At 46.8% G+C, this 63,024-nt stretch overlaps 2 protein-coding genes and 2 pseudogenes across 2 annotated transcripts; 1 reads left to right on the plus strand and 3 right to left on the minus strand.

Annotated features, from left to right (window-relative positions):
• Positions 1-729: 729 nt before the first annotated feature.
• Positions 730-1,677, plus strand: LOC135887230 (olfactory receptor 11L1-like). Its single transcript, XM_065415001.1, has one exon. The coding sequence runs from the start codon at positions 730-732 to the stop codon at positions 1,675-1,677; it is 948 nt and encodes a 315-aa protein (XP_065271073.1).
• A 9,777-nt stretch (positions 1,678-11,454) lies between these two features.
• On the minus strand, positions 11,455-12,407 carry LOC135886513 (olfactory receptor 14A16-like; annotated as a pseudogene).
• A 26,557-nt stretch (positions 12,408-38,964) lies between these two features.
• LOC135886541 (olfactory receptor 14A16-like) lies at positions 38,965-39,917 on the minus strand (annotated as a pseudogene).
• Positions 39,918-56,017: 16,100 nt separating this feature from the next.
• LOC135886163 (olfactory receptor 14A16-like) lies at positions 56,018-57,022 on the minus strand. The gene has a single exon (XM_065414022.1). The coding sequence runs from the start codon at positions 57,020-57,022 to the stop codon at positions 56,018-56,020; it is 1,005 nt and encodes a 334-aa protein (XP_065270094.1).
• Positions 57,023-63,024: the final 6,002 nt, after the last annotated feature.

A 63,024-nucleotide genomic window follows, 5' to 3' on the forward strand; every position in this document is an offset into this window, starting at 1 on the left:
TCAGAACAGTTCTCCTATTATGCCCTACAGCTGTGCAAAGGCAGGGGGCTTTAAGAGGGTGTGGAATGAGAAGTTTACTCATATGCATGTCACTGAAAAAAAATTATAGGTGGGTAACTCTGGATTTGCTGACAAATTGTTCTTTTTCCCCATTACAGAGTTAACTGAAAAGTGCCCTTCTGTGATGTTCTGGGGTCATTTTAATGGATATATTTGTAGTTGTTGAAACAGCCGCTATATTACATCAGGTCAGGTGAAAAAGCATTATATCATAGAATCATAGAATCATAGAATATCAGGGTTGGAAGAGACCTCAGGAGGTCATCTAGTCCAACCCCCTGCTCAAAGCAGGACCTAATCCCCAACTAAATCATCCCAGCCATGGCTTTGGCCATATACTAAGGCACTGGTTTTCAAAGGTGCCTAAAGATGCAGATAGGTGCCTAGCTGGATTCACTAATGGAATTAAACAGGTCATGGGTCGGATTTTTAAAGGTATTAGGTGACTAGTAGGACTTTTAAAAGCATCTAGGCACCCAACATCCATTAAAATCAATGTGATTTAGGTCATGAGGTTCCTTTGTAAAATTCCTCTAGAAGAGTAACTGAATCTTTAGGCCCTTAAACATTTTTGACAATCTAGCCCTAAGTAGATACTGAATACAATAAAAAGGGATGGAATAACAAGGCTAATTTTTCTTCCTATCTTTCTTGCCTTCCAGAGAACACATGGCACAAATGCCATGGACAAATCACACATCCATCACCAAGTTTATTCTCCTGGGATTTGGGAACCTGAACGAAGTTCAGATTCTGCTTTTTGTGGTTTTTCTAGTGATCTACATTGTGACCTTGGGTGGGAACCTTCTCATTGTTGCTCTAGTTGTGGCTGATCAGCAGCTTCACACCCCAATGTATTTCTTCCTGGGGAACTTGTCCTTCCTGGAGACCTGCTACACCTCTGTGAGTGTCCCCAGATTGCTGTATGGGCTCCTCGTAGAAGACAGGACAATCTCATTCAGGGACTGTATCACACAGTTATTTTTCCTCAGTGCTTTGGCTTGCATTGAGTGCTTCCTCCTTGCAGTCATGGCTTATGACCGTTACTTAGCCATATGCAACCCACTCAGCTATAATGTTATGATGAACCTCGGGGTTTGCCTTCAGATGGTATCTGCCTCCTGGATAACTGGTTTCTCAGCCACTGCTTTAGTAGTGGGGATGGTGCCCCAGCTAAGCTTCTGCAGCTCCAATGAAATTAATAATTTCTTCTGTGACATGGAGGAGCTGCTCAAATTGTCCTGCACAAAAAGCTCCCTGGTGGAAATGATTGTTCTGCTCTCCTGCTCCCTGGTAACCCTAGCTCCTTTCCTCTTCATTGTTGTGTCTTACATTCATATCCTCTTGGCCATCCTGAGAATTGCCTACTCTGCTGAGAGGCAGAAGGCCTTTTCCACCTGCGCCTCTCACCTGCTGGTGGTGAGTCTGTATTACGGGACCATCATTATCATGTATGTGGTGCCATCAGCGGAGCGATCCCCGGCCTTCCATAAAGTTCTGTCTGTCATGTACACGGTTATCACCCCAATGTTCAACCCCATCATCTACAGTCTTAGGAACAAAGAGGTGAAGGAGGCATTCAGGAAAGTTGTGCTGCAGAATTTAGGCATGGTTTAGGCTGTCATTTTCAGAGCAGCTTATGGAAGTTTGGCACCCAACTCCCATTTGCAGATCAGTACCTAATTTCTTTAAGCCACTTTGAATAACCTAACCCAGATCTCAACAGAATTGTGAAGATAGCCTACAATCTTAACAATGTCTTTGATTGGGCCTTTCTTCTTGCCCAGCATCACTCTGCTGTAATGCCATGACTCCCAGAGCAGGGCCCTGTACACTGGCCTATAGTGCTTAAACTGTAATCCAGAGGCAAATACTTTCCTAATGTAACCTTTCCATACCCACAATTATTGCAGCTTCTACCGGGATGTCCTGTGAAGTTGAATGGGCAGGGGACATGGTCATCATAGCCGTGCCTGGGTGTTGAGGAAATTGGCATGATCATGAATGAGAGGGGAAGTGTTCACAAGCTAATCTCTCTATTGACATGGCCTATGAGCTGAAAAAAAAGTTGGAGAATCCCCTGGTCTAAAGGTATCCACATGGACTAGGACTCTGCCTAGGTGGCTCATCTTTCAGAATTGAAGCCTAAGAGCGGATGAAGAATTTAAAGTCAATAGGCTGATCATAGCCTCTGTACTGGAATTTTCCCATTAAACATTGTGTTAATCAGAAAATGATGATTCATTGAAACCAAAACGGTCTGTGAGAAAGTATTGTTTTTGCACAAGTCTCCCATTTCCATTTTTTAAAGGTTCCAAATGGTGGAAATGTCCCATTTTGAAAGATTTTTCTATTTGGAATTTCCATTAATTTATACGAAAGAACAGGGGAAAAATTTTTCAAAAGATCAAAATGAAACTTTCCCCGGCAGCCTGGGGTGTGGGTCCCATGGTGGGACCCATTGAGCATGTCTCAGCTATTCATATATGTGCCAATGCAGGGGCCTCAGGCATTGGGGCATCTCCTGGTATCTGCCTGTGTCTCACAACAGTGTAGTATGCCGAGAACTGAAATGCTCTGGTTTAACTAAAGACTTTTGGCTCAACATAGGGGTAACTGCGTGCAATTGAATCCCCTGTGACACACAGAAGTCTGAACTCAATGATCAGATGTTCCTTTCTGGCCTTAAACTCTCAGAAACTACAAAAATTATTGAAGCAGAACATTTGGATGGGACCTCTCTGGGCTGCTTTGCCCAATTGTCTGTTCATGAACATTGTTGAGATTTTGGCATTTTTGTCCTGATTTTGGACAGGAAAAAAAAAACAGAATCTTGACAAGTCCTGCAGGATTCAAAACCCATTTCCTGGGGAGTTATGAGTATTCTCCTTTCCTGGTTTTTACTTTCCGAGAATAATAATACTGAGCTGGAGATCTCAAAGCACTTTATTAGACTCAGTGTCACCATCCCCATTTTGCAAAGGGCACAAAGAGATGAGGGGCCAGATTTTTTAAATGTATTCATGTGCCTGGAACCCACAAGAGGAGAGGAAATTCATGATTTAGTCCTCAGTGGTGCACAGGATCTGGTCCAAGAGGTGAATATAGCTGAAATGCTCGGTGATTGTGACCACAATGTAATTAAATTTCAAACCCTTGTAGGGGGGAAAATGCCAAAGAAACCTACCACTGTAGCTTTTAACTTCAAAAAGGGGAACTACACAAACATGAGGAAGCTAGTTAAAGGGATATTAAAAGGAATAGTCGCAAGAGTGCCTCGTGATAAAGGAGGATATTGATATAATAGGCATCACAGAAACCTGGTGGACTGAGAGCAATCAATGGGACACAATCATTCCGGGGTACAAAATATATCGGAAGGACAGAACAGGTCATGTGTGGGGGGAGTGGCACTATATGTGAAAGAAAATGTAGAATCAAATGAAGTAAAAATCTTAAGTGAATCCACATATTCCATAGAATCTCTATGGATAGAAATTTCATGCTCTAATAAGAATATAACATTAGGGATCTATTATAGACCACTTGACCAGGACAGTGATAGTGATGATGAAATGCTAAAGGAAATTAGAGAGGCTATCAAAATTAAGAACCCAATAATAGTGGGGGATTTCAATTATCCCCATATTGACAGGGAACATTTCACTTCAGGACGAAATGCAGAGGTAAAATTTCTCGATACTTTAAATGACTGCTTCATGGAGCAGCTGGTACAGGAACCCACAAGAGGAGAGGCAACTCTAGATTTAGTCCTGAGTGGAGCGCAGGAGCTGGTCCAAGAGGTAACTATAGCAGGACCGCTTGGAAATAGTGACCATAATACAATAGCATTCAACATCCCTGTGGTGGGAAGAATATCTCAACAGCCCAACACTGTGGCATTTAATTTCAAAAGGGGGAACTATGCAAAAATGAGGGGGTTAGTTAAAAAGAAGTTAAAAAGTACAGTGACTAAAGTGAAATCCCTGCAAGCTGCATGGGCGCTTTTTAAAGACACCATAATAGATGCCCAACTTCAATGTATTCCCCAAATTAAGAAACACAGTAAAGGAACTAAAAAAGAGCCACCGTGGCTTAACAACCATGTAAAAGAAGCAGTGAGGGATAAAAAGACTTCCTTTAAAAAGTGGAAGTCAAATCCTAGTGAGGCAAATAGAAAGGAGCATAAATGCTGCCAGATTAAGTGCAAGAATGTAATAAGAAAAGCCAAAGAGGATTTTGAAGAACGGCTAGCCAAAAACTCCAAAGGTAATAACAAAATGTTTTTTAAGTATATCAGAAGCAGGAAGCCTGCTAAACAACCTGTGGGGCCCCTTGATGATTGAGATACAAAAGGAGCGCTTAAAGATGATAAAGTCATTGCAGAGAAACTAAATGGATTCTTTGCTTCAGTCTTCACGGCTGAGGATGTTAGGGAGATTCCCAAACCTGAGCCGGCTTTTGTAGGTGACAAATCTGAGGAACTGTCACAGATTGAAGTGTCACTAGAGGAGGTTTTGTAGTTAATTGATAAACTTGACATTAACAAGTCACCGGGACCAGATGGCATTCACCCAAGAGTTCTGAAGGAACTCAAATGTGAAGTTGCAGAACTATTAACTAAGGTTTGTAACCTGTCCTTTAAATCGGCTTCTGTACCCAATGACTGGAAGTTAGCTAATGTAATGCCAATATTTAAAAAGGGCTCTAGAGGTGATCCCGGCAATTACAAAATGGTAAGTCTAACGTCGGTACCAGGCAAATTAGTCGAAACAATAGTTAAGAATAAAATTGTCAGACACATTGAAAAACATAAACTGTTGAGCAATAGTCAACATGGTTTCTGTAAAGGGAAATCGTGTCTTACTAATCTATTAGAGTTCTTTGAAGGGGTCAACAAACATGTGGACAAGGGGTATCCAGTGGACATAATGTACTTAGATTTCCAGAAAGCCTTTGACAAGGTCCCTCACCAAAGGCTCTTACGTAAATTAAGTTGTCAAGGGATAAAAGGGAAGGTCCTTTCATGGATTGAGAACTGGTTAAAAGACCGTGAACAAAGGGTAGGAATTAATGGTAAATTTTCAGAATGGAGAGGGGTAACTAGTGGTGTTCCCCAAGGGTCAGTCCTCGGACCAATCCTATTCAACTTATTTATAAATGATCTGGAGAAAGGGGTAAACAGTGAGGTGACAAAGTTTGCAGATGATATTAAACTGCTCAAGATAGTTAAGACCAAAGCAGACTGTGATGAACTTCAAAAAGATCTCACAAAACTAAGTGATTGGGCAACAAAATGGCAAATGAAATTTAATGTGGATAAATGTAAAGTAATGCACATTGGAAAAAATAACCCCAACTATACATACAATATGATGGGGGCTAATTTAGCTATAACAAGTCAGGAAAAAGATCTTGGAGTCATCGTGGATAGTTCTCTGAAGATGTCCGCGCAGTGTGCAGAGGCGGTCAAAAAAGCAAACAGGATGTTAGGGATCATTAAAAAGGGGATAGAGAATAAGACTGAGAATATATTATTGCCCTTATATAAATCGATGGTACGCCCACATCTCAAATACTGCGTACAGATGTGGTCTCCTCATCTCAAAAAAGATATACTGGCACTAGAAAGTTTCAGAAAAGGGCAACTAAAATGATTAGGGGTTTGGAACGGGTCCCATATGAGGAGAGATTAAAGAGGCTAGGACTCTTCAGCTTGGAAAAGAGGAGACTAAGGGGGGATATGATAGAGGTATATAAAATCATGAGTGATGTGGAGAAAGTGGATAAGGAAAAGTTATTTACTTATTCCCATAATACAAGAACTAGGGGTCACCAAATGAAATTAATAGGCAGCAGGTTTAAAACAAATACAAAGAAGTTCTTCTTCACGCAGCACACAGTCAACTTGTGGAACTCCTTACCTGAGGAGGTTGTGAAGGCTAGGACTATAACAGCATTTAAAAGAGAACTGGATAAATTCATGGTGGTTAAGTCCATTAATGGCTACTAGCCAGGATGGGTAAGGAATGGTGTCCCTAGCCTCTGTTTGTCAGAGGATGGAGATGGATGGCAGGAGAGAGATCATTTGATCATTGCCTGTTGGTCCACTCCCTCTGGGGCACGTGGCATTGGCCACTGTCGGTAGACAGGATACTGGGCTAGATGGACCTTTGGTCTGACCCGGTACGGCCGTTCTTATGTTCTTATGTTCTTAAGAGTGAAATGCCTGCAAGCTGCAGGGAAACTATTTTAAAACACCATAATAAATGCTCAAACTATATGTGCATCCCAAATTAAAAACAAAACAAAAGAATAAGAGGACCATAAATGCTTTCATGGCTAAACAGATGAATATAAGAGGCAGTTAGAGGCAAAAATCAAACCCTAGTGAGGAAAATGTAAAGGATCATAAACTCTGGCAAGTCAAGTGTAAAAGTCTAATTAGGAAGGCCAAAAAAGAATTTGAAGAACAACTTGCAAAAGACACAAAAACTAGCAGAAAAAAAATGTAATCACATCAGAAGCAGGAAGCCTGTTAAACAGTCAGTGCCCACTGGATGATCGAGGTGCTAAAGGAGCAGGCAGGGAAGACAAGGCTGTTGCGAGAATGTAAATTAATTCTTGGCATCGGTCTTCAATGCAGAGGATGTGAAGGAGATCCCCACACCTGAGCTGTTCTCTTTAGGTGACAAATCTGAGGACCTCTCCAAGACTAAGTTGTCATTAGATTTGGATTTGGAACAAATTGATCAATAAAACAGTAAGAAGTGACCAGGACCAGATGGTGTTCACACAAGAGTTTTGAAGGAAATCAAATATAAAATTGCAGAACTACTATCTGTGGTATAGTATATAACTGAAGGATAGCTAAAGTAATGATGATATTTTTTTTAAAAAAGGATCCAGAAGCAATCCTGGCAATTAAAGACTGGTGAGCCTTATTTCAATACCAGGCAATTTGATTGAAATTGTAGTAAAGAAGAGAGTTATGAGACACATAGATGAAGACAATACGTTGGGAAAGAGTCAACATGGCTTTTGTAAAGGAAATCATTTCTCACCAATCTATTAGAATTCTTTGAGTGTATCAATAAATATGTGGACACGGGTGATCCAGTGGATATAGTGTACTTGGACTTTCAGAAAGCCTTGACAAGGTCCCTCACCAAAGTCTCTTATGGAAACTAAGCAGTCATGGGATAAGAGGGAAGGTTGTCTCATGGCTCAGTAACTGGTTAAAAGATAGTAAACAAAGCATAGGAATAAATGTTTAATTTCCCAATGGAAATTGATAAATAGCGGGGGTCCCTCAAAGATCTGTACTGGGGCCAGTGCAGTTCAATATATTCATAAATGACCTGGAAAGGGGGGTAAGCACTGGTATGGTAAAGTTTGCAGATGATACAAATTTACTCAAGGTAGTTAAGTGCAAAGCAGACTGTGAGGAGTTACAAAGGGATCTCACAAAACTGTGTGAATAGGCAACCAAATCGCAGACGAAATTCAGTGTCGATAAATGCAAAGTAATGCATATTGGAAAACATAATCCCAACTATACATAAAAAATAATGAGGTCTAAATTAGCTATTACCACTCAAGAAAGAGATCTTGGACTCATCATGGATATTTTTATGAAAACATCTGCTCAAAGTACAGTGGCAGTCAAAAAAGCTAAGAGAATGTTAGGAACTGTTAGGATATAGATATTCAGGCCTGTCTGTAAAGGCCTATACTTTAGGAATGTAGGTGTATTCTTATCACTTAGCTAATTATAGAGATCTAAAAGAAAGAATCAAAATCAATGTCTGTCTGTCAAAGGGCCTTCTCGTACTGTGACAGTCTGAGGCTCTGTTCTTAGGCTAAATAAGGCCTTTGGCTAAGCAGCAGAGGCAGCCATAAGTTGAGAAGTGAACAGTCACATCCTCACATTCCAAACTAGTCATATTAAAATAAGGTGCTATTGGGCTGTTAGGAATACAATCCTGTCCTGATAATCCTATCACCTCCAGAGAAAGGAAAGAGCCTAGAAGATGTGAAAGGAAATTTAGTTTGATAGTTTTCTGTCTGGTAAGAACTCACTTATCAATAGACACAGCTGGAAAACCCTTAAGTCTGTATAGATGTAGTTGTGAAATCCTCACTTCTGTATTGTTTTGTATGTTTATTTGCATGGTCTCTGTCTGGTTCTGTGATGGTTTCTGTCTGCTGTATAATTAATTTTGCTGGGTGTAAACTAATTAAGGTGGTGAAATATAATTGGTTAAATAACCATGTTACAGTATGTTAAAATTGGTTAGTTAAATTTCAGTAAAATAATTGGTTAAGGTATAGCTAAGCAAAACTCAAGTTTTACTATATAGTCTGCAGTCAATCAGGAAGTAAAGGGGGGGGGATGGGAACAGGGACTGGGAGTGGGGGAATTGGGATCATGTTTTGTTAAGGGGGGGAATGGGAACAGGGAATGGGAACAGGAACAGGGACATAGGCAAGGCTCTGTGGTGTCAGAGCTGGGAAGGGGGACACTGAGGAAGGAAACTGGAATCATGCTTGCTGGAAGTTCACCCCAATAAACATCGAATTGTTTGTGCCCTTGGACTTCGGGTATTGTTGCTCTCTGTTCATGCGTGAAGGACCAGGGAAGTGAGAGGGTGAAGGAATAAGCCCCCTAACAGGAACTATTAGGAAAGGGATTGATAATAAGATTGAAAATATAATAATGCCATTATATAAATCCATGGTACACCAACACCTTGAATACTGAGTGCAGTTCTGGTCACCCTATCTCAAAAAATATATGAGTTGGAGAAAGTATAGAGAAAAGCAACAAAAATGTTTAGGGGGATGGAGCAGCTTCCAAATGAGGACAGATTTAAAAGACTGGCACTATTCAGTTTAGAAAAGAAACGACTAAGGGGGGATATGATAGAGGTCTATAAAATCATTTATGTTGTAGAGAAAGTGAATAGGGAAGTGTTATTTACTCCTTCACATAACAGAAGGACCAGGGGTCACCCAATGAAACCAATAGGCAGCAGGTTTAACACAAAAAACACAATGCACAGTCAACCAGTGGAACTTGTTGCCAGGGAATGTTGCAAAGGCCAAAAGTATAATTGGTTACATAAAAGAATTAGATCAGTTCTTGGAGGATAGGTCCAACAATGGCAATAAGCCCAGATTGTCAGTGATGCAGCCCCATGCTCTGGGCATCCCTAAACAGCCAGAAGTCGGGACTGGACAACAGGGAATGGATCCCTCAATGATTGCCCTGTTCTGTTTGTGCTCTCTGAAGCACCGGGCATTGGCCACTGTCAGAAGACAGATACTGGGCTAGATGGACCATTGGTCTGACCCAGTATGGCCACTCTCATAAACTACACACAGGTGCCCCAGTCCAGCACTGCCATTAGTGGCCTAAAAGGGGGGAATGGTCCCTATGTAGGTAGCAATGAATGCAAGGCTGGGTGTTTTGATCCACAAAAGCCAGCAAACTGGGCGGGGAGGCACCTAAGTTAGCTGGAGGGAGAAGGGGTGTGTGCTAAGCTGTGCTGATCCCACAGTATTAGGTGCCTCAGTCCAGGCTGGTGGGAGGCATCTGTCTTGGCTTACGATCCACAATTCGGCACCCTCTCCTAGGGTCAGGCACATATGGCCTATTTTTCCTACAAGGAAGAGCCCCTCTCTCATGACTGTCAGCCAAGGGGTTAGGGTGCTCACCTGATTCAAATCTCTCCTCTGCCTGATGAGGAAAAGGGAGCTGAAGAGGGATCTGCCACCTCCCAGGGGAATGCTCTAACCACTAAACTGTGGGACATTCTGATATGGGGCTCCCTCAATCTGGCCTGCTGAAGCTTTTCCACTTTGGGTAAAGACTTGAAGAGTCATTGGGAGGGAGGGAGAGAGAGAGAGAGAATGACTCTCTAGCCTAGTGGTTAGAGAATTGACCTAGGAGATGGCAGACTCAGCATCCAGTCCCCTGCTCGAATGCCACTTTAATTATTTATTGACAGGGAGCTCCACTCGCTAATACCCTGTAGCACTGGTGATGTGGACAATGGCACTGCATCATTTCTCTGTGAGAGCCCTTTTCCATGTTGATCTCTCTCTCTGCTCCATGCATCAGTGTTGCATCTAACACAACTGATGCACCAGGTCCCAGAATCCCAATTGTAGCCCATGAGAAAACCGCATCAAAGAGATTACATATGGGCATGCCCAATAGATGAGACACATTGACAACACTGTGTACCCAACTACTGAGCATCTCCCCTGTCATTTCCACCTCCTGAAGAAACAAATCAACCCACCAACTGAAAAAAGCACTAAGTAAAAGCACTAAGCACCAGTAAAAAGCACTAAAATAGAATAAAATCATAAAAGAAAACAGAAAAGGAAGCAAGAACCAAGTAACTGCACTGATACCACAAACAGAATTTTTACCCTGGAGGGGGTGGGAGGAGAAGAGCCAGTGATTCCATGAGGTCTACTAGGGATTTTGATGTGGCTACTGATTTTATGCGGAAGGTGCTCAGATAGCGTAGTAATGGGTTGCAGTATAGAACTCTACACCAGAATAGAGAACCCGCCACATAGATAGATAGATAGATAGATAGATAGATAGATAGATAGATAACCCTAACTCCTGCAAGTCCTTCTTACATGTGATTATGGTTGGCCCCCGACACAGGGCAGGACGCTGCACTTAAATTCGTCCACTGTCTAAGGATCATGAGCTAAAAGTGAGACTTCCAGACCTACCAATCATGTTCCCCCAACCCCCACTTGCAGACTTCCTATACAGCAAAACCTTTGTTCCATGCAGCAGGGCATGTAGGTGAAAGGCAACCAAACTTCACTCCTGATGGCTCTGAGTGATGGTCCTTCAGTGAGGTAACATGCACCTTTCTCAGGTAGAAGAGCTGCAATGAACAAAGAGCAATAGGCTGCTATTGAGCAAGCCTGGGCTGGTGCAGTCACCGTGCCAATATTTCCACACATAGTACAACACAGAGATCATGATCTGATGCTGTCATATCCCACTCTGTCACACAAGCAAACAGAAAACCCAAAAGCCATCAGACCACAAACAAAATATTGACCCCAGAAAAGCAGAAGAACCAGACACTACATGAAAGCTACTGGGTATTTTATGTGGAAGGCACTCAGATAGCATGGCAATGGGTGGCAATATAAAAGCAGGAGATATATAGATATTCGTCTTACTTATAGTGATATAAACCTAGAATAACTCCATGGACTTTGTGGCGTTACCATGGATTTACCACTTTAAATACAACATTTTGCATTTTTAAAAAAATCACATACCATATTCTTATGGGGAAAATGTCATCAATTGATTGTATTTGTAAAGAAACAAAGATAAAACTATGTTCATAAGAGAAATATGGACATTTTATTCTCGGTGAATAACTTCCACCCAGTCAGTTTCCTCAAGGCAGCTTTGATCTCCTTGTTCCTCAGGCTGTAGATGATGGGATTCATCACCGGTAGCAGCATGGAGTAGAGAACAGCCACCATAAGATCCAGAACCAATGTTGAGCTGGAGGTGGGCTTCAGGTAGACAAAGATGCCAGTGGAAACAAACAAGGAGACCACAGTGAGATGAGGGATGCAGGTGGAGAAGGCTTTAGGTCAGCCCTGCTCAGAGGGGATTCTCAGCACTGTGGTGAAGATCTGCACATACAACACAATTATAAAAACAAAACAGCTTAAGCCTAAGCATGCACTCAAGATGAGTAACTCAACTTCACCGAGGTACATGTGAGAGCAGGAGAGCTTGAGCAGCTGGGGGATTTCACAGAAGAACTGATCCACCATGTTGCCTCCACAGAAGCTTATTGCAAATGTGTTCCCGGTGTGCAATGAAGAATAGAAAATTACACTGATCCAGGCACTGGCTGCCATTTGGACACAAGCTCTCCTGTTCATTATAGTCCATAGTGCAGTGGTTTGCAGATGGCGACGTATCGGTTGTACGCCATCATGGTGAGTAAGGCGAAGTCGGCTACAGCAAAGAAGATAAGGAAAAAGACTTGGGCGACGCATCCAGAATAAGAAATCGACCTGGTGTTTATGAGGAAATTGGCCATGGATTTGGGGACGGTGACAGAGATGGTACCGAGGTCTAGGATGGACAAATTCATTAGGAAGAAGTACATGGGCGTGTGAAGGTGGTGGTCGAGGGCTATGACTGTGATGATAAGATTTCCTGTGAGAGCTGACAGGTAAATCAGTAGAAACACCACAAAGTGTTAAATCTGCAGCTCCCAAGCATCAGAGGATCCCAGGAGAAGGAACTCGGTCACAGTGGTTTGCTTGGACATTTTCTTTCTTAGTTCATCGTGCGATGGCTTTTGAGAGAAAGACAAGAACAATGGTCAATATTACAGTGAGAAAGGAAATGACCCTGATTCCCCTCTCCATAATATCTCATGATGTGAATGTCAGAGGTACACAGAGCTTGTCAATTCCATTACTGGAGTAGTGAGTGCTCCTCACCGCTGACAATCAGAGCACTACTCTGGGGCATGATCATAGGAGTGTAAATTGGCATTTCTCCCTGAAAGTCAGTGTCCCTGGGTCAGTTTACCCCATCTGAGGAACTGGCCCAAGATGTGTCTTGATGAAATGCAGAATGAAAGATGCAGGAAAGTACAATTCAAATCCAAGAATTTTAGCCAACACTGTGCCCCTATTGCTACAGACATCAGGCTCACAACTTGGCCATGAAACTAAAATACTGAAATGCCCAGTGGGGGTCAACACATCCTGATTCCTGCTTTCCTGGGAAATGCAGCATAGAATTACCCAGAGTCACACGTGGCAGCTCATCTGTCATGATTCCACCCCAACAGCACACTGACGGCTGGCTGCCTGCTTATACATGGATTTATGGCACCACATCACAGATGCACTTCCATCTCTTGGTGACGATGGGCTAGTAGCATCGCTCAGTTACTGCAACACTGTATTATTTCCCTCTGTGACTTTATGTGCAGCTCAGTGGCAGTCAGGAGAGTTGGGTTCTACTCTTGGCTCTGCCACTGACCTTCTCTGTGACCTTGGGGCAGTCACTTCTGCTTCTCTTTCCCCTCCCCCCATTTGACTGTCTTGTCTACTTTGAATGTAAACTCCTTTGGGGCTGGACTATGTCTTCCTATGTGTCTGTTCTGTGCATGTGTTGACCGTAGTTTTGTTTGGTGGGCAGCAGCGTGGGACAGAGGCTATGATGGTAGAAGACGAGAGCAGGCTTCTAGTTCCATCAACCTCCTGCATGTCCTTGGGTAGGGTCAAGACAGAGAGGCTTTGTCCAGGGATTTCAATGCTCTGGGCTTCAGTTTAGAGAGGTTTATTTATTTAAAACATAATCTGTGGGTTACCAACTTTGCTACTCACTCAGTTCTCCCATCCTGCCACTGCCCCTTTGAAACAGACATAAACACAGTTGTGATAGAGGGAATGGGGTTTGAAATTGTGGTGTTATTGAACAATAGTAATGTTCCCCACCCTGTCTGAAAGCTAAGTTTCCAATTAGGGGTCATCAGACAATTTCTGCTTTATTTTAAATCAAAACTGAGTTTTCAATTGAAAATATTTTCATGGAAAGTCTCTGCTGTCCTCAAAATATATATATATTTTGTAAAAATGAAACATTTCTTTTATTGTTATGACTAAAGTTTTTCAGTTTCCATAAATTTTAGGCTGAAATGGTTTGGTTCTCACAACTTCAGTGAAAAGTCAAATTTCTCTGCTGAAAAAAAAATCTGATCATCTCTAGACATCTGCATAAATTGATAATAAATGTCTTAAGGAGTTCTAATTGCAATTCATATTTCTGATATTAAATTTGCCCTCCCAACTCTAAAGCTGATCCTGGCTTATGCAGTCTTCAGACACAGTCACAGCCCAGGATATTTCTGCTCTGGGGCTAAATAGCTGAATCCGGTCTCCAGGGCTGTGAGCCCAGCTCTGATCTCAGCTCTGGAGCAAACCACCCTGACAACCTGCCTGTCAAGGCTGTATCCCTACTTTGAACTTTAGGGTACAAATGTAGGGGCCTGCATGAAAACTGCTAAGCTTATCTACCAGCTTAGCTCTGGTCCGCTGCCACCATCTTAAGAATTCCCTCCCTGGGAAGCCTTGAGAAACCTTTCACCAATTCCCTGGTGAATACAGATCCAAACTGCTTGCATCTTAAACAAGGAGAAATTGACCCTTCCCCCCTCCTTCCTTTCACCAACTCCTGGTGAATACAGATCCAAACCCCCTTTGGATCTTAAAACAAGGAGAAATCAATCAGGTTCTTAAAAAGAAGGCTTTTAATTAAAGCAAAAGGTAAAAATCATCTCTGCAAAATCAGTATGGAAAATAACTTTACAGAGTAATCAAACTTAAAGAGCTCAGAGGAATCCCCTCTGTCTTAGGTTCAAAGTATAGCAAACAAGATAAGCACTCTGGTAAAAGGTACATTTACAAGTTGAGAAAACAAAGTAAATCTAAGACGCCTTGCCTGGCTTTTACTTACAATTTTGAAATAAGAGAGACTTGTTTAGAAAGATGGGGAGAACCTGGATTGATGTCTGGTCCCTCTCAGTCCCAAGAGCAAACCACACCTTAAACAAAGGACACACACAAAAACCTTTCCCCCCCCAAGATTTGAAAGTATCTTGCCCCTCATTGGTCCTCTGGGTCAGGTGTCAGCCAGGTTACCCGAGCTGCTTAACCCTTTACAGGTAAAAGGATTTTGGAGTCTCTGACCAGGAGGGATTTTAGTACTGTACACAGAGAGCTGTTACCCTTCCTTTTATAGTTATGACACGCCCCCCAAATCACAGATAGTGTTGGACGTTTGGTTCCACACTGGCTGTGATTTCTTTCCTGGAGCTCTAGGAGAAAACAGAGTTAATAAGACACACGTACCTTTAGACATACTACTGATTATATAAAAACTAACAATATGTTTCATTACAAGAACAATTGTTAACCAGTTAACTCTGGGAAACTTTCCCGGGAGAGTGCATCAGCCACTTTGTTAGAAGCTCCCGAAATGTGTTGTATTTGAAAATCAAAATCTTGGAGAGCTAAACTCCACCGAAGAAGTTTTTTATTATTCCCTTTGGCGGTATGAAGCCACTGTAGCGCAGCATGGTCTGTTTGTAGTTGGAAGCGCCGTCCCCAAACATATGGGCGTAGCTTTTCCAGCGCGTACACAATGGCGTAGCATTCCTTTTCGCTGATTGACCAGTGGCTTTCCCTCTCAGACAGTTTCTTGCTGAGAAACACGACAGGATGGAATTCTTGATCTGGTCCTTCCTGCATTAAAACTGCTCCCACGCCTCGCTCGGAAGCATCTGTGGTTACTAGGAACGGTTTGTCAAAGTCTGGGGCCCTTAGCACAGGGTCAGACATGAGTGTTGCCTTAAGCTGGTTAAAGGCCTTTTGACACTTATCAGTCCACTGAACTGCATTTGGCTGTTTCTTTCTGGTTAGGTCTGTCAGCGGGGCGGCGATTTGGCTGTAGTGTGGTACAAATCGCCTATAATATCCGGCCAAGCCTAAGAAGGATTGGACCTGTTTCTTTGACTTTGGAACCGGCCACTTTTGGATAGCATCCACTTTGGCCTGTAGGGGATTTATAGTTCCTTGACCCACCTGGTGCCCCAGGTACGTCACTCTGTTTTGGCCTATTTGACACTTTTTAGCCTTAACAGTTAGTCCTGCCTGCCGGATGTGCTCGAAGACTTTTTTCAGGTGCTCCAGGTGTTCTGTCCATGAATCAGAAAAAATGGCCACATCATCGAGGTAGGCAACTGCAGATTCTCCCAATCCTGCTAGGAGACCATCTACAAGTCTTTGGAAGGTGGCGGGTGCATTTCGCAACCCGAAAGGGAGTACATTGAATTCATACACCCCTGCCTGGGTGACGAAGGCTGACCTTTCCTTAGCGGGTTCATCTAGTGGTACTTGCCAGTACCCGTTGGTTAAGTCTAAAGTAGAGATGAATTGGGCATGTCCCAATTTTTCCAATAGCTCATCTGTGCGTGGCATTGGATAGTTGTCAGGACGAGTTACAGCATTTAGCTTACGGTAGTCCACGCAAAAGCGTATTTCCCCATCTGGTTTGGGAACTAGAACCACTGGAGATGCCCATGCACTGGTAGAGGGGCGGATTATACCCATCTGTAGCATGTCCTGGATCTCCCTTTGTATAGCCGCTTGGGCATGAGGTGACTCCCGGTAGGGTGGGGTTCTAATTGGGTGAGCATTACCTGTGTCAATGGAGTGGTATGCCCGTTCGGTCCGCCCTGGAGTGGCTGAGAAAATCGGTGCAAAGCTTGTGCACAGCTCCTTTATCTGCTGTCGCTGCAGACGTCCCAGGGTCGTGGAGAGGTTCACCTCTTCCACGCCACCATTCCTTTTTCCTTCATAGTAGACACCTGCAGGCCACTCCGCGTCATCAGTTTCCTGGGCTGTAAACTGGCAAACGTTTAATTCTCTAGAATAAAAGGGCTTAAGAGAATTAACATGGTATACCTTAGGCTTTATGTTGGAGGTGGGGGAGGCTATGAGATAGTTAACAGCTCCTAGGCGCTCCTGGACCGTGAATGGTCCTTCCCACGACGCTTCCATTTTATGGGCCTGGAGCGCCTTTAAGACCATGACTTGGTCTCCTACTTTGAAGGACCGTTCTCTGGAATGTTTATCATACCAGGCCTTTTGCTCTTCCTGAGCATCCTTTAGGTTTTCTTTAGCAAGGGCTAAAGAGTGTCGGAGGGTGTTTTGTAGGTTGCTTACAAAGTCTAGAATGTTAGTTCCTGGAGAAGGCGTAAACCCCTCCCATTGCTGCTTCACCAACTGTAATGGCCCCTTAACCTCGCGGCCATACACAAGTTCAAATGGTGAAAACCCTAAACTGGGATGTGGTACAGCCCTGTAGGCAAAAAGCAACTGCTGCAACACTAGGTCCCAATCATTGGAGTGTTCATTTACGAATTTACGTATCATGGCCCCCAAAGTTCCATTAAACCTCTCCACCAGACCATTGGTTTGATGGTGATGAGGGGTGGCAACCAAGTGATTCACCCCATGAGCTTCCCACAGGTTTTTCATGTTCCCTGCCAGGAAATTAGTTCCCGAATCTGTAAGTATGTCGGAGGGCCACCCTACCCTGGCAAAAATGTCTGCTAATGCCTGGCACACACTGTTAGACCTGGTGTTGCTTAAGGGTACAGCTTCCGGCCATCGGGTAGCAAAATCCATGAAAGTCAGTACGTACTGCTTTCCTCTGGGTGTCTTCTTTGGGAAAGGACCCAGAATATCCACAGCTACTCGCTGAAATGGGACCTCAATTATGGGTAGTGGCTGGAGAGGGGCTTTAACCTGGTCTTGGGGCTTTCCCACTCGTTGGCACACCTCACAAGACCGGACATAATTAGCAATGTCCTTGCCCATTCCCTCCCAGTGGAAGGACTTCCCCAACCGGTCTTTGGTTCTGTTCACCCCAGAATGGCCACTGGGATGATCATGGGCTAAGCTCAAGAGTTTTACCCGATACTTAGTGGGAACTACCAGCTGTCTTTGAGGATGCCAGTCTTCCTGGTGCCCACCAGAAAGAGTCTCCTTGTATAAAAGTCCTTTTTCTACAACAAACCGGGATCGGTTAGAAGAGCTGAGAGGCGGTGGGGTGCTCCGTGCCGCCGCCCAAGCTTTCTGAAGGCTGTCATCTGCTTCCTGCTCGGCCAGGAACTGTTCCCTTGATGCTGGAGACATCAGTTCCTCCTTGGACTGTGGACTGGGGCTTGGTCCCTCTGGAAGCGATGTAGGGGCTGGGGTTTTTTCCATTGACTGTGAACCGCTGCCTGCTGGTGCACTATGTGGTATCTCAGGCTCTGGCTGAGCCTCTTGGGTAGGGTTATCTGCTGCTTCCGCCAGTTTAGGCTCGCTGGTGCCCTCTGGCATTGGAGTTGTAGACGGGGTTGCAAGTGCTGGCAATGGTTCTGGTGCTGGTTGCGTTGCCAGTTCCGGTTCTGGGACTGGCTTTGGCTGGGTCTCTGGGATTGGATCCACTACGGCTGTTGCAGTCGTTGGCAGGGGATCCGGTTCCACCACCTGTGTTTGGGTCTCCGGTAACACAGACGGGGTCCTGGTGGACGGCTCAGGAACAGGGATGGGGGTGAAAGCTTGCTTAGCCTGGCTGCGGGTGACTATTCCCACCCTCTTGGCTAGCTTCACATGGTTAGCCAAGTCTTCCCCCAGTAGCATGGGAATGGGATAATTGTCATAGACTGCAAAAGTCCACATTCCTGACCAGCCCTTGTACTGGACATGCAACTGGGCTGTAGGCAAGGTTACAGACTGTGACACGAAGGGTTGAATTGTCACTGTAGCCTCCGGGTTGATGAGTTTGGGGTCCACTAGGGATTGGTGGATAGTTGACACTTGTGCCCCAGTGTCCCTCCAAGCGATAACCTTCTTTCCGCCCACTCTCAAGGTTTCCCTTCGCTCCGAGGGTATGAGAGAGGCATCTGGGTCTGGGGTTCTTTGGTGTGATTGGGGTGTAATGAACTGTAATCGGTTGGGGTTCTTGGGGCAGTGAGCCTTTATATGCCCCAGTTCATTACATTTAAAACATCGCCCTGCTAAGGTATCACCGGGGCGATGTTGGTTGATGGAGACTGGTGTGGTGGGGTGAGAAGGCGTCTGGGGTTTCCCTTGGGATGTGGGTGGGGCCTTGGGTTGTCCCCGGTGATAAGGTTTTGTTTCGGCTTGCCCCTTCTGATATTCGCTCCAACTGCTACTAGCTTTTTTCTTTTCTGTCACCTCCACCCATTTGGCTCCAATCTCCCCCGCCTCGGTTACAGTTTTGGGCTTCCCATCTAGGATGTACCTTTCTATTTCCTCAGGAACACCCTCTAAAAACTGCTCCATTTGCAATAGGAAGGGCAACTCTTCCGTAGATTTAACATTTGCTCCTGATATCCAGGCATCCCAATTTTTCCCAATGTGATAGGCATGTCGGGTAAATGACACATCAGGTTTCCACCTTAGGGCTCTGAACCGCCGACGGGCATGCTCAGGTGTTAGCCCCATTCTGATTCTGGCCTTGTTTTTAAAAAGTTCATAACTGTTCATGTGTTCCTTAGGCATTTCAGCCGCCACCTCTGCTAAGGGTCCACTGAGCTGCGGCCTCAGCTCTACCATGTACTGGGTTGGAGGGATGTTGTATCCAAGGCAGGCCCTTTCAAAATTTTCTAAGAAGGCCTCAGTATCATCGCCTGCCTTGTAGGTGGGGAATTTCCTGGGATGGGAAGTGGTACCTGGAGAGGAGTTGTTAGGATGGTCTGATGCACCCTGCCTAGTCCTTGCTGCTTCCAGTTCCATCTCTTTTTCTTTCAGCTCCATCTCTCTTTTATGGGCCTCCTGTTTGGCTTTTTCTTCTCTTTCATGGGCCTCCTGTTTGGCTTTTTCCAGCTCCATTTCTCTCTTGTGGGCCTCCTGTTTGGCTTTTTCCAGCTCCATTTCTCTCTTGTGGGCCTCCTCTTTGGCTTTCTCTTCTCTGTCTCTCAGCTCCATCTCTCTCTTGTGGGCCCCCTCTTTGGATTTCTCTTCTCTGTCTCTCAGCTCTATCTCTTTTTCTTTCAGCTCCATAGCTCTCTTGTGGGCCTCCTCTTTAGCTTTTTCTTCTTTGGTAGTCATTTTCCTGGTTTTTTTGTGCTGGGTCACACCCCTCTGCAGTTGACTGAAACTGGGATGTACTTAGCTCAGGCTCCTGCTGAGTGCTGCTGAGTTAACAGAGAGTTTCTAACTAGCTACTTCCGAGGATGTAAAAAAGAAAAAAAACACAATTCAGCTTGTAAATTATCTTTACCAGTTGTTTGCTCATTAATTGAACCCTTCTCTTAACAAAGGACCTTGTTAAAAAAACTTAACACCTCTGCCTTCAGGCAAGGAGAGATAAGATATGCATCTACCTTCAGCTCTGCTCTCCAAGCAGCTAGAAGGAAAAAAAAATCTCTTACTGGCTTTTGGGTTTAAAACGATCCCACCTCTGCCACCATGTCAAGGCTGTATCCCTACTTTGAACTTTAGGGTACAAATGTAGGGGCCTGCATGAAAACTGCTAAGCTTATCTACCAGCTTAGCTCTGGTCCGCTGCCACCATCTTAAGAATTCCCTCCCTGGGAAGCCTTGAGAAACCTTTCACCAATTCCCTGGTGAATACAGATCCAAACTGCTTGCATCTTAAACAAGGAGAAATTGACCCTTCCCCCCTCCTTCCTTTCACCAACTCCTGGTGAATACAGATCCAAACCCCCTTTGGATCTTAAAACAAGGAGAAATCAATCAGGTTCTTAAAAAGAAGGCTTTTAATTAAAGCAAAAGGTAAAAATCATCTCTGCAAAATCAGTATGGAAAATAACTTTACAGGGTAATCAAACTTAAAGAGCTCAGAGGAATCCCCTCTGTCTTAGGTTCAAAGTATAGCAAACAAGATAAGCACTCTGGTAAAAGGTACATTTACAAGTTGAGAAAACAAAGTAAATCTAAGACGCCTTGCCTGGCTTTTACTTACAATTTTGAAATAAGAGAGACTTGTTTAGAAAGATGGGGAGAACCTGGATTGATGTCTGGTCCCTCTCAGTCCCAAGAGCGAACCACACCTTAAACAAAGGACACACACAAAAACCTTTCCCCCCCCAAGATTTGAAAGTATCTTGTCCCCTCATTGGTCCTCTGGGTCAGGTGTCAGCCAGGTTACCTGAGCTGCTTAACCCTTTACAGGTAAAAGGATTTTGGAGTCTCTGACCAGGAGGGATTTTAGTACTGTACACAGAGAGCTGTTACCCTTCCTTTTATAGTTATGACACTGCCCTAGCTGAGCCTAGCCCCACAGAGTGGTAACGTGGCCAACCCTGGATCTCACACAATGGCAGCATTCCTGGAAAGACCCTTGGCTAAAAACAAGGTAGGGCTGAGACACAAAGAGTGTTCCCAGGGGATGGCAGAAATAAATATATATTTGTAAGATAGGCATGGGATCTACAATAACTAAGACCCTAGTGGCTATTGCGCCTTAACTGTCCTGGAATAACCTGTTCCACATAGTTACCTTTGGGGGAACAGATATGTTTTTCTCTTGAACGATGTCAGCAGCTTTTGGGTTGCAGCCACCAGAGGAACCCACAGCTCAGGCTGCCCTGGCTGGTTGATGTTGGTCACTCAGAGGTGGCAAACACTAAAAACTAAGGGCCAAGTCCTGAGCTGGTGTAAATTCATACAGTTCCATTGACTACAGAGTAGCTAGGACTATTTATATCACCTGGAGATATAAACCCATTGACTTCCATGGAGTTACATCACTTTACACCAGCTGGGGATCTGGCCCACTACAGTTTCCAGTCCATGTTCTTTGCCTGTGAAACTGAACTGAAGAAGAGTCAAAAGTGCCTATCCCATCTGCTCTTTCCTATCTATGAGTCCTTGGGGATTAGTTACAGGTTAAACTTTTAAGGGTGACAGAGCAATTCATTCCCACTGAGGAGAGAACTTTGGAGGAATTCTGTGTTGTGGAGTTTTTCTGTATCTGATCTTCAACTTCTGTTGGGAAGTATGGCACAGTTTCTTTCTTTCTTTCTTTCTTTCTTTCTTTCTTTCTTTCTTTCTTTCTTTCTTTCTTTCTTTCTTTCTTTCTTTCTTTCTCGGTATTACATATTTTCCTTTCTGCAGACAACACTAAAATAGAAGGCTCCTTTGTGTTTAATTCACACTAGACATTCATGTCAGAAAAGTTGATTGTTCAAGTCAGGGTAGTTCAGCTGGAGTGAATGGGTCACAGCCCCAGTTTTTGTAAATCACTTCTAGCTGCCTTGGAGTCAAAGGGTCCAGATTCCCAATTAGATCAGTTCCTCAGCTGATGCAAATTGCCATTTTGCTATGGAGCTCTGACAGGTTACATAAGCTGAATATTTGTGCTGTGAGGTCTAATTTTTGTTTGTTCCTGTATCTGAGATTCTCACTGCTGAATGTCACAATCCCATTTTAATTGTCATGGAATATTCCAATAACATGGTTAATAGAAACCTGCGAGATGGGGACCCAGCCAGTAAATGAACTGATAAATAATATAGCGTCACGGCAACACCCCTATAATTAATGTTGCACCATGACTTCTGTTTAAAGGTCCATCTTTAAAAAAATCGACATGCTTAGCAAGATTCCTTAGAAATTCCATCTGCCTTAGGAGAGTGCAGGGCAGGGTTAGTGGCTTAAATCTGGGGTCATTTGAACTAAGGGTTTTGGAGACAGAAGCGCAGTTACAAGTTTATACGTTTGCTTATTTTGCTCAAAATTCATTAAAGCTCATTTTTTGTAAGTGCACTAAAAGCTAATTGGTTATTCAAATTGCTTTGAAATTGGGTGTCTCTTATGTGGGCATTGGGTGGCATTAGAGTTCCAAATTTGTTGTCATTTTCCCAAGGGCTTCCAGAATTACAAGCCCCTCCATTACTCTGAGTTTCCTTCTGCTGCCTTACACGGATAAACAGAGAGGCACCGATGACTAGATGGGTCACAGACCTCATTGAGACTGATGGCCATAAACTCATGGTTCTATTAATGAAACTAACAATAATTTAACGGAAAAAACCCACCTAAGACAAGAGAAGTTTTGGGCTGAGTAGCTGGGGGTTGCTACAGTTTGTGAGTTCTGGGTGGCAATTTTAGGGGGGATGTGATCAAAGCTTTTGGGTGACAAATTAGACATGTGAATGCTTCCTGGTAGGGGAGAGGTAATTAGGGGGCAGAGGGAGAGGAGTTTGGGACTGCAGCAAGGAGAGGGTGTTATGGGGAGGGATAGATGGAGAATGTTGGTATGAGGAGGGAGTGATGAGGGCTCAAGTGCGGGAGGTACAGCACCCCTTAGCTCTGGCAGTGCACCCCAACCCCCTTTAACCCTCCCAGCAGATCCCAACTCCCTGCACCCTACAGCTCTACTAATATAACCCAGTGGCCTGCACCACCCAGCTATACCAGTGCACCTCAGCGCTCCCATGCCTGAGCTCTGAGAATGCACCCCAACCCATGGACAACACCTGCACACATCCACCAGTTCACTTAAGTGAGGTCTGCGCTACAGACCTATATCGGTATAACTGCATCACTGTGAAAAATCCTCATCTCTGAGAGATGTAGGCCTAGTGGGGGAATGGTCCCTATGCAGACAGCTATGAAAGGCAGGATGTTGAATACTGAAAAGCTCAGGGATGGTTGTTTCTGTTTGGCCAGTGATGAAGAGAGGGGCCATTTGTAAAATCTGAGGCTGGATACATTCCCACTTTACAAAGCCCTCAGCTGACATTTTCAAAGGGGTCCCAAACAAACTAGATCTCTCCACTGACCAGGAGATCATTCCCCATTCATTGACTCCAACATGTCCCTTCATCAACCAATGAAACATCCACATAATTTTCCCATCAACCCAGGCAACCCCTCATGGAACGCTTTGGAGACTAGGTAGGCCAGCAGCACATCCTGAAGGTAAACAGGCTTGCAGCTTCAGAAGACAATTCCACTGTCAATGAACTATCATTGGTTTGTACTGGTGTGTCAGTGGATTCCAGTTGCCCTGGTGTGTAAAATTTCCCTCTAACTGAAAACTCTGGGGGGAAAAGAAATGTTTTAGAAACACCGACCCCTGGTGCTTCAGAAACAAAATTGCTTCCATAGGACCCCGACATCAGCATAGTGAAATTGACATACTTGTGGGTTTCATGGCTGCTAAGAGGAGCAGAATGTCAGTTCCAGGCTCCCAGGCCAGCTGGCTTACCAGACTATGAGACTCAGTGGCCATTCTTGCTTCCCTGAAAGTTCATCAAACCGGAGATGTTTCTCTGAATCGTTTTGGCTTCTATTGATCAGCTTTTTTGGACAAAACTGCATTTCATCAAAAAATTTCCATCCACCTCTACTTAAGCAACCCTATGATTTATCTCTGCCAGAAGGTGGAGTGAGCTCCCTCCCTGTGTAACTGGAAAAACTGAGTGAATACAGCAAATCTTTTTGGTGTGAATAATAATGTTGCTTTTTCAGGGAATGTGATTCAGTTGAGTTGATGGCCCATGTGTGAATAGCCATGCAGAAAGGAATGTTCATTGAAACAATGACATTTAGGCAAATGGGATGGGCTTTTGGTCACTACATGCAGTGGCACTTGAATGGAAGCTAGAGAAGGAACTGGTCTTTCGATTGCTCTCCATGTTGGTCAAGGTCTTGGGGATGATCATGCTCGTGAGCAGGACCTCCAGGAGAGAGAGGTTGGTGATGAAGGGACATAAGGACTGGTGAGGCTGGAGAAGTCGGTCTGGAGATTCTGGCTGTGGGATAAACTTGTTATTTTATGTTAATAATCCATAAGAACATAAGAACGGCCATACTGGGTCAGACCAAAGGTCCATCTAGCCCAGTATCCTGTCTACCAACAGTGACCAATGCCAGGTACCCCAGAGGGTGTGAACCTAACAGGTAATGATCAAGTGATCTCTCTCCTGCCATCCATCTCCACCCTCTGACAAACAGAGTCTAGGGACACCATTCCTTACCCATCCTGGCTAATAGCCATTACTGGACTTAACCTCCATGAATTTATCCAGTTCTCTTTTAAATGCTGTTATAGTCCTAGCCTTCAGAACCTCCTCAGGTAAGGAGTTCCACAAGTTGACTGTGCACTGTGTGAAGAAGAACTTCCTTTTATTTGTTTTAAACCTGCTGCCTATAAATTTCATTTGGTGACCCCTGGTTCTTGTATTATGGGAATAAGTAAATAACTTTTCCTTATCCACTTTCTCCACATCACTCATGATTTTATATACCTCTATCATATCCCCCCTTAGTCTCCTCTTTTCCAAGCTGAAAAGTCCTAGCCTCTTTAATCTCTCCTCATATGGGACCAATTCCAAACCCCTAATCATTTTAGTTGCCCTTCTCTGAACCTTTTCTAGTGCCAGTATATCTTTTTTGAGATGAGGAGACCACATCTGTACCATCAATTTATATAAGGGCAATAATATATTCTCCTACTTATTCTCTTTTTAATGATTCCTAACATCCTGTTTGCTTTTTGGACCGCCTCTGCACACTGCGTGGACATCTTCAGAGAACTATCCACGATGACTCCAAGATCTTTTTTCTGATTTGTTGTAGCTAAATTAGCCCTCATCTTATTGTATGTATAGTTGGGGTTATTTTTTCCAATGTGCATTACTTTACATTTATCCACATTAAATGTCATTTACCATTTTGTTGCTCAATCACTTAGTTTTGTGAGATCTTTTTGAAGTTCTTCACAGTCTGCTTTGGTCTTAACTATCTTGAGTATGATCTGCAAACTTTGCCACCTCACTTTTTACCCCTTTCTCCAGATCATTTATGAATAAGTTGAATAGGATTGGTCCTAGGACTGACCCTGGGGGATCCCCACTAGTTACCCCTCTCCATTCTGAGAATTTACCATTAATTCCTACCCTTTGTTCCCTGTCTTTTAACCAGTTCTCAATCCATGAAAGGAACTTCCCTCTTATCCCATGACCACTTAATTTACATAAGAGCCTTTGGTGAGGGACCTTGTCAAAGGCTTTCTGGAAATCTAAGTACACTATGTCCACTGGATCCCCTTGTCCACATGTTTGTTGACCCCTTCAAAGAACTCTAATAGATTAGTAAGACACGATTTTCCCTTACAGAAACCATGTTGACTTTTGCCCAAAATTTATGTTCTTCTATGTGTCTGACAATTTTATTGTTTACTATTGTTTTGACTAATTTACCCAGTACCAATGTTAGACTTACCGGTCTGCAATTGCCGGGATCACCTCTAGAGACCTTTTGACATATTGGCGTTACATTAGCTATCTTCCAGTCATTGGGTACAGAGGCCGATTTAAAGGACAGGTTACAAACCCTAGTTAATAGTTCCGCAACTTCACATTTGAGTTCTTTCAGAACTCTTGGGTGAATGCCATCCGGTCCCGGTGACTTGTTACTGGTAAGTTTATCCATTAATTCCAAAACCTCCTCTAGTGACACTTCAATCTGTGACAGTTCCTCAGATTTGTCACCTACAAAAGCCAGCTCAGGTTTGGGAATCTCTCTAACATCCTCAGCCATGAAGACTGAAGCAAAGAATCCATTTAGTTTCTCCGCAATGGCTTTATCGTCTTTAAGCGCTCCTTTTGTATCTCGATCATTGAGAAGCCCCACTGGTTGTTTAGCAGGCTTCCTGCTTCTGATGTACTTAAAAAACATTTTGTTATTACCTTTGGAGTTTTTGGCTAGCCGTTCTTCAAACTCCTCTTTGGCTTTCCTTATTACATTCTTGCACTTAATTTGGCAGTGTTTATGCTCCTTTCTATTTACCTTACTAGGATTTGACTTCCACTTTTTAAAGGAAGTCTTTTTATGTCTCACTGCTTCTTTTACATGCTTGTTAAGCCACACTGGCTCTTTTTAAGTTCTTTTACTGTGTTTCTTAATTTGGGGTATACATTTAAGTTGGGCCTCTATTATGGTGTCTTTAAAAAGCGCCCATGCAGCTTGCAGGGATTTCACTTTAGTCACTGTACCTTTAATTTCTGTTTAACTAACCCCCTCATTTTTGCATAGTTCCCATTTTTGAAGTTAAATGCCACAGTGTTGGGCTGTTGAGATGTTCTTCCTACCACAGGGATGTTAAATGTTATTATATAATGGTCACTATTTCCAAGCGGTCCTGTTATAGTTACCTCTTGGACCAGCTCCTGCACTCCACTCAGGACTAAATCTAGAGTTGCCGCTTCCCTCGTGGGTTCCCGTACCAGCTACTCCAAGAAGCAGTCATTTAAAGTATCGAGAAATTTTGTCTCTGCATTTCGTCCTGAGGTGACATGCTCCCAGTCAATATGGGGATAATTGAAATCCCCCACTATTATTGAGTTCTTAACTTTGATAGCCTGTCTAATTTCCCTTAGCATTTCATCATCACTATCACTGTCCTGGTCAGGTGGTTGAAAATAGTTCCCTAATGTTATATTCTTATTAGAGCATGAAATATCTATGCATAGAGATTCTATGGAACATATGGATTCACTTAAGATTTTTACTTCATTTGATTCTACATTTTCTTTCACATATAGTGCCACTCCCCCCACACATGACCTGTTCTGTCCTTCCGATATATTTTGTACCCCGGAACGATTGTGTCCCATTGATTGTCCTCAGTCCACCAGGTTTCTGTGATGCCTATTATATCAATATCCTCCTTTATCACGAGGCACTCTAGTTCACCCATCTTATTATTTAAACTTCTAGCATTTGTGTACAAGCACTTAAAAAACTTGTCACTGTTTATTTGTCTGCCCTTTTCTGATGTGTCAGATTCTTTTTTATGTGAATGTTTATCATCTGATCTGGCCCCTACTTTATCCTCTTCCATCCTCTGCTCCTGACTATAACCTGGAGATTCTCTATCATTAGACTCTCCTCTAAGAGAAGTCTCTGTCCAATCCACATGCTCCTCTGCAGCAGTCAGTTTTCCCCCATCTCCTAGTTTAAAAACTTCTCTGCAACCTTTTTAATGTTTAGTGCCAGCAGTCTGGTTCCACTTTGGTTTAAGTGGAGCCCATCCTTCCTATATAGGCTTCTCCTATCCCCAAAGTTTCCCCAATTCCTAATGAATCTAAACCCCTCCTCTCTACACCATCGTCTCATCCACGCATCGAGACTCTGAAGTTCTGACTGCCTACCTGGCCCTGCGTTTGGAACTGGGAGCATTTCTGAGAATGCCACCATAGAGGTCCTGGATTTCAGTCTCTTCCCTAGCAGCCTAAATTTGGCCTCCAGGACGTCTCTCCTACCCTTTCCTATGTCATAGGTACCTACTTGTACCACGACCACCGGGCTCTCCCCAGCACTACACATCAGTCTATCCAGATGCCTTGAGAGATCCGCAACCTTCGCACCAGGCAGGCAAGTCACCATATGGTTCTCCCAGTCATCACAAACCCAGCTATCTATGTTTCTAATGATCGAATCTCCCATTACTAACACCTGCCTTTTCCTAGTGACTGGAGTTCCCTCCCCCAGAGAGGTAACCTCAGTGCGAGAGGATACCCTAACACCATCTGGAAGGAGGGTCACAACTATGGGAAGGTTTCCCTCTGCTCCCGTTGACTGCTCTGCTTCCCTGGGCCTTTCATCCTCCTCAACAGCGCAGGGGCTGTCTGACCAGAGGTGGGACAAATCTACAGTGTCCCGGAAAGCCTCATTGACATACCTCTCTGCCTCCCTTAGCTCCTCCAGTTTTGCCACCCTCGCCTCCAAAGCCCGTATGCGGTCTCTGAGGGCCAGGAGCTCCTTGCACCAAATGCACACATACGCCACCCGCCCACATGGCAGGTAATCATACATGCTGTACTCAGCGCAATAAACTGGATAGCCCCCACTCTGCTGCTGGGCTTCTGTCTGCATGGTCTCCTAGTTAATGAAAGGGTTTTGTTTCAATCAAGAAGTTTTGAATGTAGTTTATTTTATAGTTTTAAAAAACAGCAAGGGGCCCTTGCCCCCTTCCCACTCCCCTTCCAAACTCCCTTGTGAAACTCCCTGTTAGCAGCCTCTGTTCGCAAAGCTCCCTGGTCACTTGCGCACTGCTTTATAAAGCCCTGGCCTGCTTGATAGCCCCGCCCACAGTCCCCAGAAGGGGAGAGTAATTCCCATGCACCAATTGTAGGGCTTTATTTGACTAGGAAAGGAAAGAAATGGAGACAGTGTCAGGGTCCCTTCCCCATATCCAACAGGGACTTAAGCATGACTTTACCTTTAAACCTTCAATGTTGCTGCTCATATGATTAAAGTTAAGAATGTGCTGAAGCGGCTGTGGAATCAGGCTTCTGCACAGAATATTTCAAAGGAAGTGAGTTTTGTATTCATAATCATGGGTGTTTGGTGTAGATCCTCAGCTGGTATAAATTCTCCGAGATCTATTGGAGCTATGACACTTTAAACCAGCTGATGATTGGCCCCTTGATTTTCAGGGATCCTGAGAGTGACACTGTCATTTGTTCAGAGAAGCAAATCAGAGCATGTTAAAAATGTATCCAGTCAAAACAGCTCAAAGTTCAAACCCTGCATACTTTAGGATGAACTGTTTGTAAATGAGTGATGGAGTAAGATGTAGTCATAAAAAATCTTTGCTAAATAATGTTTAATGAGTACTTATAAGAAAATTATTATCTGGACATAGACAATCATTAACAGAAAAAAGCAGAATAATATGCACAATCATCTCCATAGATTATTCATTATCTAGCTAGCTAGCTGACATAATTCACAATCAAATAGAAATCTGTCATTATGACTAAATTAGGTTGGGTGTTAGGACAAGGAATGGTTCTGTCTGTCTGTCTATCTAATCACATACTCTGCTTTTATCTGTCATACATGTAGTGTACACAGCCATGCACAACGATGGTATTCCAATATAAATAACAGGCCCAACTTCTGAGACCTCTTCTCAACTTGAAGGTGAGTAGATTGACATGGGATGGTGTATGGAACACCAGATCAGTGCATGTGATGACACTTTTCTACTTACATCACGGTTAAAACAAAATGACCCAAGACAAGAAACTTACACTGGTGTTCATGACACTAGTGAGTGCAGCCCAGAGCCTTTGGGCCAGAACCTCTTCAGTATTAAACTGGTGATGTCAATGGGTCATCTCTGCATTGGGGCTGGTCTAGCTGAGTTGGGAAATCTGACCCTTACCTTGCTGTCACACTCACTTTCTCCAGGTGCTGTCAGCCAAATCTGGATCCTTGTGTGTAGAGGCTACTGGCAAAAACTTGATATCCTTGAAGTGAGGTTCTAAACCACAGTGATTTCCATGGAATCCAAATTTGGCCTCATTATATGAGTCAGGTTTTCCTTAGGAAACTCTGGAAAAAGTAAAAAGCAACAGAGGCTGAGCTCTGTGACTTTATCCTCACGCACAATTATTTCAAATTTGGTGACAATATATACCTCCAGACCAGTGGCACCGCCATGGGCACCCACATGGCCCCACAATATGCCAACATTTTTATGGCTGACCTGGAACAACGCTTCCTCAGCTCTCGTCCACTCACGCCCCTTCTCTACCTATGCTACATTGATGACATCTTCATCATCTGGACCCATGGGAAGGAGACCCTGGAAGAATTCCAGCATGATTTCAACAGCTTCCACCCCACCATCAACCTCAGCCTGGACCAATCTACATGGGAGGTCCACTTCCTAGACACCACAGTACAAATAAGCGATGGCCACGTTAACACCACCCTATACCGAAAACCCACCGACCGCTACGCCTACCTTCATGCCTCCAGCTTCCACCCCGGACACACCACACGATCCATCATCTACAGCCAAGCGCTGAGGTACAACCGCATCTGCTCCAACCCCTCAGACAGAGACCAACACCTACAAGATCTTCACCAAGCATTCTCAAAACTACGATACCCACACAAGGAAATAAAGAAACAAATCAACAGAGCCAGACGTGTACCCAGAAGCCTCCTGCTACAAGACAGGCCCAAAAAAGAAACCAACAGAACTCCACTGGCCATCACCTACAGTTCTCAGCTTAAACCTCTTCAACGCATCATCAGTGATCTACAACCCATCCTGGACAATGATCCCTCACTTTCACAGACCTTAGGAGGCAGGCCAGTCCTCGCCTACAGACAACCCGCCAACCTTAAGCATATCCTCACCAGCAACCACGCACCGCACCATAACAACTCTAACTCAGGAACCAACCCATGCAACAAACCTCGATGCCAACTCTGCCCACATATCTACACCAGCAACACCATCACAGGACCTAATCAGATCAGCTACAACATCACCGGCTCATTCACCTGCACGTCCACCAATGTTATATATGCCATCATGTGCCAGCAATGCCCCTCTGCTATGTACATTGGCCAAACTGGACACTACGCAAGAGGATAAATGGACACAAGTCAGATATCAGGAATGGCAATATACAAAAACCTGTAGGAGAACACTTCAACCTCCCTGGCCACACAATAGCAGATGTAAAGGTAGCCATCTTACAGCAAAAAAACTTCAGGACCAGACTCCAAAGAGAAACTGCTGAGCTACAGTTCATTTGCAAATTTGACACCATCAGATCAGGATTAAACAAAGACTGTGAATGGCTATCCAACTACAGAAGCAGTTTCTCCTCCCTTGGTGTTCACACCTCAACTGCTAGCAGAGCACCTCACCCTCCCTGATTGAACTAACCTCGTTATCTCCATACTGATTTATACCTGCCTCTGGAAATTTCCATTACTTGCATCTGATGAAGTGGGCATTCACCCACGAAAGCTTATGCTCCAATACTTCTGCTAGTCTTAAAGGTGCCACAGGACCCTCTGTTGCTTTTTACAGATTCAGACTAACACGGCTACCCCTCTGATTCTGGAAAAAGTTTCTCTCCAAATCAGCCTTTCCACCATAGCAAGAATGACACAGTTTTTACATATTCATTTAGGTTAAAATAATAAAAAGAAGCCCAGCTGAGGTTCTTATGTCCCTAACTTACCATCAATAATCCAATAATACCCCAACAGTACACACACAATCATTTCAGTGGGAACTAAGCCATTCAGAAACCTCTTTTGCCCCCTTTTCTCATTGTGGGGAGCAAGCCTTCAACTCGCTCAGAAAACCCCATCAAAGAGATAACATATGAGCCCCCCAAGAGAGCCCAAACACTGAAAATCCTGCCTAACCAAATGCTTACCATCTCCCCTTTGCACCTCCAAGACCTCCTGGAACAAAGAAACAAACCAAATCACCAACAAACCAGCTAAACAAAAATAGGCTAAAAATCTGGCAAACAAACAAAGTACAAATAATAAATACATTGATACCTCAATCTGAGATTTTATCCCCAAATACAAGAAGAGCCAGAGACCTCAGTAGGGACTCCATTATGGCTACTGATTTTATGGGCAAGATGCTCAGATACCATGGTGATGGATAGCAGTATATGATAGACAGATTCCAATCTTACTTCGATTGGTGTAAACCTATAGTAAATCATTTTATCTTGAGTCATGTTTTTCTGGACTTTTACAAGTGTAAATACCCAATTCTGCATAAATGGTTTGTACAGTATTTTCTCATGGAGGCAATAATGTCATCAGCTGATTATATTCATAAGGAAACACAGAATGAAATTGCTACTTGTAGTGAGTCGGTGTGGCTCCCCGGCACCCCAGAGGGGGAAGAGCCCATCTGGAGGCCGCAGTGGGCGGAGCCAGGGAGCTCTGCGCCCACCCCTCCCGGTGTCAGGCAGCGATCCGGAAGTATAAAGACTGGCCCTCAGAACCCAGTCAGGCCCCAGCCGCCGAAGAGACCAGACGTCTCCAGCCTATCTCGGGGCTGGGAAACCTCTGCAGCCCGGGGCGGCTGCCAGGAGCCACTGGGCCTGCCCTGCGCCCGCTACCCGGAGGAGCCACTGGGCCTGCCCTGCGCCCGGTACCTGGAGGAGCCGCCGGGCCTGCCCTGCGCCTACTATCCAGAGGAGCCGCCGGGCCCGCCCTGCGCCCTCTACCCGGAGGAGTTGCCGGACCTACCAAACGACGCCTGGCTGGACGAACCCATGGTCCAGGATCCCCCCGAGGCCGACACCGGCCCCCAGGTAGGCCCACAGGGGGAGTGTGGAAGTAGCCCGGGGGCAGCCGACCCCAGTCTAGCTGCAGCATTGCCAGAGCCTATGTCAGTGTGTTGCGGCCAGGATCCCCACTGACTAAGCAGCGAGCTTCCGCCGCTGCTAGGGCCCCGGGCTGGGATGCAGTGGAGTGGGAGGGCCTGCATCCCCCCTGCCACCCAACCCGTGGGTGGCAGTCTCCCCCTCTCCCAGGCCTGTTGAGGCTTAGGCCTGCTTACTGTTACTCAGCCCTGACCTAGGGCCTGGGCTTAAATACCCTGCTTACTGTTACTCAGCCCTGACTGAGGGCCTGAGTGCTTGACTCAGCGTTTGTTGCCCGGCCCTTACCTAGGGCCTGGGCTTAAATACTCTGCTTACTGTTGCTCAGCCTGACTGAGGGTCTGAGTGCCTGCCCCAGAATTTATTGCCCCGCCCTGACCTAGGCCTGGGCGTAGATACTGTGTTTACTGTCGCTCAACCCTGACTGAGGGTCTGAGCCCTGACATAACGTTGGTGCCCGCCCTGAGCCAGGGTCGGGCTGACTGTATCTTTTCAGGATTGCAAGGGCTGCCGGGGGAGACCCTGCAGCCAGACAGAATACCCTAGCCCCAGCGGGTAGTGAGTCGGTGTGGCTCCCCGCCGCCCCGGAGAGGGTCGAGCCCTGGCAAACACTTGTACACGTGGTACCAGAAGTGGGGAGTGATCCCTTGGCCCTGTGAGAAGGGCCTGGCAGGGAGAAACTCCCCAAAAGAGCCATGGAGATGGAGCAACTGTTTCAACTGCTGGCCGAGAGTCACGAGCGACAGCAGGCCGCCCACGTTCAGCAGCAGCAGCAGCAGGCAGCTGCCCAGCTCGAGCATCAACAACAGCAGGCTGCTGCCCAACTTCAGCAGCAGCAGCAGCAGCACGCCGCTCAACTCCAGCAGCAGCAGCAGCTCATTCAGCAGCTGGGAGACCGGCTGCAGGAACTTGTGACCGCAATGCCGCACCCCGTAGACCTGCAACCAGGGGACGGGGCTGGGTCGCCCCGCACCGCCGCCCCGGTGCGACTCACCAAGATGGATCCCGACGATGACCCTGAGGCATTCTTGGTAATGTTTGAACGGGTGGCGCTGGTTGCAGGGTGGCCCCAGGTCCAATGGGCCACCCTTCTGGCCCCCTACCTAACAGGGACTGCCCAGACGGCATACCGGGGGCTGGCTACGGACGATGCAAGGGATTACAGCCGGGTGAAGGCCGCAATCTTGGACGCCTTAGATGTCAGCCCAGAGACATTTCGGCAGCGGTTCCGGAGCCAAACGTACCCCGCAGGCACCAGACCCAGGCTGGTGGCCCAAGCTCTGAAGGAGGCATGTAGGTGATGGCTACAGCCAGAAACGAGGACCGCAGAGGAGGTTACAGAACAAGTTATCCTCGAACAGTTCGTACACATCCTCCCGACGCGAGGACGGGCCTGGGTGCTCCGCCACCGGCCGGCGACATTAGCTGCGGCCATCGCGCTAATGGAAGACTTCCTCATGGCCGAATCACCAGTGGGACCCGCCCTCTGAGTTCAGAACCCTGGACCGGAACGCCCGAACACCGAACGGAGAGGGGACGCCCCGACCGGACCACAGAACCTGGGTCGCAGGCAAGAGACCCACCCTGGACCTCGGCCCAGACGCCCGGAACCTTCCCCTCGGCCGGGACCGTTCACCCCCGTGCCGAGCAACGTGAGGGTTCCCCGGAGTCCCCCTAGGAGTCCGAGGGGAGCCCCCTCCCGTGGTGGTCGTCCTGAACTCGGGCCTTGCTTCCGTTGTGGGAAGTCGGGACACTTGCAATGGGACTGTACGGACATGGACTGTAACTTCGGTCAGGTCTGTGCAGGGGACACCAGGGCCCGGCTACCACAGGCCCCCAAGATCACGGTCCCAGTAGTTGTCGGTGACCGCTCCACCCAGGCCTTGATCGACTCAGGCTGCGGCCAAACACTGGTTCACCAGGCTCTGGGACCCCAGGCAGACCCCCACTTGGGGACAATTCACCTGCAATGCATCCATGGGGATGTCCGGCCGTACCCTAGTGCTTGGGTCCGGTTAACAGTGGCTGGCATCACCCGCCGAATCGTTGTTGGCTTAGCCCCTCAACTGGCATACCCGGTGATCCTGGGGCAGGACTGGCCCGCCTTTGAGGAGATCCTCCGGTCAACCCCGGCCTTGGAGGGAGAGTCCCAGGGGGCCCTACCGGAAGAGGAGCCCAGGACCCCAGAACCCGAGGCAGGAACTGGAGAAGCCGACAACCCCCGGCCTGGGCCCGAGGTTGAGCCCCTCCTCCATACAAATTTCTGCCGTGACCAGAGAGTGGACCCTACCCTTAGCGGAGCCTATGAACAACTAGCAGCAGTCGATGGGACCGTCGTCGACCCCCAACGCACGACCCAGTGGCCCCACTGCAAACTACCCCGGGACTGTCTTTACCGGGTGGACCATGACTTCTGTACAAAGGAGCCCCAAATGCAGCTGCTGGTACCGCGGTGTCACCGGCGCACTGTGATGAAGCTGGCACATGACATCCTGGCTGCGGGACATCTGGGCCAGGAGAAGACCCTTGCCCAGATTCTAACGTGGTTCTTCTGGCCCGGGGTTCACCAGGAGGTGAGGAACTATTGTAGCTCCTGCCCGGAGTGCCAGGTAGCCGCTCCGCAACGTGTACCCAGGGCGCCCCTGGTCCCCATGCCTATAATGGAAACACCATTTGAACGGGTGGCCATGGACCTGGTGGGCCCCCTCCCCAAAAGTGCATCGGGGTTCCAGTATGTCCTGGTCATCGTGGACTACGCCACCCGCTTCCCAGAGGCCATTCCGTTGCATAGCACCACTGCCCGGACCATCGCCGGAGAACTGGTGAAGGTCTTCGCTCGGGTGGGTTTGCCCCGAGAAATCCTAATGGATCAAGGCACGAATTTCACCTCCCGCCTGTTGCAGCAGGTCTGCAAGCTCCTGGGGATCAAATAGTTACGGACCTCCGTCTACCACCCACAGACAGACGGGCTGGTGGAACAATTTAACTGGACCCTCAAAGAAATGTTGCAGAAGTTCCCCCCGGAGGAGCTACGCTAGTGGGACCAGTTGCTCCCTCCCCTGCTGTTAGCCATCCGTGAGGTACCCCAGTCCTCCACCAAGTTCTCCCCGTTTGAACTGTTCTACGGGCACCGTCCGTGGGGCCTGTTGGACTTAATGCGTGAAACGTGGGAGCAGTCCCCTTCTCCAACTCAGGGCCTCCTGCACTACGTCCTCCAGCTGCAGGAATATGTTGCTCAGGCTGGGGCCCTGGCCCGTGAAAACTTAAAAGCTGCCCAGGACCGGCAGGAACGGACTTATAACCAGGAGGCACAGGTGCATGACTTTGAACCCGGTGATCGGGTCCTGCTCCTCCTACCCTCGAGTGAGTCAAAGCTACTGGCCCATTGGCAGGGGCCCTATGAGGTAGCTCGGAAGGTGGGGCCCGTCACCTACGAGGTCCGCCAGCCAGAACTGACACAAGAAGACACAGTGGTATCATGTAAACTTGTTGAAACCGTGGCGGGAGCGGGAGGCCCTGCTGATTAATCCTTACCCGCCAGAGCCTGAGCTCGGCCCCCCACGCATGGCAGACCGAGGACCCCCCTGCTCCCCTGCTCGGCGACACTCTTATGGAGGAGCAGAGCAAGCAGGCCAAGTGTCTCCTGCAGGCTTTCCCAGGAACATTCACGGCCCTACCCGGGTACACGACCCTGGTCTATCACTCGGTCCATACGGAGCCAGGGAAGGTAATCCGAGAAATGACCAGACCACTGTCGTACCGGATGCGCCAAGAGGTGGAGGAAGAAGTACAGGTCATGCTGGCCTTGGGGGTCATCGAGCCATCTCAAAGTGAGTGGCGTAGCCCGGTGGTCCTGGTACCCAAGCCGGATGGCACCCGACGCTTTTGTATAGATTTCCGACGGGTGAATGCCATCTCACGGTTTGATGCCTATCCGATGCCCCGTGTGGACAAGTTGCTGGGCCGCCTGGGCGAGGCCCGGTTCATCACCACCCTCGACCTCAGTAAGGGGTATTGGCAGATCCCGCTCGATGACCCCTCTAAGGAAAAGACCGCGTTCGCCACTCCTACGGGACTGTACCAGTTCACCCGGATGCCTTTTGGTCTCCACGGGGCCCCGGCGACATTCCAGCGGCTAATGGATCGCCTTCTACGGCCCCATCAAGACTATGCGGCAGCCTACCTGGACGACATCGTGATATATAGCCGGCATTGGGAAGACCACCTGGAATGGGTGGCGGCGGTCCTGAGAGCCCTGCGGCAGGCGGGACTGACAGCCAACCTGAAGAAGTGCCGGATCGGATGGCAGGAGACCACATACTTGGGGTACACTATAGGGGGAGGACGAGTGAAGCCCCTCATCGGGAAAGTACAAGCCCTGGCAGCCTGCCCAACCCCCACCACGAAACGCCAAGTCCGACAGTTCCTGGGACTCGTCGGGTACTATCGACGATTCATCCCCCAGTTTGCATCCATCGCAGCTCCCTTAACTGGACTGTTGACAAAGGACAGCCCCCGGCAGGTGCGGTGGTCCCCAGACTGTGAAAACGCCTTCCGGACTCTCCAGACGTGTCTTTGCCAGGAGCCGGTCCTATACAGCCCAGACTTCCACCGGGGGTTCATCCTGCAGACGGATGCCTCAGAGGTAGGGCTGGGGGCCATCCTATCCCAAGAAATTGATGGAGAAGACCACCCGGCTCTATACCTGAGCCGAAAATTGTTCCCCCGTGAAAAGAACTACGCCGTGGTTGAGAAAGAGGCACTCGCCATAAAATGGGCCTGTGACGCCCTACGATACTATCTCCTTGGCGCGCCGTTCACGCTAGTCACCAACCATGCCCCCCTCCGATGGTTGATGAGGATGAAGAATAACAATGACCAATTACTACGGTGGTATCTGGCCCTGCAACCCTATGCGTTCACCATCCAGCATAGGGCCGGTAAGGAACATGCTAACGCAGACTTCCTGTCCTGCCTAGGGGGGACGGAAGGGTCTGGCCCCGAAGACCGGGAGCCAGACTGGAGGGGGGGGTGTGTAGTGAGTCGGTGTGGCTCCCCGGCACCCCAGAGGGGGAAGAGCCCATCCGGAGGCCGCAGTGGGCGGAGCCAGGGAGCTCTGCGCCCGCCCCTCCCGGGGTCAGGCAGCAACCCGGAAGTATAAAGGCTGGCCCTCAGAACCCAGTCAGGCCCCAGCCGCCAAAGAGACCAGACGTCTCCAGCCTAGCTCGGGACTGGGAAACCTCTGCAGCCCGTGGCGGCCGCTGGGAGCCGCCGGGCCTGCCCTGCGCCCGCTACCCGGAGGAGCTGCCGGGCCTGCCCTGCGCCCGCTACCCGGAGGAGCCGCCAGGCCTGCCCTGTGCCTACTATCCAGAGGAGCCGCCGGGCCCGCCCTGCGCCCTCTACCCGGAGGAGTTGCCGGACCTACCGAACGACGCCTGGCCGGATGAACCCATGGTCCAGGATCCCCCCGAGGCCAACACCGGCCCCCAGGTAGGCCCAGAGGGGGAGTGTGGAAGTAGCCCGGGGGCAGCCAACCCCAGTCTGGCTGCAGCATTGCCAGAGCCTATGTCAGTGTGTTGCGGCCAGGATCCCCACTGACTAAGCAGCGAGCTTCCGCCGCTGCTAGGGCCCCGGGCTGGGATGCAGTGGAGTGGGAGGGCCTGCATCCCCCCTGCCACCCAACCCGTGGGTGGCAGTCTCCCCCTCTCCCAGGCCTGTTGAGGCTTAGGCCTGCTTACTGTTACTCAGCCCTGACCTAGGGCCTGGGCTTAAATACCCTGCTTACTGTTACTCAGCCCTGACTGAGGGCCTGAGTGCTTGACTCAGCATTTGTTGCCCCGCCCTGACCTAGGGCCTAGGCGTAGATACTGTGTTTACTGTCGCTCAACCCTGACTGAGAGTCTGAGCCCTGACATAACGTTGGTGCCCGCCCTGAGTCAGGGTCGGGCTGACTGTATCTTTTCAGAATTGCAAGGGCTGCTGGGGGAGACCAGGCAGCCAGACAGAGTACCCTAGCCCCAGTGGGTAGTGAGTCGGTGTGGCTCCCCGCCGCCCCGGAGAGGGTCGAGCCCCGGCAAACACTTGTACACTACTGAAGAAGAAATATGGAAATTTTATTCTTAGTGAGTAACCTCCAATCTATCCATTTATTCAGTGCACCTTTGATCTCCTTGTTTCTCATGCTATAGATGTTTGGATTCATCATTGATGGCAACACAGAATAGAGAACACCCACCATGAGATTCAGACCTGGAGTTGGGCTGAAGATGAGTTTCAGGTAGGTAAAGGTAGCAGTACAAAGGAACAAGGAGACCACAATGAGGTGAGGGAGGCAGGTGGAGAAGGCTTTATGCCAGCCCTGCTCAGAGGGGATTCTTAGCACTTTTTGAAGATCTGAACATACGACACAATTATGAAAACAAAGCAGCTCAAGACTAAGCACACACTAAAGACCCCAACTTCACTGAGGTATGTGTCAGAGCAGGCGAGCTTAAGTAGCTGGGGGATTGCACAGAAGAACTGATCCACCATGTTCCCTCCACAGAATATTGTTGCAAACATGTTCCCGGTGTGCAGGACAGAGTAGAGAAGACCACTGATCCAGGCACTGGCTGCCATTTGGACACAAGCTCTCCTGTTCATTATAGTATCATAGTGCAGTGGTTGACAGATGGCAACATATCGATCATATGCCATGATGGTCAGTATGGCAAGATCAGCTGCACCAAAGAATACAAAGAGAAAAACTTGGGCAACACATCCAGAATAAGAAATCAACCTGGTGTTCATGAGGGAATTGACCATGGATTTGGGGATGGTGACAGAGATGAAGCCGAGGTCTAGGATGGATAGATTCATCAGGAAGAAGAACATGGGGGGTTGAAGGTGGAGATCAAGGGCTACGGCTGTGATGATCAGAAGATTCCCCACCAGGGCTGCCAGGTAAAGCACCAGAAACACCACAAAGTGCAAAATCTGCAACTCCCGAACATCAGAGAATCCCAAGAGAAGGAACTCGGTCATGGTCGTTTGGTTGGACATTTCCTTCTTCTGAACATTGTGTGTAGGGGGAATGAGACGGACAATGGTCAGGATGAGAGTGACAGAGGGAATTGCCATTATTCCCCTTCTCCTTTTATCTCTTCATATGAATGTCAAAGGTGCCCAGCACTTGTCACTTGCAATGACTAGGTGCTGTTAATGCTCCTCACCTTTGATGATCCATCAGTCCTGTTAGCAAACTAGTGTGAATTGGGTCAGCTCCTTTAAACTCAATGGAGCTTCCTCACTTTACACCATCTGAGGATTTGGCCCAGGGTGTGGATTGTTAAAATGCAGTATGAAGGATGGAACAAAGCACAATCCAACCCAGAAACTCTTGCAAAGAATGTCCCTCTCCAAGCTCACAGCTTTCCGATGAAACTGGTCTACTAAAATGCCAGCACAGCCTGATTCCCACTTTGCAGGGCAATATCACATAGACTCACGCAACATCATAAGTGGCAACTCATCTGTAGGTTTTCTACAACAAGCTCTGGGCCTGGATGGCCTGCAGCCTGCTTCCAAATTGATTTCTGGCACCAACTCCCAGATGCTCTTCTCCCGGCATGTAACAAGGGGCTAGCAGCAGCCCTCCATTACCGCCATGTTGTTTCGATTACTCTGTGCTGTGCAGTGCAGTTGTTGCCAGGACACTTGGGCTCTACTTTTGTTTTTGCCAGTGATCTGCTGTGTGATCTTGGTCCAGACATTTCACCTCTTTCTGCCTTTGTTTCCCCTCCCTCCCTATCTCTGCCTTGTCTACTAGCACTGTAAGGTCGTTTGCAAAGGGGCTATGCAGCACAGTTTTAAGGGTATTGAGAAACCTAGTGGGGTATTCAAAACCATCTAGGCACCCAACCCCAGGCTCCTCAGTGCTTCTGAAAATCACACTAGGTGTCTAAATCCCTTTGAAAACATGTCCACATGTCTTGTTATGTGTAATTTACTCTATTTATACTCAGTGAGCACCAGTGTGTATCTAGACAAGTAGTTCTGGGTTCTACTCCCAGTGAGCTCCCGTATGCCCTTGAATGGGGTCAGGATAGACAGGTGTTGGCTGCTTGGTTCTACTCTAACTCAGGGTTTAAAGGGGCTAATCTGTACAAAACATTGTGTGTACTGTCAACTTTAATGGTTATTCAGTCGTTACCTCTGTGCAACTATCTTTTTGAAAGAGAAATTGCCCAGATGCAACAGAATAAATAGATTTGGAATTAAAGTCTTACCAGGCAATATTAATGTTCCCCAATTTATTTAAAGTCTACAGCAAGTTGGAAATTTTCAGCTGTGTTCTTTTTAATGGAGATTGTTTTTTCTGCAAACAACAGCAAATCTCAGAATCTGTCTGCTTCTCTCAAACATTTTGGTTTGGTTTGTAAAGAAACGAAAACTCAAAAACCAAAGAGTTTTGGTTTTGTGATTAAAAACAAAATCCAGTTTTCAACAGAAAGTTTTCATTTGCCAAAAAATGGGGGGGAGGGGGGGGGGAAAGGATTTTGGCTTTTCAATGAAGTCAACATTTTCCTGAAGGGTGGAAAAATAACAATCAGCAGTAGATATTGATTAAACTGAGAAAAGTCTTAATGAGTTCATATTGTAATTCATATTTATCATCTTAATTTCCCCCTGTATGTTGATCCCCCAATATATTTAATTGAAATAGCAAACTTACTGTATTGTTCTTTGTGGATTTTTTCTGAACATATGACACATGCAGTCATCTAGCACCAGGATTCTCTGTTCAATATCTATCTGCATACCAGAATCTAGAAGCTGAAGGCACAGGTATCTGGGAATCCTACACCCCTCAATCTGAGACTGAACTGACACAACTGGACTCACACCTGTTGGTCTCTGCAGATGACCTGTGTGGAGTTGGCTTTGAGCTGCACTGGCATTAAAGGACTGATGCTGCGGGAAGGTGATTTATCCAGGTCTATTTCCTAAGGGCTACTGGGACTCACTCCCTGGAGCTCTGCACAGCTCAGCAGCAGAGGCCCAGAGGCCAGTGAACAGATGCCTAGGTGATAAAGCTAAAAAGGGCCATTCTGGTCCTCTAGTCTGACCCCCACATAGCACAGAGCCTGTGATCTCCCCCAGGGTTCCCTGATTCAAGCCCAACTTCTGCATTATCTATGGGTCAGGATTACAAAGAGACAGGCACCTGCTGGGATTTATCAATGCTCCTAAGTGAGCTTGGTGGCTAAATCTCATGGTCATTCAGTGGGAGATAGGTGCCTAACCTGCTTAGATGCTCCTTTGTAGTCCTGGCTTCATATATATATTGTTAACTTCCATGGCCTGGGCTTGTCCTGAATTTCAGAAAACAAGGGCTGGGGTTTGCAAAGGAGCCTACGGGATTAAGGCACATACATCTTGGGCTCCTAGCTCCCTTAGACTCCCTTGAGAATCCCAGCCAAAATAATAAAAAGTAGAGCCAGCCATCTAGAAAGAGGAGGTCAAGATGCCAAGAACTCCTGTGATCTAAGCCCGGCTATGCGTCTATATTAGCTCAACTCTCTGTGCCTCACTTTACCAAAATCTGGAGGATTATAACTGAGGCTGGCTGAATAATTCATAATGAATTATTTATTTAGAGATGATCCATGATTCAGTTCTGTTTGATCTCTTAATGAATTTTCATAGATCTTGGTGAAATATTTGTCTCCCCACCCCCCACCAACAGAATTTTCCCATTTTCCACAGGAGTCTAGTGCCCTGGGCCAGCTCCAGATGCTGTGCTACCCCTAGGCTGGAACAATAGGTGTGTGATGTGGAGATCTACCCCCAGTGCAGCAGCTGCAGCATCGTCTGCCTGAGTCTGCAGAGAGCCTGAGACAATGGCTCTGAGAGTGGGGAACTGCTCCAGGCATCTCCATGGGTTTGAAATCCTGCCCACTGTTTTGGAGGATCCTACCCACCTCACCCCATGAGGAGGCTCTGTCTGTAGGAGGAGGGGAGGAGCACGGCTTTCCCTACCCCTTCAATCAAGTGGATACAGCCTAGATGGGGAGGTGAAGACTGGGGTGACCACTGCTGCACCTTGCCTGTCTGTGGGCACCTTGCTGATCCCAAGGGGTGGGGGAGAGTCACCTGCTGCCTCTTCAGGGAGGCAACAGGGGTTCCCTGCCACTTTCCCAGCCTCTCCCTGCCCCATGCATGACCCTGGGGTGTCTGTATCCAGCCCTGAGAGTCAGCTGAGCTTTATGGGAATAAAGGTGCCTCTTTCCTCAGGTTCCTGGGAACAGCCCTGATCAGAGCAGTGACTCCTGAAGGGACCAGCCCCAGCTGATGTAGATGGAGGCGGGACCACCCCCACACTACCTCAATGGACAATTCTTTCCTGTGAATTAATGGTTAGCTGGAGACCTGCACCATGGAAGTTTAATTCATTCTCTGATCTAATGTAACTGCCGGGAGCTCTCATGATCCCTGTCAATGTGTCACTCTGCTGGTTATTTTGTCTCAGCAATACCTTGTGTCAGTGAGTTCCTCAGGTTTGCTGTGTGCTGGGTGGGCATAGGAAGAGGCCACCCTGGGGACACTGTTCAGGATTGGGGAGCTGGGCCATGCAGAGGAAGAGAGGAAGAGGGCGGAAGGAAGAGGGCCTGACAATGGGGAACAGGAAGAGAGAATGGGCAGCTGTTTGGAGCTAGATGTGGGGGGCTGTTCCCTGGGGCTGGGGCCATGTCAGGGTAGTGGGGCTGAGCAGAGGAGGGGGCTGGTGGGCAGAGGGTTTCAGAAGGGATCTCTGAGGAAGCTGAACCAAGAACTCTAGGTGGGGAATTGTTTCTGGACCATAGGAGGGGGGAATCTCAAAGAACAGGGGCTGGGAGAGTCTGTGGGGTGGAGGGTTGTGAGATGGGAGGGAGGGGATTAGGGGCTGTGGGTGTTTCTTTGGGGGTCTGGACTGTGAGGCAGAGGGAGGGAGATGCTCAGGGTCTAGGGTAACAGGGTTCAGAGAGTAGAGGATGCATCAGGGGCTGAAGTCAAAGGGCCTGAATTTCCTCTTCCTTAGGTCAGCCACACTCCAATGTACACCATGGACTTACCCTGGGGGAATCGGAATCAAAGACTCCAAAGGAATTACTCCTGATTTTCACCAGGGTGAATAAGAAGGAATCAGCCCTGCGACACTGCATCCCATATTCTTCACAGTGATATTATTATGATATGATTATGACATAATTCTAATGTATATTATGCAAGATAAGTCATGTGATGTGTCATTGGAAAAGTTATGATTTGCTGAATATGATTATCCTATTTGTATGCATGTATCATTTTTGTATCAGAAGTTATGATTATTGACTATGGATCTGTCTTTCAAATGTAGTTACACCTGGGTAACGCTCACCAGACAAGATGCTTTCAGTCTAGATAGTGGGTGGGGAAGGGCCTATTCAGGGCAGTTGGCCATTAGAAAAAAAACAATAGGTTTTAGGAGAAGCTTATCTCCCACCTGGTGAGCCTTCCTGAGAATGCTCCAGAAAGACTCCAAGTAATGGCTGCTATGACTCTACAAGGACATGTGATGAGACCACATGTCTCTGGACTCCATCTTGGGATGTCAGTATTTTTCCACAGATTGGTCTGGGAACCAAGGTTTGGGAACAAATGGTTCCCACCATATGCAAAAGCTATATAAGGCAGGGAGTGACATCATCTGGGGTTCTTCACTCCCCACACAAGAAGTCTCCTGGAAACAACTGAGGAACAGAGACTGAACTGGAGGAAGTGCTGGACCCAGGCTAAAGGGATTTCTAGCCTGTGTATGAAACCCCTGGGAATTCCAATCTGTAAAGCATGCGCAGGTTGTGACTTAACGATCTGAAGCCTGCTTGTATCATCTCTTAGGGTGAGAATCTGCTATTCATAGCCAATCTAGTTAGTGTGTCAAGCTTAGTTTGCATTTTATTTTCTTTATTTGCTAGGTAATCCACTCTGATCTGTTTGCTATCACTTATAATCACTTACAATCTATCATTTGTAGTTAATAAACTTGTTTTTGCTTTATCTAAACCAATGAGTTGGAGTGAAGTGTGTCAGAATCATAACTCAGGGGCAGTGGCGTAGCCAGGTTCTAACATCAGTGGTAGCGAACACATACAAAAAGGCGCCACCCGACATCAAATTACTAATTACATACTTTTAAATTTGTTATACATATTTATTTGTACTTAAAATAAAAACACAAGAATGATCCAGCCATGGAAGGGTTTGTACAGCCAGCATTTCACAGGAGAACTTTAGATTTACTTTCTAGAATCTAGCGTATATCTAAGTATAATGACAGAATACAGTAGTTTATAATTGTCACAGGCTTAAAAAAAATACTGGCCATTTTTTCCAGTTACTAATTTCATTTTAAAATCAATGAAATGCACTTTATTTATAATAGATCATAATACTAAAGCTACCAAAAACACATGACAAATACAAGTTTTATGAGAATTGGTGAGCAAAGATCTCATAGCTCTTCAGGGTTGGACACAGCAGTAATTTCCCTTAAAGTAGCTTTATTCATGGATTTTTTTTAAACAAAAGACTTCTCTACGACACAGGTTGGCAGTCTAACATTTTTGAAACACTGAGTACTGCAAGTTAGGCTATTTAACCAATTTAAGCTGCACACACACACACACACACACATGCACACACAGTCCACCACCACCACCACCAACAACAAAAAACAAACCTCTTCCTGCTTTCCTATCACCAGTTCTTTTACTACGGGAATGAAATCTAGACATCCCGTAAAATAGCTAGTTCCACATTGTTCTTCAAACCTCAGATCAGAGACATGCAGCTTTGCATTTGAGATACTATATGACTGTAGTACATTTTGCACTGCCTGCATTTACACTGACATCAGGAGAGGAGAAGAGGACAAGACTGTCCCTAGCATATATGATTTAAAAAAAAAAAGGCGAGACACACCCACCCACTATCAATGCAACAAGAAGGGAGAACAGTAGCTGGGGCAAAGAAAGAAGATGCAATGAAACCCTCCTGTACCCACAACTGATATCAGAAAAGCATCAGTCACTCTGCAGATCAAAGAAAGAAAGAGCAGCCAGTATTCAGACAGATAGGATCCTTATGACCTATATAGGAGAAGTGCACTTTCTAAGTAAACTGTAGCAGTTTCCCAACAGAGTTTTCTTATGGACTTATTTATTAAGCAAAAATTAAGATTAGGAGTCTGATTTAAATTATGTAAATTTTCAGTTTTAGTTAACTGTGGAACGATTGCAGCTACTTTTATTTTACTCCTGCCTTCATGAAAAGCTACAGAGTTATAACAGATAATTACAAAGACTAAAGTGCATGCTTTAATATAATTAGGACCAGGCCACCCAAGATGAAAACTACACCATGGAAAAGTCCTACAACCAGGCATTTGAGGCCAATCCCTTTATCAATGGAATCCTCAACCAGAATGTGAGGAAGGAGAAGAGTACACCCTCTAACTTTTGACAATAATTCAAGGTCAGCCAGCCACCAAGAAGACCAGCACCATTCATATTCTGGTTTTGGATAAAATACCTGATCTTGCCTACATCATAGAAACCTTCCTCCCTCCAAGCCTACACCCCACTACACCCTTTAGCAATAAAGTAACCATTAAACAAGTTCTGAATCAGTAGTCTTTCTTCCCAATTTAGTTTTAACAAAAAAAGCTGCAACGTAAGTAGCTATGGGAGATGACAGTGGAACTACTATGTATCGATGGGGGAAAAGTGTGCTAGTAATGTCCTGGATATACTGGTCTGTTAAGTGTTATTGCTTTTAATATGCTAATGCAAACATTGTAATAGAGTATTAATGTCCCAATGTACTGTAGCTTGTTTTAACTTACCATAATACTAGAAGTGATGCATGTGAAAAGTGTCTTAAAAGCTGACACTACAGCAGTGATATTCCCAAGCCAGCATGCGTAGGGCTGGGGGTGGGGAAGGGGAGTGCATCTAGGTATAAGTAACATCTCTCATACCAAACAGGAACGTTTCCACAGTTCATTGCAATTTGGAAGTGTGATTATTATATCTTGTCTTACAAACACCAAACACCATTACATATGCACAAGGTCAATAATTCCCCTCCCCATATATACAGAGGGTGGACGAAAGGAAGTATCCCCATGATTTGGGGTATGTTTACACTGGAAAAGGGAGGTGTAATTTCCGGCTTGTGTAGACATACCCGTGCTAGCGCTGATCAAGCTAGTGTGCTAAATAGAAACAGAGCCACAGTGGTGCAAGGGGCTAGCCGTCCTGAGCTGGAGGATTCTGAAGGGCTTGGGGTCTAGCAGAATTGTGACATCAGAGAGCAAGAGCCACAGCCCTTTGGATAGGAAGGGATTGGTACAGAACCCAAGGCTTTGCCAGACACTCAAGGTGGAAGAGGTCTGTGCAAGGCCCCAGCATGCCCTCCCTCATCAGCAGGCAGAAGCCATACTCTCCCCCCCCCCGCCCAACTCGCTGCTCCTCCAAGGAGACCTCCAGTAGGAACAGAGGAGAGCAGACTTTTCTAAAGGTAACAAATGTAGACAAAAAATAAAGGCCAAAAAAGGCTTTTTTAAACATCTTGAGGCAGCAGGAAGGGTCCAGCCCTTCCCTTCCCTCCCTGGCACTGTGTGTTGTGGGAGGGGGAGGCAGCTTGAAAACATTTTAAAAAACACCTTCAAAACTAAAGCCATCCTATCAAGAGTCCAGGCTGCAGACAGCACCCAGCACAGTGCAACTCAGTGATGTCCTCAGTGGGGCATCTCTGCAGCAGTCAGAGAAGAGAGCTGAGACTGGAAAAAGCAAGATGCAGAATGACAGAGTGCCCAGGACACAGGCTTTGGGGATGGCACCAGTTCCCAACTGGGGCAGGCGGGGGGCGGGGGGTTAAGAGCAGAAACAAGGTCTGGAGAGCAGCATCTTTCCCAAACTCTCCTAGCCCCCTGCAAAGCTGGGCTTCCCCTGCCTAAGGGAGGAAGGGCTCCATCAGGGGAACTCCTTCTGCTACATAAACTCAGCAGTCTCTGCTGGGCCTCAGGCTGGGAGGGACAGGGGAGGTGCTGCTAAGGGGTGGCACTGCTGTGGCAGTGACAAAGGGGGGGCCTCAGCCCTTTTCCTGCCCCCCCCGGATCACACAGCCTGGTAAAAGCAAGAAAGTAAATAAAAAAGGTGATACATAAAAGCTGTGGCCCAGGGTTCCAGCCCATGTGGCCAGCACACACCGAGCAGAGCCCAGCTGGTGCTATAGGCCAGAGGTTCTCAAACTGGGGGTCGGGACCACTAAGGGGGGTCATGAGGTTACTACATGGGGGGTTGTGATCTCTTAGCCTCCACCCCAAACTCTGCTTTGCATACAGCATTTATAATGGTGTTAAATATATTAAAACGTGTTTTTAATTTATAAGGGGGTCGCACTCAGAGACTTGCTGTGTGAAAGGGGTCACCAGTACAAAAAGTTTGAGAATCACTGCTATAGGCTAAGAGCTGACTCAGCAGATCCAGGATTCATCTTGGTGGACAGAGCTCACCCATGTCTCTGCTTGGGGGCCACACAGCCCCACTCCTGCTATCAGTCCTTGGAGTCCAGCCAGGGAGGCAGCTGCCAGTGGGTGCGGTCGCAGGGCTGAGACTGTCCCCATGACCAATCCCCTCCAGGCAGTTCCATGTACACGCTGAGTTCCCCAGCAGTACAGCCAAGCGTGCTGTCCCAGACAGGTACACAGATCAGGGTCTCCCGCAGCTACATTGTCAATTATCCACCCCCCCCACGTTCCTTGACGCGCCCTAACCCCTGCCCCATCTACCCCCCTTCCCTGTCCCCTGACTGTCCCCCACCACCCCATCCAACCCCTCCTCTCATTCCTGATGGCCCCCGGGACCTCTGCCCCATCAAACCGCCCCTTCTCCCTGTCCCCTGACCACCCCAGAACCCCTGCCCCTGACTGCCCCCCGCCGCCCCATCCAACCCCCCTCCTTCCTGACTGCTCTCCCGGGACCCCAGCCCCCATTCAACCCCCCTGTTCCCTGCCCTCTGACCGCCCTGACCCCTATCCAACCCCCCACCCCTGACAACCCCCCCGAACTCCCCTGCCCTCTATCCAACCCCCCCCCCCGCCCACTTACCGCGGTGGCTGGCAGTGCTACAGCCGCGCCGCTTGGCTGGAGCCGAGCCACGCCACCACACGCAAAACCTGGAGCACCAGATCAGGCCGAGCTCGCAGCCCCACCACTTCCCACGAATCAGCTGTTTGTGCGGGAAGCCTGGGAGGGCTCAGAATCAAGCGGCGGCTTCGCGTTCAGGCCTAGGGAGGCAGAGCGGAGGTGAGCTGGGGCGGGGAGCGGTTCCCCTGCCCCGCCCGGGTTACCTGCTGCAGTGCGGGTGGCCCCCCCCGCCCCAGCTCACCTCGGCTCCGTCTCTGCCTCGCTGAGCCTGAGTGTGAAACCACCGAACTGCTTCTCCGCCCACCCAGGCTTCCCGCGCGAACAGCTGATTCGCGGGAAGTGGGGGGGAGGGGGAGAAGCGAGGTGGAGCGTTCAGGGGAGAAAGCGGAGGCTGAGCGGAGGTGAGCTGGGGCTGGGGGGCGGGACCCACAAATTTTTCCCCGTGGATGCTCCAGCCCTGCAGCACCCACAGAGTCAGCGCCTAAGGCGCCACTTTTGGATAATGTGCTCAGGGGGAGGGGCCACTCTCCCCGCTCCCCCCCAGCTACGCTACTGCTCAGGGGAAAAGGCTGTTGCATATTCCTCTCTACGTTGAGGGAGTGGGCGAATTTTATGAGCTTACACTGTACAGTTCCCTGTGCAGTGCAAGACGATATAATTTTGGGTTATAGAAATCGATTTTATACAGTCGATTGTGTGTGTCGCCACTAAGAGTATTAAGTTGCATTAAGTCAGCGGTAATGAGGCTAGTGTCGACTTTCGGAGCGTTGCACTGTGGGTAGCTATCCCACAGTTCCCGCAGTCTCCGCCGCCCTTTGGAATTCTGGGTTGAGCTCCCAATGCCTGATGGGGCAAAAACATTGTCGCGGGTGGTTTTGGGTACATGTCTTCAAGCCCCCCTCCCTCCCTCCCTCCATGAAAGCAACGGCAAACAATGGTTTCTCACCTTTTTTCCTGGGTTACCCGTGTAGCCGACATACCACGGCAAGCATGGAGCCCTCTCAGCTCACCATCACCGTATGTCTCCTGGGTGCTGCTGGCAGACGCGATACTGCATTGCTACACAGCAACAGCTCCTTGCCTTTGCAGCAGCAGATGGTGCAATATGACTGCTAGCCGTCATTGTTGTCTCCTGGGTGCTCCTGGCCAACCTTGGTGAGGTCTGTCAGGGGCACCTGGACATAAATGGGAGTGACTCCAGGTCATTCCCTTCTTTAAGTTTCGCCCCATAGAGATTCAGTCCTGCCTGGAATATCATGCGAGCTGGAGGCTTCTGCCTCAGGCTGCTCTCCCAGCCGGCAGCACTGCGTGGTCGCACCTACCCCAGCCTACCCCTTGCTCCCATGACTCATGAAGCCTGGACAGTAGTAAGGAGCAGTTCAACTATAGGCTGAGCAAGTGCAGAATGGTGGTAGAATGTGTCTTTGGTCACATAAAAGCTCACTGGCGCTGTTTGCTGACTAGGCTGTTTGCGATTAGAAGAGCACAGCAAGGCGCGCTGCGCATCACAGAGGCTTTGAAAAACAGTTTCATGACTGGCCAGGCTTCCGTGTGACAGTTGTGTGTGTTTCTCTTTGATGCAAACCCAACCCCTTTGTTGATTTTAATTCCCTGTAAGCCAACCCTGTAAGCCGTGTCGTCAGTCGCCCCTCCCTCCGTGAGAGCAACAGCAGACAATCATTTCGCGCCTTTTTTCTGCAAAGATGCCATACCACAGCAAGCATGCAGCCCACTCAGCTCAGCCACCACTGTTGTGTCCTGGGTGCTGCTGGCAGCAAACGGTGCAGTAGGACTGCAAACTGTAGTCATTGAATGACCTCTTCCGCTTCCACTCTGCTCTCCTGCAGACGCCATACCACGGCAAGCATGGAACCCGATCAGAACATCACGGCAGTTATGAGCACTGTAAACACCACGCACATTGTCCTGCAGTATATGCAGCACCAGAAACTTCAAGCGCAGGCGAGGAGGCGACGACAGTGCGGTGACGAGAGTGATGAGGACATGGACACAGACTTCTCTCAAAGCACAGGCCCTGGCAATTTGGACATCATGGTGGTAATGGGGTAGGTTCATGCCGTGGAACGCTGATTCTGAGCCCGGGAAACAAGCACAGACTGGTGGGACCGCATAGTGTTGCATGCGTAAGGGCACTTTCTTGGAACTTTGTGACTTGCTTTCCCCTGCCCTGAAGTGCAAGAATACCAAGATGACAACAGCCCTCACAAGCAAGTAGCGATAGCACTGTGGAAGCTTGCAACGCTTCAGTCGGGAATCAATTTGGAGTGGGCAAGTCTACTGTGGGTGCTGCTGTGATCCAAGTAGCCAACGTGATCACTGAGCTGCTGCTATCAAGGGTAGTGACTCTGGGAAATGTGCAGGTCATAGTGGATGACTTTGCTGCAATGGGATTCCCTAACTGTGGTGGGGCAATAGACGGAACGCATATCCCTATCTTGGGACCGGAGCACCAAGGAAGCCAGTACATAAACCAAAAGGGTACTTTTCAATGGTGCTGCAAGCACTGGTGGATCACAAGGGACGTTTCACCAACATCAACGTGGGATGTCCGGGAAAGGTACATGACGCTCGCATCTTCAGGAACTCTGGTCTGTTTGAACAGCTGAAGAAAGGGGCTTACTTTCCAGACGAGAAAATAACCATTGGGGATGTTGAAATACCTATAGTTATCCTTGGGGACCCAGCCTACCCCTTCATGCCATGGCTCATGAAGCCATACACAGGCAGCCTGGACAGTAGTCAGCAGCTGTTCAACTATAGGCTGAGCAAGTGCAGAATGGTGGTAGAATGTGCACTTGGATGTTTGAAAGCGCGCTGGCACAGTTTACTGACTCAGTTAGACCTCAGCGAACCAATATTTCCATTGTTATTACTGCTTGCTGTGTGCTCCACAATATCTGTGAGAGTAAGGGGGAGATGTTTATGGCAGGGTGGGAGGTTGAGGCAAATTGTCTGGCCGCTGATTACGCGCAGCCAGACACCAGGGTGGTTAGAAGAGCACAGCAGGACTCACTGCACATCAGAGAAGCGTTGAAAACCAGTTTCATGACTGGCCAGGCTATGGTATGAAAGTTCTGTTTCTCCTTGATGAAAACCCGCCCCCTTTGTTCACTCTACTTCCCTGTAAGCCAACCGCCCTCTTCTACCCCCTTTGATCACCGCTTGCAGAGGCAATAAAGTCATTGCTGTTTCAAATGCATGCATTCTTTATTAATTTGTCACACAAATGGGGGGATAGCTGCCAAGGTAGGGCGGGATGGGTGGGGGAGGAGGGAAGCATCGGGTGGGGTGGTGGAGGAGGGGAGGAGGGAAGGACAAGGCCACACTGTGTTTCAAAACTTATTGAATGCTAGCTTTCTGTTGCTTGGGCAGTCCTCTGGGGTGGAGTGGTTGGATGCCCGGAGGCCCCCCCACGGCTTTCTTGGCCGTCTGGGTGAGGAGGCTATGGGACTTGGGGAGGAGGGTGATTGGTTACACAGGGGCTGCAGCAGCAGTCTGTGCTCCTGCTGCCTTTCCTGCACCTCAACCATACACTGGAGCATATCCGTTTGATCCTCGGGTCCCTGTTATAGCCTCTGTTCTTCATGCCCTTGGAGATTTTTTCAAATATTTTGGCATTTCGTCTTTTGGAACGGAGTTCTGATAGCACGGATTCATCTCCCTACACAGTGATCAGATCCAGTACCTCCTGTTCGGTCCATGCTGGAGCTCTTTTGCGATTCTGGGACTCCATGGTCACCTCTGTTGATGAGCTCTGCATGGTCACCTGTGCTGATTAGCTCGCCATGTTGGCCAAACAGGAAATGAAATTCAAAAGTTCCCGGGGCTTTTCCTGTCTACCTGGCCAGTGCATCTGAGTTGAAAGTGCTGTCCAGAGCGGTCACAATGGAGCACTCTGGGATAGCTCCTGGAGGCCAATACCGTTGAATTGCATCCACACCACCCCAAATTCAACCCAGCAAGGTCGATTTCAGCGCTGATCCCCCCCATCAGGGAGGAATACAGAAATCGATTTTAAGAGCCTTTAAGTTGACAAAATGGCTTCGTCGTGTGGACGGGTGCAGGGTTAAATCGATCTAATGCTGCTAAATTCGACCTAAACTCATAGTGTAGACTAGGGCTCAGCCAGCCGGTAAAACAAGATTTATCAGTGGAACACAGCATAGGACAAAACTTCTTACCACAGAAATCAGTGACTTTCAGCCAAGTCCATCTTGGTGGAAGGGGAGCACAGAGCCAGGGCTCTGGCCCTCCCCCTGCACCCCAAGCCAGCTAACACTGACTCGCTTCCAGCTGCCTGGCCCCTGACCTGCTCGTTGCTCCTCCTCCAGGCTTTGTCTTGCTTCCTGAGCAAAGAGTCACCTGGTTGCATCCCCCTCCTGGGTCTCACGTTACGAAGGGGCAGCCATAGCATCTGTGCAGGCAGCTGGAGCAACCCCCACAAAAGTCACACACCCTTGTTCCCACCACCTAGACATTGATGCAGTAGACAAGGAAATTGAGGCACACACAGCATTCATACAAAACAGTAAGACTCACATAGGCTCACTTTCAACATAACAAGAGAAAATCCTACTACCTCACACTATTCTACCCATCACTCCCTTTCTGAGTCCTAAAGGAAAGAAAGAAATTTTGTGAGGAAAGTACAGAAAGAACAAAAAGAAGAACAGATGGAGGATTCCAGAATGAGCTTCACCATCGTGGCTGCCACTCCTACTGTCTCCTGGGACCCCAGGCCTTTGACAGCCTGACCCTAGGCAACAGAGAAGGGCCCAGATGATATGGCCACCCCTACCGGCTCCAGCTGAATCCCAACCACCACCTGGAATCACAGTTATTCCCATCTTTGATACCATTGAAGAGACTGACAAACAAGGCGGACAGTAAAAACAACAGCAACAACGACAGCTCCAGCCGAAATCAACTAACTTCTTCTCTTCTCCCTAAAAGGATGGGTATTACCATCTCTGATATCTCAAAGAGACTGCCAAACAGCTGGGGTTTTCCTTCTAAAACTTCCTCCAATTAAAGGGAAAGGGAACAAGGGGTGTGGCTAAAATGAAAGCTTGACTTAGTACTTTACATTTCAAATACTGTAACTGGTTTCCTTTCCTGTCTGGATCATTAATAAAAGGTTAACAGGATTTTTAATTATGTGTTTGCCATGGTGCACAGCAGGCTGTGGTCTCTGGACACCAAGCTCTGGAACTTGTTTAACACTGTTTAATGTTGGACAGTGACTGGGTTATGTTAACACTGTCCATTTATTCCATCTAAAGGAATACATTAGAGTGTGGCTGGAGTTTTATTTTAGGTTTAAAATAATCAAAATGCACTTATCCAAGGCACAAGGCCCCTAACATGGCATTCAATACAATCCCAGCACCATCCAAATAATCCTTTCAGCAGGAACTCAGCCACCCAGAAGGCTGCAGCTGCTCCTTTCAATGCCTTAGTCATTGTGGAAAGCAAACCTTCAGCTCACCCAGAAAAAAAAAAAAAGAAACATCAAAGTGTTGACACGTTGGCTTCCCAAAGACAAAACCAAATATTTACACCTTCATGTAACAATCATTTCCCTCCCCCCACCAAAAAAAATAAAAGAACTAAACCAAACTGACCAATTCATCAAATAAAACAAAACAAACAAAAGGCAGATAAGCAAGGTGTTAGAACATGGCCCTTTATCCAGCCGTCCAGTCACCTGTCTCTTGCAAGAGGGCCCAATCAATGAGAAACACGTACTTCCAAGGCAACTGCATCTGGGTAGTCTCATCAGTGTTTCTAGCTCTGGGGCTCTAGGGAACACTCTGATCCCCTTCCATTGGCTGTGGGCGGCCATTGTCCAGCTGCCTTAGAACTCAAAACCAGTGTCTGAGTTTTCCCAAGCCCCCAGTCACTTATACACATTCCACCAGAGCTTCACCTAGCCTATGGTCCCTTTTGGCTTCTAGCTGAACCTCTTTAAGAAGAACATGGCAGGAAGGCAAGGAACACGGGTGTAGCAAAGGGAAACTTTATGCCATAAGCCCTCGACCGACACAGATCTTTAAAACAAGACAGTTCTGAGACACCCCCTCCCCCAGTCTGAATCTGAAATCACTGATTCTGTGAGTCCAGGGTTCATCCATGTTTCAAGCTGGGGAGAGTCCCCTTCTGCCAGCTTACTCCTGAAAGTCTTTATTTTACATGGCCGTGGATGGCACCATGTGGCCCCAACAGTGGATCCCATTGTGAAGTAGGCCCCAGTCTCTGGGCCATGGGCTCAAACTGTGAAGTTCCATCCCTGACTTCCATGCCTGTGGGCTCCCTGTAGAGAAAAATAATTTTCCCCTGGGGGTGGGCAAGTAATGGAGACACAATAAAAATCGATGGCTCCAGACTCTAGTCTTGATGGGATCTCAACGATGGTCTTTCAATGAGGTGTCAAACACCTCTCCCAGGCAGGGCAGCTGATTAGAATGCAGCACAATAAGCTGCCATTGAGCCAGGTCAGACTTGTCCTGTCACCCTGACAATATTTCCACATATACTACAAAAAAGTTCACAACATGACACCATCATACCACACTCTGTCACACAAGCAAACAATTAACCAAAAGCCATGGTATCCCAAGCAGCATTTATACCCGCAAAAGGAAAAGGGTCAGAGACCTCATCGAGTCCATTGGGAACTTGATTATGGCTATTCATTTTAGGTGGAAGGTGCTCAGATAGTGTGATGGTGGGTGGCAGTACAGAAAAGATAGATAGATAGATAGATAGATAGATAGATTCTGATCTTATTTATACAGATGTAAATGGTACAGTTAATCCATTGTCTTGACTCTGCATTTTTACTGGTGTAAATGCCCCTTTTTGCACAAGCAGATTTCAAATCATGATCTCAAGGAGACAATAATGCCTTCATTTGATTATATTTGAAAAGAAACACCAAAAGAAATCATGATCAAAGATGGATATTTTGGTTTTGGTGAATAACTTCCCCCCTATCAGTTTCTTCAGTGCAGCTTTGATCTCCTTATTCCTCATGCTATAGATGATCGGATTCATCATTGGAGGCACCACAGAATAGAGAACAGCCACCATGAGATCCAGACCTGATGTTGAGCTGTAGATGGGTTTCAGGTAGGCAAAGGCTACAGTGAAAAAGAACAATGAGACCACAATGAGGTGAGGGAGGCAGGTGGATAGAGCTTTATGCCGGCCCTGCTCAGAGGGTATTTTCAGTACTCTGGTGAAGATCTGAACATATGACACAACTATAAAAACAAAGAAGCTTAAGCCTAAGCACACACTAAAGGCACTAGCCCCAACTTCACTGAGGTATGAGTCAGAGCAGGCGAGCTTGAGGAGCTGGGGGATTTCACAGAAAAACTGATCCACTGTGTTGCCTCCACAGAAAGATATTGCAAATGTGTTCCCAGTGTGCAGTACAGAGTAGACAAAAATACTCATCCAGGCACTGGCTGCCATCTGGATGCAAGCTCTCCTGTTCATCACTCTCTCATAGTGCAATGGTTGGCAGATGGCGACATATCGGTCATACGCCATCATGGTAAGTAAGGCAAAACCTGTTGAAGTAAAGAATATAAAGAAAAAGACATGTGCCACACATCCGGAATAGGAAATTGACCTGGTGTTCATGAGGGAGTTGGCCAAGGATTTGGTGACTGGGACAGAAATGGAGCCAATGTCTAGAATGGACAAATTGGTCAGGAAGAAATACATGGGGGTGTGAAGGTGATGGTCAAAGGCTACAGCTGTGATAATGAGAAGATTCCCCACCAGGGCTGCCAGGTAAAGCACCAGAAATACCACAAAGTGCAAAATCTGCAGCTCCCGAATGTCAGAGAATCCCAGGAGAAGGAACTCGGTCACAGTGGTTCGGTTGGATATTTTCTTCTCCATATCTTGTGTCCTGCCTGTGGATGGAAGGACAAGGGAAATGGTCAAGGTTAGAGTGACAGAGAAAATGAACTTATTCTCTCTCCATAATATCTCATGATGGGAATGTCAATGGTGCACAGTTCTTGTCACTTCCACTGACTAGGAGTTGAGAGTGTTCCTTACCCCCATGAGTCAGAGCCCTAGTGAGATGCATTATCACATCAGTAAATACTGGATTGTCGCCTTTAAACCTAAGGGAGATGGGTCTGTCTACACCATCTGAGGATCTGGCCAATGCGGTATTAAGGTTGGAACAAAGTATAACACAAATAAAACATTTCTAGCCAATATAGTACCCTATTATGAGAAACAGAAGACTCTAAATTTGGGCATGAAATGTAAATACTAACATAGCTAATACTGATAGCAATGCTGAAATAGTGATTTCCACTTTCCAGAGAAATTCAACATTGACTCACCCAGACTCCTATGTGGCAGTTTGTCTGTAACGATTCTACCCCAACACCACGTAAATGGCCAGCTACTTATTTACACATTGATTTGTGGCAAGAGAAGTGTAAAAGTATAATTAGGCAGGGCAGGAAAGAATGTGAAAAGCAACTAACAATAGACAGAAAAACTAAGAGCAATTTTGCTTAAGCATTTCAGAAGCAGGAACTTTGCCAAACAGTGAGTGCGGTTCCTGGATGGTCAAGGTGCAAAAGGAACTCTCAGGGAAGACAAGGCCGTTGTAGAGAAGCTAAATGAATTCTTTGCATCAGTCTTCGCTGCAGAGGATGAGATGGAGATTCCCACACAAGAGCCATTCTTTTTAGGTGACAAATCTGAGAACTGTCCAAGACTGAGGTGTCAATAGAGGAGGTTTTGGAACAAACAGGAATGAGTCTCCAGGTCCAGATTGTAGTCACCCAAGCGTTCTGAATGACATCAAATATGAAATTGCAAAACTACTAAATGTGGTAATAAACCAACACTTAAATCAGCCTCTGGACCAGGTGTCTGTAGGGTAGCTACTGTAATGTGATCCAGTTAATATAGGGTACTTGGACTTTCAGAAAGCTTTCAGAAAGCTTTCAACAAAGTCCCACACTTACAGCTCTTAAGCAAAGTAAGTAGTCATGGGATAAGAGGGAAGGTTCTCTCATGGATTAGTAACTTGCTAAAAGATAGGGAACAAAGAGTAGGAATAAATATTCAGTTTTCATAATGAAGAGAGGTAAATACCTGGGCTCTCCAAGAATCTGCACTGAGACCTTTGCTGTACAACAAATTGATAAATGGAGCGAACAATGAGGTCGCAAAGTGCAGAAAATACAAAATTACTCAGGATTGTTAAATGCAAAGCTGACAGAGAAAAGTCAAAAAGAGATCCAACAAAACTGGGTGAATGGGCAACCAAATGGCAGATGGAATTCAATATTGATAAATGAATAGTCATGCAGATTGGAAAACATAATCCTAACTATACATACAAAATGATGGGGTCTAATTTAGCTAGTACTACTCAAGAATGATCTTGGAGTCATTGTGGTTTGTTCTCTGAAAACATCTGCTCGATGTTCAGTAGCAGCGAAAAAAGCCAACAAGATGTTAGGGAACCATTAGGAAAGGGATAGATAATAAAGCTGAAAATATAATGCCAGTATATAAATCTATGGTACGCCCATACCTTGAATACTGTGTGCAGCTGTGGTTGCCTCATCTAAAAAAAAGATATATTCGAATTGGGAAAGATATAGAGAAGAGCAACAAAAATGATTAGGGGCATGGAACAGCTTCCATATGAGGAGATATAAAGAGACTGGTACTGTTTAACTTTAGAAAAGAGATGACTAAGGGGGGATATGATAAATGTCTATAAAATCATGCATATTGTGGAAAGAGTGAATAGGGAAGTAGTATTTACCCCTCCACAGAACAGAAGGACCAGGAATCACCAAATGAAATTAATAGGCAGTAGGCTTAAAACAAACAAAAGGAAGAATTTCTTCACACAATGCACAATCAACGTGTTGAACTCATTCCCAGGGAATTTTGTGAGGGCTGAAAGTATAACTGGGTTTAAAAAAAGAATTAGATAAATCCATGAAGGATAGGTCAATCAATGGTTAATAGCCAAGATGGTCAGGATGCAACCCCATGCTTTGGGTGTCCCTAAACCTCTGTTTGCCAGAAGCTGGGCGACAGGGGATGGATCATTTGATAATTGCCCTGTTCTGTTCATTCCCTCTGAAGCTTCAGGCACCAGCCCCTGTCACGGACAGGATACTGGGCTAGATGGAGCATTGGTCTGAGCCAGTGTGGCTGTTCTTATGTTCTTATTATTTATGGCTCCAAATCCCATTGCATTTCCATCTCTGGGTGATGACAGACTAGTAGCATCCCTCCATTACTGTGCTGTATCCTTTCCCTCTGCGACTTTATGTCTGTACAGGCAGGAGACTTGGGTTCTGTTCTTGTTTCTGCCACTGACCTGCTGTGTGACCTTGGGCCAGTCACTTCCCCTCCCTGTACCACTGATTCCCCACACCCCTTTCTCTGGCTTGTCTTCTAGGACTGGGAGCAGTTGGGTGGATGGCCAGTGTCTATGTGTATGTTCTAAGCACCTCTCAGCAGCATTGCCGCTTAGCTGGCTGCAGTGTGGGACAGAGAATACAGTGGCTATGTCCTAGGGCATGATCAAGATGGAAAGGTTTTGGCTGGGAGCTTTGACTCTGTGTTTTCGCTTCAAGTTGTTAGTATGTTTAAAATATATTCTGGCTGTTAACTTCGCTTCTCACTCAGATTAACCATCCCGCAGCTACCCCTTTGTAACAGAAATAATAGAGGATGGGACAGAGGGAATTGGGGGTGAAATTTTAATCTGAATAGAAAATATTAATTTTCTGCATTCTAGCACAAATCTAAGTTTCCAATTAAGGACAATCAGACTTTTTTGGCTTTAATTATCTCAAAAGGAAAATTGGGTTTTCAATTGAACACATGTTCATGGAAAATCTCTGCTATCCTCCATATGTATTTTGTTTTTCAAGGATAGCAGAGGCTAAAACTTTTCAGTTTTCAACCGCTCATACCTAAAATTGCCTTGCTCTCACTTGCCAGAATGACAAAAAATGTTTGGGTTTTCCCAATTTCAATGAAAAGTCTATTTTTGCTGTTACAAAATATACAAATAAATAAGTCTGACTGGTGCCAGATTAAATTGATAGTAAAAGTCTTCAAGAGTTCTGACTGTCATGCATATTTATATTCTTAAATCTGCCCTTTATATTAATACATATACATATTCAGTTGAAAAAGCAAACTTACGATGCAGATTTTTGTGGAATTTCTCACAGCTAGTGAAGCATTTGATCCTCCAGGGTTCTGATTATTATGTCATTATTGATCTGTCTGTCTCTCATGCCCCCATCACTGTATTAGCCCACAGCCCTTTCCATGTCCTTCCACTGGAGTTGCTGGGTCTCTCTGCGGTTCCCAGCGGACAGGGATCCACTCCACAGATGGATGCTCCCTGCTCTCCTCCTGGCCGAGAGGAGATGGACTAAATAGGATGAGGGACTGAAAGCCCCTCCTATCTCTAGAGCTGATCACAGTTTGTGCAGGCTCCAGAGATGGTCATAGCACAGGATGTCCCTGCTCTGGGGCTAAATGTCTGAATATGGTCTTCAGGACTGTGAACCCAGCTCTGCTTTCACCTCTGGAGCAAACCACCCTGACAAGAGGCCCTAGCTGAGCCCAATCCCCAAGAGGGGAACAGCACCTGCCCTGGATCTCACACAGTGGTAGCATCCCTGGAAGGATCCTTGGCTAAAAACAAGGCAGGGCTGAGGCACAAAGGATGTCCCGAGGGGTTGGCAGAATAAAAAAATATATTTATTGTACCATCATGTGACCTGGAATAGCTCAGAGCCCAGTGGCACCAGAAACACAGCTGTCCTGGAATAGCCTGTTCCTTCATTAACGCCACATCATTACCACTGCCGGAGCAGAGATGTTGTTCCCTTGCATTGCATCAACAGCTCTTGTGATGCAGCCATCAGAGGAACCCAGAGCTCAGCCTGACCTGGCTGGTTGAATTAGGTTATTAAGAGGAACCCATAAGCACATACTAAAAACTAAGGACCAAATCCTCAGCTGGTGTGTATTGATAAAGTTCAACTGTCTTCATAGTAGCTATGGCTATTTTCACCAACTGGGGATCTGGCCCTTTGATTCTGATGGAGCAATGGCTGATTTACACCAACTGGGAAACTGGCCCATTACACAGTTTTAAATCCATATTCTTTGCCTGTGAGTTTAAACCAAAGATGAGTCACAAGTACAGAACCCGTTTGTGCATTCTTAGTTCTTTGTCCCATGAGATTAATTACAAGAATGTAACTTTTAAAAGTTATGCTGTGATTCATTCCCACCAGGGCAGAACTTTGGAGGAATTCAGTGTTGCTAAGATTTTCTCGATCTGATCTTCAGTTTGTATTGGGATGAATGACCCAACTTCTCTTTCTTGCTTGCTTGCTTTCTCAGCAATTGTATATTTTTCTTACCTCAAACAACCCTGAAGGAGTATTAGGCTGCAGGTGCAATGCTGCACGACATTTTAAAATGTTTAATTCATACTGGTTTCAGGTATGTCAGAGAGGCTCAACAAACATAAAAGCCCAGATCCCCAGATGGTGTAAATTGGCATACTGCTGTGGAGATGGACCAATTTACAAGAGCTGAATATCTGAACTGTGAAACTTAGTTTGATGTTTATTCCTCCATCTGAGTTCTCATTGTTTAACACCAAAATCCTGTTTTAATATTCCAAGCTTATGGTTAATAGGCAGAAATCTGCAAGCTGTGTACCCAGCTGGTAAATGAACTAATTAATATGGTGGCGAAGCAGCAACAGTATAGTCAACGTTGCTAGTGAGACAGTTTAAAAGTTGACCTTTTGAAGAACACTAATATTGACATGTTTAGGCAAATTCCTTTGAAATTTGATGGTCTTCAGGTGGGTTCAAGCGAGGGTTAGTGACCCAAATTTAGGGTCATTTGAACTAAGAGTTGCAGAGATAAAAGTCCTGGGGAAAAAAGCAATTTCTCCAAAAAGTCATTTGAGCAAGGGGATTTGCAGAGAGAAAAAGTTTCTAGGGCTGTTTTAGTGCACAGTGCTGGAGCTCAGACCATTAATGTGATACGTGTCAAAAAGGCCTCAATCGTCCCAGTTTATTCACTCAGGCTTCGGATCCCTCACTGTATTTAAGGAAAGGTACACGTTGAACAGTCCATATGCACCAAGACAGAGAAAGGGCCACGGCTTTCTGTTCCAGCCATGTTATGTACTTTAAAGCTTAACTATTGTAAGTGCTCTAAAATCCAAACGGTCACTCAGATTGTTTTCAAGTTTGGTGTGCCTCATGGTGGGATAGGGCAGCATTAGTGATCCAAATCTGGAGTCATTGGACCTTGGGGTTCCTGAGTTGTAGCCCTTTACCTCAGTTTCCTTTTGCTGCCTTGTACCATGAAACGGAGAGGTCCTGATGAGTGGATGAATCACAGAGATTGCTGAGAATGACAGCTGTGAACTCACCCTTCAGTCAATAGAACTAAGGAGCAGTTAATCAAAGCACCCCCACAAACGGAGTGCTGGAACTCATGGCAGGATGACAGCTGGCTCTTCAACCTTAGCGATTCCCTGGAAAGGGCCTGTATGCCACAACCTGCTATGGACCGTAGCTGGGCTGCTGGGCAGAGTCCTCATATTTGTTACCTGCAGAGAAGTCAGTGATCCCTGCCCATTCCCCTTCCTTTCACACCTGCCCACCATAACGCCTGATCATCCCATCCTCTTGAGCCCTGCCCTCAGTAACCCCTCTGCATCCTCAGCCCCTTTTCTCTCTGCCTCCAGGCACCTCAGCTGAATACCAGTGCTTTTTAAAGTGTTACTACCAGAAATAGCATGTAGCTGTTCTCTCAGTACAGAGTTGGTCATTAGGTCTTACAGGAGTTCAAAC

Source organism: Emys orbicularis, chromosome 12 (assembly GCF_028017835.1).
Source record: "Emys orbicularis isolate rEmyOrb1 chromosome 12, rEmyOrb1.hap1, whole genome shotgun sequence".
Lineage (NCBI taxonomy): Eukaryota > Metazoa > Chordata > Testudines > Emydidae > Emys > Emys orbicularis.

Excerpts from the sequence above, each read along its gene's own strand:
- LOC135886163 (XM_065414022.1), bottom strand. The coding sequence starts at position 57,022 with ATGGAGAAGAAAATATCCAACCGAACCACTGTGACCGAGTTCCTTCTC.
- LOC135887230 (XM_065415001.1), top strand. The coding sequence starts at position 730 with ATGGCACAAATGCCATGGACAAATCACACATCCATCACCAAGTTTATT.